This window comes from Quercus robur, chromosome 10 (assembly GCF_932294415.1).
Source record: "Quercus robur chromosome 10, dhQueRobu3.1, whole genome shotgun sequence".
Lineage (NCBI taxonomy): Eukaryota > Viridiplantae > Streptophyta > Magnoliopsida > Fagales > Fagaceae > Quercus > Quercus robur.
The window spans coordinates 46690626-46762714 of record NC_065543.1 but is presented as its reverse complement, the minus strand read 5'-3'; the positions used below and the strand labels follow the sequence as shown (position 1 = coordinate 46762714).

At 33.3% G+C, this 72089-nt stretch overlaps 2 protein-coding genes across 2 annotated transcripts; both read right to left on the bottom strand.

Moving 5' to 3' along the window:
• Positions 1–38092: 38092 nt before the first annotated feature.
• Positions 38093–49121, bottom strand: LOC126703146 (uncharacterized). The gene is made up of 13 exons (XM_050402072.1): positions 48820–49121; positions 48185–48332; positions 47618–47763; positions 46734–46935; positions 46289–46548; positions 45678–45792; positions 45224–45452; positions 44852–44994; positions 44555–44721; positions 43068–43340; positions 42943–42974; positions 41180–41385; positions 38093–39564 (listed from the first exon to the last, which is right to left on the bottom strand). Exons 1-13 carry the CDS (start codon positions 49057–49059, stop codon positions 38312–38314), a joined length of 3414 nt encoding a protein of 1137 aa, XP_050258029.1. The 5' UTR covers positions 49060–49121; the 3' UTR covers positions 38093–38311.
• A 13149-nt stretch (positions 49122–62270) lies between these two features.
• Positions 62271–71889, bottom strand: LOC126703144 (uncharacterized). Its single transcript, XM_050402063.1, has 13 exons — positions 71675–71889; positions 70374–70509; positions 68991–69136; positions 68311–68512; positions 67771–68039; positions 67171–67282; positions 66756–66942; positions 66411–66562; positions 66117–66283; positions 64833–65147; positions 64706–64743; positions 64170–64375; positions 62271–63844 (listed from the first exon to the last, which is right to left on the bottom strand). The coding sequence occupies exons 1-13, from the start codon at positions 71876–71878 to the stop codon at positions 62406–62408; spliced, it is 3573 nt and encodes a 1190-aa protein (XP_050258020.1). The 5' UTR covers positions 71879–71889; the 3' UTR covers positions 62271–62405.
• Positions 71890–72089: the final 200 nt, after the last annotated feature.

Genomic DNA, 72089 nt, shown 5'->3' with positions numbered 1-72089 from the left:
CAAAAATCCAAACAGCTCTCTCACAGTAATGAAAATGGTGAGAACAAGGTTTGGTAAAATGCCTCTCAAGGATTTGACAATGGAGAGGAAGAGAGTTGAGGAATTTGATGAGACTCTAATGTATAGATTGTGGATGAATCAATCTTGTTTTTCTTTAGGGTTTCTCTCTCAAAATTCTCTCTGGAAGCTCTCTTACATTTGTGGGTAAAAGGGGTATTTATATAGGAGTGGGAGAGGAATGTGAAACGTCAGGATTTACAAAACAGGGGTGGCTCACGGCTTGACTAAGTCGCGAGATACAGTTGCGAGATAACCGTATGGCCAGTTGTCCTGTAGTGCTCCAGCTAGCATGACTGTTCACCTTCCGGCATGCTTGGCACTTGTGCTGCGTTTGGCGGCTTGCAGCCGCGAGTCACCCGCGAGGCCAAGCCGCGAGTCTCTGTTTTCTTGCACACTCTTGAGCAATCTTCACTCTATCTCACTCACTACCCTTACAACAAACCCACCTAAATATAGGGTTACTAAATGCTGAAATACAAGCAAATTTGGCATGGAATAAAGCCAATTAGATGGTTGAATAAATTCAACCTTACAGGAGCAATTTGTTACTGGTTCTAATTTACATACCACTAAAAGTACTTTTTTGTTCACCAATAACAACTTGACACTTAGGATTTATTGTGAAAACGCCACTATATGTCCAGTTTTTTGTAATGTGGGACAATACTTTGCAAGTAATAGCAAGCACATACCTTGTACATGTAGCCAAACTAGTGTTTCAAAGTACAAGAGTCAAAAGATGATTAGTCCATTCTTATCAAGACTGTACAAATATCCATAAAGAACAAAGTTACTATATGTGAATTCAAGAATTACCTTGACTCAATCAATTTAACTCGCTCTGTTAGTTAACTAAACCATTGGCATTAGTGTCACTACAAGAAATCTGGGTTTAGGCGACGTTTGTAAAACGTCACTAAAAACCCAAAAACGTCGCTATAGGCCTACAGCGACGTTTTTTTTGTGACGTTCAAAAACATCGCAATAGAGCAGTCGCTATAGGTCTATTGCGACGTTTTGAAAAACGTCACTATATGGTACTTTTATTGGCGTTCAGAAACTTTTAGTGACGTTTTATAAAACGTCACTAAATAATATAACATTTTCGTACATAATATAAGAAAATACATTTAGTGACGTTTATAAAACACCGCAAATAATCACACCAATAGCGACGTTTCAAAAACGTCACAAAAGCATTTTCCTTTTGATTTTTAGTGACGTTTTTAAAACGTCGCAAAACCTACTCATTGTTTTTTTTTTAAATATTAAAAATGCTATATAAAACTACTAAAAATTCAACAATAACTAACATATGCTTGCAATAAGCTTGTAATAGATCAAATAGACCTATCATCATTATTCCACAATATCAAATGTCCAATGTTAATGAATCAAGGTGCTTGAAAATTTAGTAACAATAAATATATAAATATATATATATATATATATATATATACACATATAAAGAGCATTTAGTTGAGATTATTTACACATTAGTGGGTAGTGAGCTTTTTAAAAAAATTAATTTTAAGCTAGCTAAACCACAAAACTAATAACAAAAAAAATTCAAAATCTACATACTACAGAAAAATTGTAGGAAAAAAAAAAAAAAAAAAAACCAAGATTTACAAACTTGTACATAAACTTACAATGATTTAGCCTTTGATGCTTAGGACTTTTTGCTCAAAAATCCAAATTTGAATAAGAGCTTTCTGTACCAAACTCCAACCAAAACAAGCAAACAAAAAAAATTAGCACAAAAGTTCCATGACCTATTAAAGAAAAACTAAATCAAAGCAAATTCATAAGCCAAAAATACAAAGACTCCATGACCCATTAAAGAAAAATCAAATCAAAGCAAACCCATAAGCCAAAATACAAAGACTTACACTTTAAAGAAACTTGAAAACCAAAAAAGAGGGAAAAAAGAATGGTAGTGGCAGTAGGTGGTGGCTAGAGAGGGAAGAACTCATACATGAATGGGTTGGCGGTGGCAACGGTGGCGGCGGCAATGGATGGCAATAGCTAAGAGTGAAGAAGTGATAAGGGTGGGAGGGGGGAGAATATGGAAATGGGAAGGGAAGTTTGTTTGAGAAAGAAAAAGAGTGATAAGAAAGAAAAAGGACTGAAAAAACGTGTAAGGAAAGAAGACCAAAAAAAAAGAAGGACAAAATGGGGGGAACTTTCCCACTTAGTTAAATTTTGAAAGGGAAACATATAGCGACGTTTTGAAAACGTCGCTATATCTTTATACAAAACGTCGCTATATGTTTATCCAAAACAAAAAGAAGAAATGGTGGGAACTTTCCCACTCAGTGAAATTTTGGATGGGAAAATTTTGGAGAAACATATAGCGACGTTTTTTAAAACGTCGCTATATGTTTATACAAAACGTCGCTATTTGTTTCCCCAAAATTTTTTTGAAAATATGGTGGGAGTTCTTTAAAAACTATAGTGACGTTTTTTAGAAAACGTCGCTATAAACAAAAAATACGCCGCTAAAACAGTACCTTTTGCGGCGTTTTAAGAAACGCTGCTATTGTTTTGGGTTACAACGACGTTTTAAGAAAAACGTCGCGAAAGGATCACTCTTTAGCGGCGTTTTTTAAAAACGTCACAATTTCTTACTTATAGTGGCGAATTTAAAAACGTCGCTAAAAAAAACGCCGCCTAAACCCAGATTTCTTGTAGTGTGTACGTCTGGGTTTCAATCATGATCAGTTGTCTTTTTGCATAAATTTTCTACTATTTGCGGGTCTCATGTGGGTCCTGCAGCAAAGGAGCTTATTTGTACCTTATTCTTCATATGATCGTGTACTGTTTTTTCTCATAAAGCTAAGGTCAGGTATTGTTTTTAGTCAAAAAGCTACTTTTTGTGAGTCCCATTTTACGTTTTTTTTTTTTTTTTGCTATGTACTTTTAGAGGAAAAAAAAATATTCTATTTAGCTTTTACCTTTTATCTGTAATATTTCAATTAAAAAAAAAAAAAAAAAAAAAGACTAAACAAGATATTCTCAAACAAAAAATGCTTACACATATCGCCTGAGGAGTCAAAGAAAAAAAATAAAAATCTTCCAGCTCTGTTTCACATATCTATCCATTTTTTGCTTTGTTTGTTGTTATTTTCATTTGAAATTAATTTCTCAAGTTTTCAAAACCATGCAGCAGAGTTGAAATTTGCAAATTGAGAACATCGGCTCATTTTCATCCTAGTCGCGCGGCATTATAATTGGTTCCACATTTTTTCATGCTCCAGCCACCTTGTCAATAAGTTTATCAAGAGAGGGACTATGTGATGGTCATTGATAATTTTTAAACTCAGTAATTTTGCCTCCACTATCCAATGCGGTGAAGAATTTGGCCAGGGAAGAGAAAGCTACTTTTATCTAGATAAAGCGTTATCCTCAGTACTGATTATAAAAATACCTCTTTTCTCATTTAATAGAAGAAACATTTCCACTTGCATGCCGTGGACAGCTTCCAATCATAGTAGAGCCATGTTTTCCTTTTTCATTGGAAAATTATTAGGTCCGGACTACAATGTCAGAAAACTGACATCATTTAAATTATAGACATCATTAGATCATCCAAAAACAATAGAAAGACAACTAGAAGTTAGATAAAAGTATAACACCATGAGTGCGTCAAGGTCTTCGGATGAAGATATCTTTCAATGGTTGAAAGATATCTTCATCCGAAGTTAAAGAGAGTTGAAAAAAAAAAAAGTAACTTTAAATTTTTGAAGAAAAAAAAAGTAAAGATTACAAAGTGAAAATGTGAACAAAATGTTATGAGAGGAAACTGGGAAGAGAGAGGATCTCAATCCAAGGTCTTCAAGAAGTCTAGTAACATCTCAGTTAATGTAGCAGCCTAGCCAACACGACAAATTGATACATTGTTACTATATTGTGTATTTCTTTCTCATTCAATAGTGGCAAGCAAATGGCCTCTTTTGTTAATCTACTATGTGCCAGCTATTGAGATTATTATTATTATTATTATTATTATTTGGTTCTTCTAATATTTTTTGTGCTTCTTTCTTATGTAGTCAAATTAATGTCTCTTTTAATGGTATAATTTGTAAGCACTTCAAAAATTAAATGATTATATTTTTTGTTTGTGTTACAAATCAATTCTAAATCTAATCGTAATTGTTAAATTATGTAATACCAACCACATGCCTTGTACATGTAGCCAAACTAGTGCTACAAAATAAAAGATTCAAAAGATTTTGGATTATGAATGGTCAAATTCTTATCAAGATTGTACAAATATCTGCAAATGGGAAAATTACTCTGTGAATTCAAGAACTTTCCTGACTCAACCAATTTGACTCACTTTATGACTCAACTAAACCATTGGAGCTAGTGTGTTTTTGGGTTTTGATAATCAGATGGCTTTTTCCTTAAATATTTTACTGTTTATAGGTCTCACATTGGTTCTGCAACAAAGAATCTTTTTTATACCTTATACTTCACATGACCAAATACTGTTTTTTTTTTTGGTGTCAAAAAGCTAGGGTCAATTACTATTTTTAGTCAAAAAGCTATTGTTTGCGGGTCTCACTTTATGTTTTTCCTCAATTTTTTCTTATTACAAGTCCCGCTTTACTATATATATTTTTTTGTTTTTGCTAAGTGCTTTTAGCAAAAATAAATAAATAAATAAATAGTAAGCTTATCTATAGTACTTTCAACCAAAAAAAATGAGGCAAGTTGTTCCAAACATAAAATGTTCACTCATATCACTTGAGGGGTCAAATGAAAAAAAAAAAAAAAAAAAAAAAAAAAAAAAAAAAAAATCTTCCAGCTCTATTTCACATATCAACCCATTGTTTGTTTTGTTTGGTTCCACATTTTCATCCTAGGCATTCTAATTGGTTCCAAATTTTTCATGCTCCTGTCACCTTATCAGTAAGTTTATCAAGAGAGGGAGCATGTGATCTTCACTGATAAATGACAAAAAAACAGTTCAAAGTGACTTTTATCTAGTTATCGATATATATTTGGTACCCATTTGTTTTGTCTCTTCCTCCTTCTGTATTCCCCATACCACCATTTGGCATTTGCCACTAAATGTTCAAAAGAGAGAAGACCCACATTGTAAGGTTAGAATTTTCAAAAAGAAAAAGAATAATAATTGTAAAGCCAACAATCTTTTGTACTGGTTTACCAAAGAAAATGAATCTTTTTTTTTTTTTAATGGAAAAGAAAAGGAATCTTATGTATTGACTTGCTAAGACTAATTTTGGTATTGACTTGCTAAAACTATTTGGTAATTTGTTTCTCCATTTTAGAATAAAAGCTTTTTTTTTTCTCCTTTAACTAACCCTTTTTTTTTCTTTTTTTCTTTTTACCAACATCAAATTCGCTTTTCAAAACACCCACTTTATTTTATTACAATTATCAAGATTGTATACAAAATAGCAAAATGCTTAGAGGATGAACAATGCTCTCTAAAGATAGGGACCAATTATAGCCAAAGGTGGCTCCATGTTGAAGGTAGGGTGGTCACAGGACCATCTTGACCTCTGGAAAATAAATAAATATTATATATAAATTTTAAAAAGTTTTATGATTTGTCTATCTCTAAAAAAAATTGTGAGCACCCTAAAAATTTTTAGGTCCAATAATATTAAACTTTTGTCCCGTTATCAATAAATTAGGTCCTTTCAAACAAAAAGAAAAGGCCAAAGAAAAATTTTATTGAACTAAAATTTGAAAGAGAAGTAGGTTACAGTATTAATAATAAGACTATCATACAATGATTTCAAAATATAAAATGAAATATATAAAATTCTTTTTTTATTAAATTTTATTGTATAATTTAAGTTTCTTAATGACCACCCTAAAAAAAGTTTTTGAAGTTGCAATTGTAACTAAAACTCATCTTAGGAGGGAAATGGGTATGTTGATGCAGTAGGTTTTTAAATTTTTATTTTTGGTTACCTATATTCACCCATTACTCTAAGGTAATCAAGATCTAACCCATATAATCAATAATCAATAGATACCAATATTTGTATATTATAATTAAGGTCAAGGTCATGTTTAGTTCATGGTTTTCAAACTCAAACCGTTCAAAGAACCATAAAAAATAGAGGTTCAAGGTTTTTGAGATCGAACCAAGGTTGAATTGTAATGATACCATAATTAATTTAATAATTATTTAAAATATAAATATAAATATAAATATATATACATATTAAATTAGTAAAAATATAAAAATTGACTAATATAGTACAAATAAATATAAAGATCTATCTTTCAAATATATTTTTCATATCATAACTTTCATAGGACAACTAAGAAAAAATAATTTCTAAGCAAATATAATTGCTTTTGAGTTTTTTTAGTGAGAGATATGAAATATTTCTATATAAATCAATATTGATGTACCATTTCAAAATTATATATATGTGTGTGTATATTTTGTTAGAACTCAATATTTTTTTTTATGCAAGCTTATGTCTAAATTATCTTAAGCCACACCTAAGCTCATTTGATAATATCATAGTCGATTTTTATGAGACCCAATAAAAAAAGGTTAATAGAGACAATAAATGGTCAAAGTATTTTTCGCATGAAAAAAAAAAAAAAGAAATTGAAGCTTCAAGCCCTCAACATTGGCGGACATTGGTGTGTCCGTCCGCCCACTCAACTTTTTTATGAGCCCCAATAGAACTTCAAGAGAGATCTTGAAAATTCCACGTTTCCCATGATTTCTTAAAAATAAATAAGGCGAAAAACACATTTTGGTCCCTACATTTTGACCCGATTCCTGTTTTAGTCCTTAAGTTTTTTTTTTACTGCTTTTAGTCCCTCTCCAGAAAAACGGTTCCATTTTGGTCCCTACCGTTACTTCATAAATGGATATTGCTGATGTGGCAAACGGCATTGGTAGTCAATAATAAAATAATGTCTACAGTGCCACTGTTAGTTACTCCCGCCCTTACTAGTCACTTGACACTCACGTGATGGTCCCTAACCAAACAAAACCCCAAATCAGTCAGATGAGATCTAACGGCGAACTTGCTGAAAATCCCTAATCTCTTACCTTACCTTACCCGTTGCTCATCACAAGACCGATCAAAGAACCCACAAATCGGCAAGCACAAAAATCCCACAAATCGGCAAGCTTCAGTGTGTTTGTGCTGAGCAGATTGCGAAGGTTGTATTCTCTCCAACTCTCTCTCTCTTTAGTTATGTTATGAATGCCATTTTAAGTGCTGGGTAATCGTTCTGGGTTTGAATCTCAGTTGTTGGTTTTTGAGAATTTGGGAATTTTGAGATGTTGTGTTTTGTTATTGCTCTGGAATTTCAATCTATCTATGTTTCTCTCTCGTTGTGTCTCACTTTCACTCTCTCTCTTCCTCTCTCCCTTTATAGCTTTTGTAGTGGACATAATACTGACCGTGATAGTGGAATATTGTTTGGCTGTTGTGTGTTGCTTTTGTTATTTGCGTCTCCCTTTATAGCTTTTGTTTTACTTTTGTTTATCAGGGACCACATTATCAGGGACCACATTACTGACTGTATTTTTGTTGGCAATTGCATTGTTTGTCTGTATTATGTGTCACTATTGTTTATCAGGGACCACTATATTGACCTTTGATAAACCATGGAATCTTTGTGTTGGTATTTGCACTGATTGTCTGTATTGTGTCTTGCTTTTCAAGAAGTGGCTGGGTCCATGTGATCCCTTTGTCGGTATTATATGCTTTTTTATTTGTTTATTAGCCTAACAAAGTATTATTAATATCTGTTTTCATTTTCATTCTGTTTTCTTCCCGTGACTTGCATGCAGGATGAATGAGCTTTTTACTCTGCATGTCCACCATGGTGGGCATTTCATGTGGAACCCTCAAGCGTATGTGGGAGGGACAGTTGATATAGTGGATAACTGTGACCCAGATAGGTGGTCAAAAGTAGAGATTGAGAGTATATGTAGGGATTTTGGCTACTCTGAAGTAGATAAGCTATGGTATAAAATGCCTGGTGTGGACCCAGAGCGGTCAAATTTCCATCAGGTGGTTGATGATGATGCTGCTATGTTCATGATTGACTTGGTGAAGGGATATGGGGAGATTCATGTCTTTGTGGAGCATCCAGTGCATGAACCAGTTGAGTTACCAATGGAGGATTTTGATCCCTTAGCTGCTGGAGTACCTGGTAGTGAAGTAGAAGGTGTAGGTGTAGAGGTTTTTGCTAGTGACAGAGTGCTTCAAAATGATAATGAAGAGTACAGACCTGATTTTTCACAATTTGGAGGCCAAGATGATGCTGAAATTGTTAATGTTGACCATGGTGAGCCACATGAGGTAGATGATGAGGAAGTTTGTGCTAGGAGGGCTGGCAAAGCACCAGTTGTTGATGACCAAGTTGAGGAGAGTAGTGAGGGCAGTGAGGGCAGTGAGGGTAGTGAGGATGAGAGGAGTGACTTAGAAGAAGAGCCAGAGCCAGAACCAAAAGTGCAACCAATGAATATTGGTGAAGATAGTCCTGATAGTTGGGACAATCAAGCTGAAAATGCTGAGGTTGAAGCAGGACAAATGGGTGGTGGTGTCATGAATTCTGACTATGAGAGTGAGGAGTTGCTTAGCCTTGATGAATCATCATCAAGCAGTGAGGGTGGTGATGATTCAAGTGATGATGACATCCCTGTTGCTGAGGTTGACAATTCTATTAGGAGCAGCAAATATCCAATCTTTAGGCCAGTAGCCAAAGCTGAGAACCTTAGGTTTGAAAAGGATATGTTGTTCATCTCAGCTAAACAATTTAAAGATGCTATAACTGATTATGCAGTCCATGGTGGGTGAGGTATAAAATTTGTGAAAAATGGCTTGGTGAGAGTGAGAGCCCGATGCTAGCCAGGGTGCAATTTTATTGCCTACCTTGCAAAGGTGCCAAGGGAGAAGAGTTTTAGATTGAAAACACTGAACATGGAACACATATGCAGCAAAAGCTATAGAAATCCAAGGTGCACAGCATCATACATTGGGAAGAAGTTAGTGAAGAGGGTTAGGAGACAGCCTGACATAAAGCTTAAGGATATTCAGGAGGCTGTGCATGAGAAGTATGTGGTAACATAAGTGCAGGCAAGGCAAGTAGGGCTAGAGAGAGAGCTCAAGATGCTGTTGATGGGACCCACACTGCACAGTTCAACCAACTATGGGAGTACTGTGATGAGTTGAAAAGGTGCAGTCCTGCGAGCACAATATTGATGAAGGTGCATACTTATGAGGATGGTGATTTGGCAGCTGAGCATGGATTGGCAACCGGGTTGCCATATTTTGAAAGAATCTACATCTGCCTTGAAGGTTGCAAGAAAGGCTTCTTGGCAGGGTGCAGGCCAATCATTGGTCTAGATGCATGCCATCTGAAGACCAAGACAGGTGGTCAACTGATGTGTGCTGTTGGCAGAGATCCCAATGATGAATACTTCCCATTCACATATGCAGTAGTAGAGGCTAAAACAAAGGACAGTTGGACCTAGTTTCCTAATTTATTGCTTGCTGACATAGGAGATGACAAGTAATGGGTGTTCATATCTGACCAGCAGAAGGTATGATGGTAGCTTTATTGCTTGTTGAATTATTTGTAGTTAATGGTAGCTTCATTGCTTGCTGAATTAAATGATTGTGCTTTGCAGGGGTTGGTGAACACCTTTGTTGACAATTGGCCACAGTACGAGCACAGGATTTGCTGCAGACATTTATACCAAAATTTGAGGAAAAATCATCCTGGTGTCATTATTAGAGACCTTTTTTGGAAAGCAGCCAAAGCTACCTATCAGCAAGCATTTGAGAGGGCAATGAATGAGCTAAAGGAGGTGGATGAAGATGCATTCAAATGGCTACAATCTCAGTCAACAACTATTTGGGCTAGGCACATGTTCAAAAGTGATGGGCAGAGTGACACGGTCTTGAACAACATGTGTGAAAGCTTCAACAGCACGATAGTTATGTTCAGGAGCAAACCTATAATCACCATGGTATGCATAATTCTCCCTTTCATGTGCATTATGATCCATAGACCTATGTAATTCATGAATGATTAATTCTCTCTTTCTCTCTATGTGCTTGCAGCTTGAGTATATTAGGCTATATCTGATGACTAGATTTCAAGCAAACAGAGAAATGATTACGAAGGTGGAATCTGAGTTGTGTCCTAAAATAAGGAAGAGGTTGTACAAGGAGAAGTTGGCATGCAGCAAGTGGATAGCATGTTGGGCTGGTCGTATGAAGTTTGAAGTGAAGAATGGGCTTGAGAGTTTCATTATGGACTTGGAAGAGAAGAAATGCAGCTGTAGGAAGTGGGACATAGTTGGCATACCATGTTGCCATGCCATTTCTTGCATATTTTTCAACAGAGAAGATGCTGAAAAGTATGTCAATGCTTGCTACAAAAGGACTACCTACATTGATTGCTATGAACCCATTATAGAGCCCATCAATGGCCAGAATATGTGGGGTCCTAGTGGACTGCCACCTGTGCAACCCCCTATCAAGAGGAGACCTCCTGGCAGGCCTAAGAAGAAGAGGGCACTGGAGCCTGATGAACCTAGAAATCACTAAAAAAAAAAAGAGGCCTAGGCATCTCAAAACAATGCAAGTTATGTGAGAAATTAGGACACAACAAGAGGAGCTGCAAGGGAGAAGTAGGAGGGAACTCCTCCTTGCCTGGGAGTGCATCCCAAGCCAGTAGGACCACTAGAAGGGTAAGTATACACTTTGACTTAGATATCCTCATTGTTTTGTTTTTCAGTTGGCAAACTATTAATTGTTATTGTGCTTATGCTTGCAGGCAGCCAAGGATGCTCAGCCAACAGTACACAGGGCACAACCAAGCTCTAATGATGATGTGACCACAAGTGCACCTCCACCCCCCACTGATAACCAGTCCAATCAAAGACCAAAAAAACAGAGGAAGAGAAGTGCAGTGACTACTGAAATCTTGAATGCAACTGGGAATGCAGCAAGATATATGGCAGCAATGAGATCTGCTAAAAGATAGCAAACTGAAGCAGGACCTTTTTTTTTGTTGTGCTATATGTTGAAGCACTCTTCATATATTTATGTAACTGCTAGAACAATTGGCATATGTTTATGGGCTGACCAAATCCTTTTTTGTATGAATGTGCTTTGTCTCATATTTTGTAATTATTATGGTACACCAAAAACTACCATTGGTGTTAAATATTTTGTAATTATTCTCCCATTGTTATGATGATTTAGCTTCCATTATTCAGATTTGCTTTGCTGGTTTTTAGCTTTGGTTTTTAAAATGCTTAAACTCAAATTTGCTGGTTTTTAGCTTTGCTGGGCAGTTTGGTGATTATGCAGATTTGGTGAGCATTGGAGTTTAATGTGCTGGGAGTAGCCACTTTAATGTGTAATGATGTATGATGTATGAATAAATGTGTAATGATGTATGAATAAAGAGCTGCTGGTTTGGTAAGTTATGCAGAAACTATGCAGGTTTGGTAAATTATGCAGGCTGCTGGTGATGCATGCAGGTTTGGTAAATTTTGCAGCCAACTCCTTTAATACATAAAGAGCTGCCTCTTTTATTTTGCAACCAGTTGCTCTCTAAATTGCAGTATCAATTTGCAGTATCAAATTGCTTTGTCAAATTGCTGTTTCCATTCAAAATTGCAGTGTCAAATTGTTGTGTCAAATTGCTGTTTCCATTCAAAATTGCAGTGTCAAATTGACAGTTGATGCACAGTTAATATCACAAACTGCTTTGGCACAAACACTTAACAATAATGTAATAAATTGGTACACAAATCATAGATTAATTAAAAAGACCATATTCCATTGCTAAAGTCTTGGATTGCAAAGAGAATTACACCAAAAAATCAGGTCTTTTCCCACTACTACAAACCAACACATTCCAACACAAATTATGGCCTTTTTCCACTAATACATACACCAAAATTCAGGCCTTTTGCCACTAATACATACAACAAAATTCAGGCCTTTTTCCACTAACACCTACCCACCTAATGACCCATTCCCCCCCACCTATTTAGCCAACCAGAAGAAACATCAAACAAAGTAGCATCCCACTTATCACCAGAGACAGCCCTAGGCAAATGAGCAGCCTCTTTTCTCTCTTCCTGTAGCCTACAATGGCAGCTTCAAGGGTCAAAATCCGTTGCCTCTGCTCCGGAATCAGCACCTTCCCACGCTCGCAGATTTCATCATCAAGCTACTGAAAAAATTTACACTTGCGTCCAACCTGACACCCAAGGACCAGATAAATGATGTTAAATGAACAACCAAAATCATGAAAAACAGTAACAAATAGTATTAGCAAATACTACCTTACCAGAAACTAAAATAGTATTAGCACAATGTTCTTGTATTAGCACAATTTATATTGTCAGCAACAAGTTGAGTTTTTTTTTTTTTTTTTTTTTTCCTTAAATTTTTTAAAATTTTTATTTATTTAAGAAAAGAAATTCTGGGTTAGACTTAGACTAAAGGGGATTGCAAGATTGAAGCAAGATTGAAACGAAAATGAACCTGAAGTGCTTCCAAAGTTAAAAACCCAGAAATTTAAAAACATTACAAAGAGAGATACTACCTTACCCAGTAATTTGGACAACCGTAGAACCTTCTTCCAAGGTTGTCAGATGTCCACGAAACGACCACAACGGGTCTCTCCGAGCAGAAGCATCGGGCTGGGCCCCTTTTCCTCAAGCTTCCACTCGATGACATCGAGCTTGAATCCATGGAAAGCAGTTGATTTGAAGATGGTTTTCGGCTGTGTGGTGAGCGAGGAGCAATTGATTTGAAGGTGTTTTTGAGTTCGTGACTGGTGAGGGACTTCAATCCGTGTGGTGATTGATGAGCGAGGAGCTGAGGAAATTTGGGGGTTAGGGATCTCTATTTGGGTGATTTGGGGTTTTGCTTGGTTAGGGACCGTCACGTGAGTGGCAAGTGACTAGTATGGGCGGGAGTAACTAACAGTGGCACTGTAGACATTATTTTATTATTGACTACCAATGCCGTTTGCCACATCAGCAATATCCGTTTATGAAGTAACGGTAGGGACCAAAATGGAACCGTTTTTCTGGAGAGGGACTAAAAGCGGTAAAAAAAAAACTTAGGGACTAAAACGGGAATCGGGTCAAAATGTAGGGACGAAAATGTGTTTTTCGCCAATAAATAGCCAAGACTAGAAGAGTGGTAGGCGGCTGGGGGCATTGGTGACCACTCATTTGAATCTAATAGTACAAAACCAAAACTCAAGAAAATGTTAACTATTTGACAGTAGACATGCATTGAGCAAACTAGAGAGAGAAGAAAAATATGAAGAGAGAGAGAGATAGAGAGTGCATCTCCAATGATGTAGCTAAATGCATAAAAATCTTTATAATAGAGAATAACACCATAAAAATAGTCTTCAATGGACTCTCTATACCTGGAATTTTTTTTTTGCTCATCAACAGTAACTCATCAAGTCTGATGGGCTACTATTCATTCTTCAAATGTTTTTTCTTTTATTATAATAATCAGGTATTGAATAAAAAAATGTTGGAAAATGTGTAATTGTTAAAAAAAGAATAAATAATGAATGAAGAAATAATATTTAAATGAAATAGAGAATGAGATAGAGAATCTGTTAGAAAGTGTATTTGAAAAAGTAGGTAGTTAAAAGGTAAAAGTCACTGTTCATTCTCCAAACAGTACAAAAATTTACCTAATCTACTGGAGATGCTCTAAGAAGAAACAGACAATAGAAAGGGAGACGAAAGGGAGACAAAAGTCTAAGAAGTGGTTGAAGTTTCAACAATGGCCACAAGGTGCGATAACTCTAAGTCAAGTACAGATTTTTTTTTTTTTTTAAAGCTCTATTCTGAACCGTTAGAACCGTCCATTGTTCTCAAACCCAGACAATTCAACCTTGGTTCGTACAATTCACTAATTTTTATTTTTATTTTTTTACTTAAGCCGGTTTTTGAGATTAAAAAACTTCTTTAGTGAACGGTTCACGGTTATCCACTTGGATCGTATGATCTAGTTCGAATTTCAGAACCATGGTTTAATTATGCATGACCTTTGTAGGGAATTTAACCGAAATCCCATGCCAAAGAAAATAATCACATGCACAAGACAATATTTACATGGTTCGACAGTTTGCCTACGTCCACGGAGTTGCAGGGATTTCACTATTATTAGGGAAAAATATACAAAAGTGTGGCTACAATTTTTTCACTCTCTCAAAAACACGACAACATCACAATTAAAACCCTAATCACAAATTGCGCTTTTCTACACAAAACGAGCCAAATTTTTTTTCCGTGGGGGTGTTGTCCCTGAATTCCCAAAAGGCTTGTCCATAAACACTCCAACTTAGGCCTATTGGCCCAAGCCTCTACTCCATGGACTAAGCCTTAGAAAATCTCCTATTAAAAACCACGCAACATTATTCAAATCGAGTCGAGTCGTCAAACCGGATCAAACAAAACTAGGCTTCACAAAACCCAACAACATTATCTATTGATTATTGATTATATGGGTTAGGACATGATTACCTAAAATAGGGTAATATACCAATATATATATATATATATAACCTAGGGGGTTAGCCGAGTTGGTTGGGTTCTCGGTCTCAAGGTGCTTGTACTGGGCTCAACTAGGTATGCTCCCTAGTTCGAGTCTTGCTACCTGCACTTTGAAAAGAATTTCCTGGGCCAACGCTTTACCCCTTCATAGGCCTACCCAACACGAACAGTGATTAGTTTCTGGTTGAAAGCCTTGAGGATACACTATGCGAGAGCAAAATATATATATATATATATATATATATTTATATATTTATGGATAAGTCATGGGACAATACTTTGCATGCTTAAATTGGAAGTACACTTGACGTATGATATGAATCTCACATATAGTAGTAGGTGAAAGTGAAAGTAAAAGTAAAAGTGAAAACGGTCTTAGAATGACATGTTCAATGCAGACAATGAGAAAAAGTTAGTATTGAGGAATTAATAATACTAATCTAGTTCCTTTGATTATGTCACATTAGGGTGGAAAAATCTAATACAACTTGCGAACCCGATACAACTAACTCATTTATAAATAGGTTATGGGTTGAGACTAAATGAGTTCAGGTTATATTCGGGTTGACATGACTAACTCGTTTAATAAACGATTTGTGTTCATGTTCAACATGCCAACTCATTTAACCCATTTAGCTTATAAAATTATTAGTTATTTTGATATTATTGCTTAATTAATTATTGTGTTTATATGTTTATTGTTATATGTATAGTTGTAATTGTATTTTAATTTTAGATATATGGGAATTGATAAAAATTATATAGGTTTGGTATGACCTATTAATCAAATAGATTATTAAACAGGTCACTTGTATTGATCTATACATGATTTGTTAATTAAAGGAGTTAAACGTGTCGAGTTGGGTCAACTGGTTTAATAAACAAATCATGTTCTAGTTAAGGATTTCAGACAAGTTTAATAAATAAGTCGGATTCGGGTCAACCCATATAGCCGAATACTCATGGCTTGACACGACACGAACCCGACCCGCAAACACGAATTGCCACCCCTACGTAACATACACTTTTTGTAAATGCCGCATAATAATTTTGTTTTCAAATTAAAAATATCATGACTCTTGTAACTTAACTAGCATTTATTGGTTTTTCTAATAGAAACATCCAGCACTAAAATCGACTCTCTTCCAATTATCAAAATATTTTATAAAAGAAAATAGAAATGATACGAACACCAATGTTACCCTTTGTAGCCAATTAAATTTGGTAAAAATGGCACTATAATAAGACTGTGGATTCAACCCCACATTGACTTTTCCCTCACCCTTCCACACTATCCACTTATTTAAAAACAAAAAACAAAACAAAAATTAATTAGATAATAATAATAAAATCCACCGATCTATCTAACCCTTTCTTCCAATTTAATTTCCCTTTTATTGAAATCTCAAATTTTCATAATTTGTTATATGTTTTGTAAATACCATGATTTGTATATTTCTTTCCTTTTTAGGATGTTATAATTGACTTGACCTAATTCTTTGATAAATTTTCTTTTGGTAAATTATGTATTTATCTCAACAATTGATAGATAATTTTTTTTGTATACACTGAAGGCGCAGCCAAATATTTTCTGCTCTTTTCTCTTTTTCAATGGCCTTTGAGTCAGTTGACATCTCTTGATCTCTCTAACAAGAAAGTTTATAGTTTGATCCCCTCACCCTTACTTAATGTAGCAAACTCTTCTAAATAATAATAATAATAAAGAAGCAAAAAAAAAAAAACTCTTTATATAATGAAGTCGCAATATAAATATGCTTCTATATACTATTTGTTTGTTTTTAGACCCCTTAAAACAATTGATTTAACCTAGGTAATTAGTCAAGTTGTTACTTAGTCCAAATTCCAAGTCTAGGTTATCACAATCAAACAATCATATCATGCATAGCAGCGGAAAATAAATAAGACAATGATATGATCACCCAGAAAAACCAAACCAGTAAAAAACCTGGGGAGGATTTGACCTAGCTATCCTCAAGGTAAACTTGAATCCACTATCAGAAAGAATCGAAGTTCATACAAAAGGACTTACAAGCACCCCCGCTCGACTTCCTAATGCTACCAACCAGTAGAACTTACTGACACGACCACGTGCAAGCTCCGAATCCACGGACTCCTTCTTTCTTTGGATTCCCACCAGCTACAAGCACCCCCACTTGTGTATTCTTTAAGCTTTAATGGCAGCAACTGTTTTGATCATCAAGGTTTAGAGAATGTCTCTTCCTTGAAAACCCTAAGTTTGTGTAAAGGAAAGCTCCTCTAGATCTCACAAGAGATTTACACAAACCGCAATATGAGCAACCTTTAGAGAGCCTTTGGGTACAAAACCCTACAAATAAAAAGAGGCACAAGCGGCACTCTAATCTCTCTAAAAACCACTTCAAAAAACGTTCTAGGGTTTCCCTTATATATAGGAGAGTTTTACTTGAACCATAATACGTTTAAGTAGAGTTTGGGTTGAACTGGAACTCTACAGAAAAATAAATCTGCACGTGGTTCGATCGATCGAGTCTAATTTTCGATCGATCGAGCCTTGCAGATTTAGTCCAATAAATTCTGCAATCACTCGATTCCAATTTCACAAATAAACATACTTTGAGCAAGCCTAAACCTAGACTCTATGTTTTGATCATGGTTTGCCAACATAATACAAATTGAAGTTCTAATACATTAGTTCCTAATTTCTTAGAACCTAACACTATTATCTTAATTTGTTTTCATCTTGTGTCCAAAAAAAGTGTACCTTATATCTTTTCATCTCTCTCTCTCTCTCTCTCTCTCTCTCTCTCTCTCTCTCTCTCTATCTCTCTCTCTATATATATATATATATATATATATGAGACATTCCAAAAATCCTATGGATCGATAGTATGGTAAATTTAACCTAAAACTTTTGAGTTTACGTCTCGCTACTAAATAGTCCACTAATAGAAATCCTATGTACCACTCTATGTTCTACCAATTATTACGTGTCATGTTTTGATTTTACTTTCCTTATAAAATAATTAAAGTTTAAAATAGAAAACAATCATACACATAATAAATAGTGATTAGGAGAATATAGAGTAGTACACAAAAAGTGGTATAGAGGATTTGCATTCGTAGTTGACCACTTGTGCACCCAAGTGAGGTACTTCTTCCAAAAGCTCTACACGTCAAATTTGAATAACTAATCTATTAGGTTCTAAAGTCTTAGGATTTTATGTATTTAGAACTCTAATTTGTATTGTTGGCAAACCATGATCAAAACAATATTTTAGAAGTGTTTTTAGTCTAGCTCAAAGTTGTGATTTTATATAAAGTTGGAATCGAGTTAAAGCAGGAAGCATTGTGTCTTTTGGCCTGGCTCGATCGATTGAAAAACAGGCTCAATCGATCGAAGCTCGGGCAAAATGTTTTTCTGCAGATTCGTCCAACTCAGCCCTAAGTGTTTTAAAACGTTTTTAGGGTTTTTTATTTGTCTTAAATATAAAAAGTAAACCCTAGCCACATTTTAGTGTTGCTCATAATTGCGGTTTGTGTAAATCTCTTGTGAGATCTAAAGAAGCTTTCCTTTATACAAACTTAGGGTTTTCTAGGAGAAGATTTATCTATGCCTTGATGATCAATTTAGTTGCTACCATTGAAGTTTCAAGAAAACACAAGCGGGTGTGCTTATATCTGGTGGTGAATCCAAGAAAGAAGGAGTCTGTGGATTCGGAGCTTGCACGTGGTCGTGTCAGTAAGTTCTACTGGTTGGTAGCAATAAGAAGTCGAGTGTGGGGGCTTGTAAGTCTTATTGTATGAACTTCGATTCTTTCAAGATAGTGGATTCAAGTTTACCTTGAGGATAGCTAGGTCAAATCCTCCCCAGGTTTTTACCGGTTTGGTTTTCTGAGTGATCATATCTTGTATTATTTATTTTCCGCTGCTTTGCATGATTTGATCTTATTTTTGTGATAACCTAGACTTGTTTAATTGGACTAAGTAACAACTTGACTAATTACCTAGGTTAAATCAATTATTTAAGGGGTCTAAAAGCTGTCAAGTGGTATCAAAGCAGGTCGCTCTTTTGTGTTGATCTTTTGATCACTGAACTGATCATTGACCCCTATTGTCATGGAACATGGACACTCTTTAGTTATTCCTCTTCACTTTGATGGGAATAATCATGCTTACTGGAAAGTATGGATGAAAGCATTCCTGAAATCCATTGATGAGAGGGTGTGGAACTCTGTTGAATACGGATGGGAGAAGCTCACTACTACTGTTAGTGAGTGGGAAACTTCTCAAAAAGAAGCAGCTTCGTTTAATATCAAGGCTATGAATGCGATCTTTAATTCTGTTTCTATGGAGGAATTTAAGAGAATCTCTAATGTTGAGGTTGCTCATACTGCTTGAAATATCCTCCAGACTGTGCATGAAGGCACAAAGGCTGTCAAAATCAATAAATTGCAGCAATTGACTTCTAAATTTGAAAGCATTAGGATGACTGATGATGAATCTTTTGATGAATTCTATGCTAAATTGAATGATATTGTTAATTCTGCTTTTAACTTGGGTGAAATCTATGATCAACCTAAAATTGTTAGGAAGATTCTTAGATCTTTAACTGAAAACTTTAGACCCAAGGTGACTGATGTGGATTCCATCCCTGTTGATGAACTTGTAGGATCTCTTCAATCTTATGAATTGGATCTACTCAAAACTACCAAATCCAAATCAATGGCTCTTAAGTCAGTTGATGATGTTGAAGGAGGTGGATTTGATAATGAGCTCTCTGCTACAGAGATTGCCTACCTACCTTGCCAAGAACATTAGAAACTTTCTCAGGAATAGTAATAGAAAGGCAAGAGGCATAAACAATGCTGAACCTAGAAATTTTAGGAAGCATGATCCCACTAAGGTTAACAACAATGATAAACCTAGAGAAAAAGTAGGTCAATTTTCCAATAATTCCTTGGGTTCTCAGTGTTTTGGATGTCAAGGGTATGGACACATGAAATCTGAATGTCCTACCTATTTGAAGTTTAAGGGTAAGGCTATGACTGTAACTCTTAGTGATGGTGAAGTTTCTAGTAATGAGTCTAATTGTGATGAGGATGGAAACTTCATTGCTTTCACCGCTACTACTGTAGTCGATGAAAGCATATCTGTTGAAGAGAACCCTTCTGATGGGGAACTCTCTAAAGATGCAGATCTTCAAAAGGCCTATAATAGACTTTGCAAAATTGCTGCAAAGGATGCTATGAATGTTGAACTTGGCCTAAAGAAGTTTGGAACTTGAATCTCTTGAGCTTGAAAAGAAAATTTTGCTTGTTAAACTGTTTGATGCTAATGATCTTTTAAACAATGTGAAAACTAAAAACATACTTTTGCTTGATAAAGTTAAATCTTTGGAACTTGATTATCTGTTGCTAGATCTGCTAGTTCTAAACTTGATTAAATACTGAGTGTTCAAAAGTCTTCTTCTGACAAAACTGGATTAGGTTATGTTGAAAGCATCTCTGCCTGCTCCCCATTCCATAAAGTTTGTTCCTTCATCTTCTTCCTCTGAACCTTCCGTGAGTGAGATAGTGAGTGAAACTATCAAACCCCCTGTAAGTGAGGTTGTCAAACCCATAGAAGTTTCATCATCTAGGAAGATTAGGGTTAATCTGAAATAGTCTAAATCTAGGAAGCCTACCCTATCTAAGGATAAGACACATGATAAGCCTGCATGTGTTTGTCACTTTTGTGGTAAGTCAGGACACATTTGTCCAAACTATTACAAGCTACAAGCTGCAAAGAGAGCAAACAAACCAAAAGTACCTGTGCCTCAAGCACTTGATCCTATGGTACTTATTGGTGATTTGGTAAAGGCTTTAAACTTTTATTCCAATCCTGGAGTTGGTGATCATTCTCATGTGAATAAGAACTCCAATGCTCATGGTGCATCTAAAAGGTTTTGGATGCAAAAGACATGAACTAACTAAGCCTTTCTGACATGGTCCTTGTACTTCATTGCTCTACCCTTTGTGACCATTGATCCTTGGTTGTGGTTTTGTTTTTTTTTTGTTTTTCTAGGATTTGCATGATTTGCATAGCATAACATTCATGCATTTCATTCTAGGTATTTTTTTATTTTAAATTAAAAAAAAAGGGGAAGAAAAAGGAAGCAAATTTTGTTTTTTTACTATTCTTCTTGGTTTTTGAGAACAAGGTTGGTCAATTTATTTTTACATAACATGTCTTTTGTACCTTGTTTAGCTTTGATGAGTTTATTTATTGCACTTTACTAGTTGAAGCTTTGTAGTGCATGTTGTGTAGGAAAGATGTGTATGGTGTTTGATTATTCTGTCTTAATCTTGAGGTCACATGTTTTTATATGTTTGACTTGAACTTTTAGAGAAAGGCATAAATAACTATCTCACCACTGTTCACTAGCCAATCATGAATACCTTAGTGCATATCATAAGATTTTGTGCTCGAGAAAGTGTAGCACATGCACAAAAAGAACATAAGGTGAAGCCTCGGTTTAAATTGCTTAATACTTAAAATTGGTGTGTACTATTAGGCTTGATGCCAAACCCACATGACTTAAAATTGATATGTATATTATGAGGCATAAATACAAGAAACTTACATGATTGCAAGCTTATGCTCTAGGAGATATGTGAGTTAGATGATGTAACTCTTTAGGTAATAATCTCTTTTAAATTCTTTGGGATGAATTTTGTAGACTTCGTGATTAATTGCTATTCACATATCACCTCACATGTATCTTAAGCTTTTGCTAGTTACACACATTACATAAGTTACTTTTTGCTAAACTTTGTACATGTTATTGTGTGTGTTTATGGTCTGACCAACCAAGTTTTGCAAATACTTTGAATTTTGTGCAAAATTAATTTATTGCTTGAAAATTTTTGGAGTATGCAAGAAATTTTGTTTTGAGGAATTTGGGCTTAAAATTCTTGTTTTGAAAATCATATCATCACATACTCATGCATTTTTGTTCTTAAATTTCAATGCTTTGAGTTAATTCTAAATGTTTTTCAAAAACTTTGTTTTTTTTTTTCCTCAAAACTTGGTGAGCCTCTACCTATTTCGATCGATCTATTCTGTTTTTCGATTGATCGAAAATTTTTAAATTTGATAGAGAAAGCCTCTGTCTGTTTCGATCGATCGAACTTGTTTCAAATTGTTTTTAGAGAGTCTCTATCTATTTCGATCGATCGAGGCTGTTTTTCGATCGATCGAAACTCATGAAACTTGTTTTTAAAAAGGTCAGATTGTCTTTTTCAAAAGGACTTTTTCAAAAGTTTTTCAACTTTTCTCTCTCTCCACGTTGGTTAAAGGCTCCACCATCAATTTTTTGTCGTTTTCCTCCACGATTTTTGCAAGGTTTTTGTCCTTGAAGGCCAGTAAGTCTCTTTTGCCCTTCCTTATGCATTTTATTTCATGTTTTCATGCATTTTTCATGCATAATTATGGGCATTTTCGGCACTTTCAATACATTGGGGTTTTTGATGTTTCGAACCTATTTTTGTGAAATTGATCAATGGTTTTTTGTCTTAGAATGCTATAATGATGATTCTTGTAGTTTAATTTGATCAATTTTGTAGTTTTTGAAAAATTGGAAATTCCAGGGTTTGAAATTGTTTCGAATTGGGGATTTTTGTCTAATTGGCTTAAATTGATGAAATTGGCTTGCCAAATTGATGTATTTGGTCATTATTTTTGTAATTCTATCATGTGTGATGATCAATTCATCATTATTTTTCAAATTGATCAAGTGGTTTTCCAAATTTTGGCTTTTTTTTTTTTTTTTTTTTTTGTGTTAATACCTCTATGTTCAAGCCAATTTTATGAATTTGAACTTTTTGGACTTAATTCACTGCATTAGAACATGCATCATACCATTTAAATTTGTCATGCATCATATAGATTTTAATTCTATATTTTTTTTTGTGCTAACTTGCAGTCTGCCCTTGGTTTTGTGTTTTGTTCTTTTGCTCTGTGTTTTGGTCCTTATCTTAGCACTGTGCCTAGGAAAACCAGAGCCAATAGGACCCCTTCCACTTCCTTTGTATCTCCCTCTAAGATTGAGGAGTTTAGGAATGATAAGTGTCGAGAGGCCTATGAGACTTTAAACCGTAAGCGTAAGATATGGGCTGAGCGTGCTGTGGTCTTAGATGAGCTTGATCCCGCCATTAGAGCCAATTTTGAGTCTAGAGGTTGGTTGCCTCTCTTAGAGATAGATCATCCACCCCCGACTGCCCTGATTAGAGAGTTCTTCTCGAACCTTTCTTGCCACGTCTATGATTCCAACATCCTTGTTTAGAGTTGGATACGAGGTGTAGAGCTCACCATTACCCCTCGGGTAGTGGCTGAGGCTCTTGGGGTTTCGGTTGTTCAGGAGCCTGACTATCCCTATGATGAGTCACCCTCATTAGATGTAGTCATGTCATACATCACTGGGTCATTTATCTAGTAGGGTTCTAATCCTCGGATCACATCTGCTGAGCTTACCGAGATTGCTTACCTTTTCTTTAGGATAGCGTGTTATTCCTTGTGGCCTATTTCTCACTTCCACACCATCCCTTTAGAGTGATGTGTGTTTTTGTATTCTTTTGCTTCTGGTGCTTCGATCAGTTTTCCTCATTTATTCCTTTGTTTTTTGAACGAGGTTCATAAGAGTTCTATCGTAGGGCATGCACTTATTCATCTTATTTTTATTCATAAGATTTTGCTCTTTTTAGGTTTAGATGGTTTTCCATCTAGTGAGCCTGTGCATGTGATTGCACCCATAGGTGCCACTTTCCTTCAACATAGGGTTGCTCACTTGAGAGTTACTCCTTCTCGTCCTAGGGATGCGTTATCTAGTTCTATTCCCCCTCCTCCCTCTTCTACAGGTACTGATGCTGCTGAGACATCAGGTGCTACTACTGATGCTGATGTTCCTCTACCAATTGCTTCGGATGATTCAGACATTCGTCGCATGTTGGATCATGTCTTCACCGTTCAGGCAACTCAAGGACAGATTTTGGTGGACGTGCTTGATGAGATCTGTGCCTTGCGTGTAGAGTTGGCGCAGTTTAGACCACCCCCCTTTTGATGATGGATATCTTGTTTGCCTTTTGGCATTCCGTCACAAAAAAGGGGAGTACTTTTGTAGTGTTTTTGCTTTCAGGGGGAGTTTTATTTATTTTGGTTGGAGCTTGTGGAGTTTAGATTGTATTTAGGTGCTTCACTTTGTACTTTACATTTTTTAACTCTTGCCATGTTTTTGATGGGATATTCATGTTAGGGGGAGTTTTTATGTTTTGTTGGTACTTTATATGTTTCTTGTTTCAAACTGCTTATTGATTTATATTTATGAGTTATTCATTGATATTTGTCTCTATTTGTGTGTTGTTTGAAATCAAGAAGTATTTTGTTTACTTGTATTGTTTCCACACATGCGGTTATGCATTTTGTTTAGTGTTTCAGGAAATATACAGGTTGATTCAATTGAGCTGTTGTCTACACTTGCAACTGATGGATAGTAGTTAGGATTGAATTTTTTTTATGAGCATTATTTTTTAAAGGGCTTTTTATTTTGTAAACTTTGAGCTTCTAGTTGTGTTTTGTCACGGATTGCCAAAATGGGAGTTTGTTAAATTCTAAAGTCTTAGGATTTTATGTATTTAGAACTCTAATTTGTATTGTTAGCAAACCATGATCAAAATGTTTTAGAAGTGTTTTTAGTCTAGCTCAAAGTTGTGATTTTATGTAAAGTTGGAATCAAGTTAAAGCAGGAAGCATTATGCCTTTCGGCCTGGCTCGATCGATCGAAAGACAGGTTCGATCGATCGAAGCTCGGCATAATGTTTTTCTGTAGATTCGTCCAACTCAGCCTTAAGTGTTTTAAAACATTTTTAGGGTTTCTTATTTGTCTTAAGTATAAAAGGCAAACCCTAGCCACGTTTTAATGTTGCTCATAATTGCGGTTTGTGTAAATCTCTTGTGAGATCTAGAAGAGCTTTCCTTTATACAAACTTAGAGTTTTCAAGGAGAAGATTTATCTACGCCTTGATGATCAATTCAGTTGCTACCATTGAAGTTTAAAGAAAACACAAGCGGGTGTGCTTGTATCTGGTGGTGAATCCAAGAAAGAAGGAGTCCGTGGATTCGGAGCTTGCGCGTGGTTGTGTCAGTAAGTTCTACTGGTTGGTAGCAATAAGAAGTCGAGCATGGGTCTTGTAATTCTTATTGTATGAACTTCAATTGTTTCAAGATAGTGGATTCAAGTTTACCTTGAGGATAGCTAGGTCAAATCCTCCCCAGGTTTTTACCGGTTTGGTTTCTTGGGTGATCATATCTTGTGTTATTTATTTTCCGCTGCTTTGCATGATTTGATCTTGTTTTTGTGATAACCTAGACTTATTTAATTGGACTAAGTAACAACTTAGCTAATTACCTAGGTTAAATCAATTGTTTAAGGGGTCTAAAAATTGTCATAATCATTTCATCAATACCCTCCTTCCAAGAAAAAAGGGGAAAAAACCGGCATTTTGACAACATCGATAACACTATCCTTTCCTTGCTCACTCAGTCTCTCTCAGATGTGTAATGGGCTAATAATTCACTTTCTAGAAACAGTGAAAAGAATACATAAACAAGAAGGCGAGAGTGGATATAAACGCACAAATGTATGTACTAATAGTAGTTGCATGTGAGGTTTGAACCACGTTCTGGGTGTGATAATTTTTTCACGGGGGTAAGGGCCTTATTCTGGCTATCGCAAATGGAAACTTGGGCATAAAGCTACATTGTTGTTATACTATTTACATTCATCAATCCATTGGCTGACGAAATTACAAGTTCTAAAGCCTTGTAACCCATAGCTTATTGCTTTTGGAGAGACTGGCTCGGGCGAGTGAATGTATATGCTGGTTTTGTATGGCAATGTAAGGTGGCTTCCTGATCATTGATCATGCGCATGCATGCACTCAGTGAGAAAAAGATAAAGATAAATGTTATTGCACACAAGTTAATTCACACGGATTTGCACACACACCTCAAAGCAACAGAACTTCTGACTTGTCATTTCAAGTCACAAGTTCTGCTGTTTTGTGGTGTGTGTGCAAATCCATATGAATTATTCATGATTTAAGGTTACAAGTTTTGTTATTTTGGGGTGTGTATGCAAAACTTTGTGAATTAGAAGGTGTATAATAAATACCACTCAAAAAATAAAGGGTAGTGTTTGTTATACACCATGTTACACAGCATTACACACCTATTTTTTAAACTGAAGAGTTAAAAACACAATTTCAATTTTAAAATTGTGTGTGCGACTAAGTATATGTAGTAATTTTTTTCCAAAGACTAGTCCGAAAATGTTAGAGTCATATTTTCTATGTAATTGACTAATTCTTTGACAAAACGCACTTTACTTATAATTAGGTAGATCTAAGTTGGGTTTAATATATCAAGAAGTATGTTACTCAAATATATCAAGTGATATCTTTAAAGACATGAAGATTAATCTAAGAAATAAGTGAAGAAAAGCTGATTTATTAAGTCTCGACAGAAGCTTGACAGATATGGCTATCGAGGTTAAATGAAGAAGCTCGATCTATCTAGAATTAAGATTTCAGAATTTCCAGATCTGAAACTCAGCCCATGCTGTCTTATTTGATTAGGGTTTCTTTTCTCACAACATTAGTCATATATAAGGCATATTTTAAAAGCTATAATATATGAATACAGAGGCCCATAACTCATATACTCAGTGTGAAGCTACCACGGTCATGCGCCTTAGGGATTTGTAACCAAGTGCTCCCTAATCTTTATTGTTGATGAAGTGAAGAACTTTGTAACCAACAACAATCATTCAAATTTGTACATTTTTAAACCCCTTAAAACACAAGTTGATTAATCCACTTATTTAGCCAAGTGATTACTTAGGTAAATTATTCAAATCAAGGTTAACACAATGCGAAAAATAAAGAACACAACGATATGATAACCTAGGAAAACCAAACAAGTAAAAAACCTGGGGATAATTTAACCTAACTATCCTTAAGGTAAAACAAATCCATTATGAAAGAATTGAAGTTTTACAATAGCAACTTAGACCACTAACATTCTATTACTACCTTAAGTAGAAAACTTATTATCACGACCATGTGACAACTTCGAGTCCACAGACTACTTCTTTTCTTAGATTCACAACAACCACAAGTACTCCTACTTGTGTTTTTCTTTAAGCTCTTTATGCAACAACTGAAGCGATCACAAAGCTCTAGACATTAATCTTGATCTTGATAACCTTAAATGTGTATGAAGGCAAATACCTCTAGATCTCACAAGAGATTCACACAGACAGTATAAACAACAACCTAAAAATGTGGTTAGGATTTTTCCTTTTATACTTAAGACAAAACATAAAACCCTACATATCATATAGGTTTGGGCTGAGTTGAAAATTCTGTAGAAAAAAAATTCTACATGAGCTTCGATCGATTGAGTCTAATTTTTGATCAATTGAGCCTCGCAGAAAGTGAATAGTAATTTTTTGCAATTACTCGATTCCAACTTCACAATAAACATACTTTGAGCAGCCTAAATCTAGATTCTAAGTTTTGATCATGGTTTGCCAACATTACATATTGAAGTTCTAATACATTTAGATTCTAAATTTTTAGAACCTAACAAACTCCCCCTTTGGCAATCCGTGACAAAACACATAATAAAACAAATTGCTTAAACTTACAAAAACAGCCCATTATAGTAAAATTGCCCAACCAAAAACAATTCAACCTAATTACTATCTATCAGTTGCAATTATAGATAGTAGCACGACTGAATCAACCTGTATATTCCTAAAACACTCAACAAACATATAAACACGTGTAGAAAATACAAGTAAAACAAAATAAATTCTTGATTTCACAAAACATAAAATAAAAGACATATATCATGAATAACCTCATAATATATATCAATAGCCAATGTGAAACAAGAAACAGAAATAAAAAATATAATGTCTCCCCCTAACATATACATTACATAAAAATAACTACATCAAGATAAATACATCATGAGCCAAAAAAAAAAAAATATATATATATATATATATATAAGATGAAGCACCTAGATACAATCTAAAGCTCCAAAGCTCCAAAAACTCCAAAGCTCCAAAAACTAAAAAAATCTCCCCCTATCTCCATCCATATGTACTCCCCCTTTTTGTGACGAATTGCCAAAGGGCAATCAAGACTCATCATCAAAAGAAGGTGATGGAGGTGTCCATCTAATGCTTGCCAAATCTACATGCAGGGCCTAAAGCTCCGTAAGCACATCCACCAAAAGCTGACCATAAGCCGACTGAACGGTCATGACAGTGTCCAACATACTCTGAATGCTAGAATCACTTGAAATAGAAGGTGGAGGATCAACAGCGGCTATCGAATCAACATACTCCTCAGCTGTGGGATCACTTGAAGAAGAAGGAGGAGGAGGTGCAACATCTGAAGAAGACTCTACATGAGGACGTTTAAAGCTAGCTCTCATTTGAGTAGCTCTTTGTTAAAGGAAGATGACACCTATGGGAGCTATAATGTGTACGAGCTCAGATGTAGGAAACTCATCTAATCCTAGATGTAACAAAATCCGATGAATAAAAATAAGGAAGAAAAGACCATGTGTAGTAGAACTACTCCTATGAACCTCAACCAAGGATCGAATGAAAGAGTAGGAAAACTCCTAGGAGCATTTGTCACAAGGGCATACAAAAATGCATATCTCTCAATAGGAATGGTGTGCAAGTGAGAGATGGGCCAGATGGAATGACAAGAAATCCAGAAAAACAAGTAATGAATCTTGGTCAACTCATGAGAGGTAATCCGAGGATCAATACCCCATTGAATGGAAGTACTAGTGAGATATGACATAATGTCATCAAAAGGGGCAGGTCTCATCATAAGAGTACACAGGCTACTATAGCTTAGGCACCCTAAGAGCAGAGGCCACTATCAAAAGAGTAATGACATACTTTCCACCCCATATCCAACTCTTCACAAACTGAGTGTTGGAATCATTGGAGTGGATAGAAAGGTTCGACTAAAACTCTTTAATCAAGGTAGCTGAAGGAGGATGAGAAATATCTAACAAAGGAAGCCAACCCCTAGGCTAAAAGTTTCTCCTAATTTCCGGATCAAGCTCATCTAACACTACCTTCCTTTCAGCCCAAACTGATCTAAAGATGTTCAACTTCTCATAGATTTCTTGGTTTTTCTTTGTATGAAACCTATCATTGTTAGAGCCTAGAGTAGAAGAGGAGGTGGATATCCTATGGGCTCTAGTCTTCCTAACCATGATGCTAAGGGTTGGAAAGGATAGACAGATTAGAGACCAAGGAAAGAAAACAAAGAAAAACCAAGGGCAGACTGCATTAGACAACTTTAGAGAGAAAACAACAACTGAAAATCACTCTATATGATGCATGAATAGAATAAACACATGATGCATGCTCTAATGCAGTGAGAACAGTCCAATTTTACATTAAAAACCAAGAATTGACTTGAATATAGAGTTTATAACAAAAACCCCAAATTTTGAAAACTCACTTTCAAAAAATTGACCAAATTGAGTAATTAATCATTACACGAGATAGAAATCATCATATAATGACATAATTAATTAATTTCACAAGTTAATTTTACCAAATTAAGTCCAATTGAACAAAATCTCCAAATTCGTGGTGTTATAAGCCCTAGAATTTCACATTGTTCTCAAATCACCAAAATTAATTAAATTAAGGCATGGTAAACATGCTTACATCATCTTAGAACAAAATCCCATTGATCAATTTTGGACAGAAACCAACTTAGAAATCAAAAACCCCAAATTCCTATAGGTTCGAAAATTTCCCTAAAAATGCATGAATAAAGTGAATAAAACTAAAAAAAGAAAGGGTATAAAGGTCTTACCGGCACTATAGGACAAAAACCTTGAGAAATATTTGGAAGGAAAACGACAAAAGTTTGACTTGAATCTAGATCGGTTGAAGAGAGAGGAAGTGAATAGCTTTTTGAAAAGTTTGAAATGGTGAAGAACACGTGAAAAAAGCTTATTTTAAAAAACTCTCTGAAAGATTTTCGATCGATCGAAAATTAGATTCAATTGCAACGATTGAGCCAGGCAGATTCAAACCAAGTTTTTTATCACAATTTCGATCGATTGAGCAACAAGTTCGATTGATCGAAAATTTGGAAAAATCAATTTTTTGAAAAACAGAGCATTTTAATGCAGAAACTCCTCAAAGCACAATGTTCTATGAATAGAATACATGAGTATGAGATGAAAAGTTTTTCAAAAACCCTTGAATTTAACCCAGATCTTCCAAAAACAAGAATTTCAATCAATTTGTCCTTAAATCTCAAACTTTAAACATATTTTGCATTAAAATCAAGGAACTTTTAATCTTGGATAGCTACAACAAGATTACACACAATATAGTGTACGAAGTTTAGCAAAGAGTAACTTGTATAGTGTGTGCAAATAGCAATAACTTGAGATACATGTGAGGTGTCATGTAGATAGTAATCAATCACAATTTCTACAAAATTCATTACATAAGTTTGAAAGAGACTATCACTTAAAGAGTTACATCATATAACTCTCACATCTTTGAGAAAACAAGCTTACAATCATATATGTAAGTTTCTTGATTTGCCTCATAATTTACACACCAATTTTATTTGATTTGAAACTTATTAAAATAGCCAAGATAATGTACACACCAATTTTAGCATTAAACTGAGGTTACACTTTATATTCTTTTTGTGCATGTGCTACACTTTTTCGAGCACAAAATCTTATGATATGCACTAAGGTATTCATAATTGGTTAGTAAACAGTGGTGAAATGGCTATTTATGCCTTTCTCATTAAGTTCAAGTCTAACAATCAAAGGCATGTGACTTCAAGATTAAAATCAAGTGATCAAAAATTGTAAACATCTCCCACACAACATGTACTACAAAGCTCAAACTAGTAAAGTGTAATAAAATAAGCTCATCTAAACTAAACAAGGTACATAAACATGTTATGTAAAGATAATATGGCCAACCTTGATTTCAAATCTAAGAAAAATAATGCAAATTCATTTTTCTTTCCTTTTCCTTTTTTTTTTTTTTTTTTTGGTTCTTTTTTTTTTTAATTTTTGAAAATAATAACAAAAACAACTTAGCATGAAATGCATGAATGTTATGCAATGCAAATCCTAAAAACAAAGAAAACAAAAAAAAAAAAAAAAAATTAACAAAGAAGAATGATCACAAAGAATAGAGAGATGAAGCACAAGGACCAAGTGAGCCAAAGATGACTAGGGACATAGAATCACACCAATTACTTGATGAAGTGCCTCAAGCTTACTTCTATCAAGAGGTTTGGTGAAGATGTCTGCATTTTGATATTCAGTAGGGATATATTCAAGAGCCATGATCTTCATTTCAACTAGGTCCCTAATAAAGTGATATCTAATCTCTATGTGCTTAGTCTTAGAGTGTTGAACAGGATTTTTAGAGATATCGATAGCATTAGAATTATCACAATAGACAACTATGGTATCTTGTGATATCTCATAATCACTCAAAAGCTTTTTCATCCAAAGGAGCTGTGAACAGCAACTTCCAGCAGTAATATATTCTACTTCTATAGCAGACAGAGAGATAGAATTTTATTTTTTTACTCATCCAAGCAACAAGATTGGCTCCTACATAAAAATACCCACTAGTGGTATTTTTTCTATCATCAGCATTGTCAGCCCAATCTGAATAAGAGAATCCAGCAAGAGACAGATTTGACTCTTTGCTATAAAATAATCCATAATTACAAGTTTCACTAACATATTTTATGATTGTTTTAAAAGCATTCAAATGTGAAATCTTAGAATTAGATTGAAACCTAGAACATACACCAACATTGAAGGCAATATCAAGACGACTTGCAGTTAAACACAAAAGACAACCAATCATGCTTCTATATAATGTAACATTAGCAGACTTACTTGATGGATCATTAGTTAACTTTGCATTTGCAACCATTGGTGTTCTAGCATGTGCAACTTTGTCCAGTCAAAATCTTTTGACTAGATTTCTAGCATACTTGGCTTGGTTGATGTAAATTCCAGAATCTATTTGCTTCACCTGCAATCCCAAGAAATAAGTTAGTTCACCAATCATACTCATCTCAAACATCTTCTTAATTTCATCTACAAAAAATTGAGCAACAAAATCATTAGTAGCACCAAAAATAATATCAAAATAAATTTAAGCTACTACAAAATAGTTCTTGAATAATATCATCAATTGTCAGCTGTCCTCACACTAATACACATACAGTCACCTCCTCCATCAAGTATCTCACACTCATACTTGGTGAATAGAACATTTAGTCCATTGTCACAAATCTGACTGATGCTGAGTAAGTTAGCCTTCAGCCCATCAACATACCAGACATCTTCAAAAACCAGCAACCCTAGAATGTCCACAGTTCCAATGCCTCTGATCACAGATTTGCTTCCATCTCCAAACATGATAGTCCCAATCTTTCCTTTGAAGAGTGTCTTGAATAAAGCTTTATTTCTTGTCATATGCTTGAAACAACCACTATCCAAATACCAAAGACAAAAATTATGTGCCTTTAAGGTGGTTAAAGTAGTGTAGCACACATAATTATCATCACGTGTGATTATACCAGGATACTCAAAGGAAGTCTTAACAAAAGCAACAAGAGACACAAACCAAAAGTAGACAAGTTGAAATTTTAGCAATAAGAGCTTCCAAGAATCCATAACAACAGGGGTTAAAGATCAACTCTTAGATCAAAGGATCTAAATACTAGAGCTAACCCGCTCTGATACCACTTGTACATTTTTAGACCCCTTAAAACACAAGTTAATTAACCTAGTTATTTAGCCAAGTGATTACTTAGGTAAATTATTCAAATCTAGGTTAATACAAGAAAATCATATCATGTAAATAATGCATAAAATAAAGAACATAACGATATGATAACCCAAAAAAACCAAATCGGTAAAAAAACCTGGGGAAGATTTAACCTAGCTATCCTCAAGGTAAAACAGATCTACTATGAAAAAATTAAAGTTTTATAATAGCGACTTAGACTACTAAAATCTTATTACTACCTCAAGTAGAAAACTTACTACTATAATCACGTGACAACTCCGAGTCCACGGATTAATTCTTTTCTTGGATTCACAACAACCACAAGTACTCCCACTTGTGTTTTTCTTTAAGCTCTTTATGCAGCAACTAAAGCAATCACCAAGCTCTCGACATCAATCTTGATCTTGATAACCTTAAGTGTGTACGAAGGCAACCACTTCTAGATCTCACAAGAAATTCACACACAACATAAATAATAACCTGAAAAGATGGTTAGAGTTTTTCCTTTTATACTTAAGGCAAAACATAAAACCCTACACGTCATATGGGCTTAGGTTGAGTTGGAAATTCTGCAGAAAAAAAAAACATTATGTATAAGCTTCGATCGATCAATCAAGCCTTGCAGAAAGTGAACAGTAATTTTCTGCAATTACTCGATTCCAACTTCATAATAAACATACTTTGAGTAGCCTAAATCTAGATTCTAAGTTTTGATCACGGTTTGCCAACATTGCATATCTTTAATCTTTAGAACCTCACAAAGTTGTTGGAGTTAGTTACGTACTGGGATCCATGCAAAGGAGTTAGTCACAGATTGGAGATTAAAGTAACAAAGGAAAGAAGACTACTATAAGATCAAGTCTAATTGGGTATTGGAGCAAAGGTTCAACTGTAGATTGGTATTTTAGGATAGACTAGGGTAGTGATAAGATTCCTCATACTTGTAACTGCTTGATTATTGATTAGTGGATTCTTGGGAGTGGTGATCTTAAATTCACCTAGTGGAGTTTTTGCCTTACTAGAGTTTTTCCCCATTTGTTAACAAATCACCGTGTCAATTCACTTAGTTTATTTGGTGATTTATTGGTGCTTCCACGATTTGAATGTAATTTGACCTAATTAATTAATTTGGGTAATTGAATTAATTAACCAGGGTCTATCTATCTTAACCTAACAAAAAAGATTCGTACATCTTGGGAGAGTACTAAGATAGATGGCACAATTGAGACTTTGAGAGGGGGTTTCTCTAGGAGTCTTCTCACAAGGATTATGACCTAATAACTTCTTCTTTGGCAGAGTTAGTAATTTTTCTTTTTCTTTTTCTTTTTTAGGGAAGATAATAATCAATGCCCCTTTGATGTTCAAAGTATATACAAATGAATGTCTGCCATCTAAAAAATAAATTCAACGGCTAAGAGTATTCACATCAGTCTATGTATAATAGAAAAATGTGTAAAATTTACAAAATTTTGCTTAAAAATAACCCACATCAGTTTGTGTAGAATTGTGTAAATTTATAAGTTTACTATAGTAATTGTGTAAATTTACATTGACATTATTCATTTTGCATTTAGTTGTTTATTCTTTCTTTACATATCTTAAGGTTGAAAGAAGAGAGTGAATGGTAATTGTTGTGTGTGAAGAAAGAGAAAAAAAATTAAGAAAAATTGATATTTTATGAAATTTAGTGTAAAATAAATAATCTAATATGAGGTATTTTGAAAAGCGAGTATATAAAATAGAAAAAGTAAGTTTTTATGCTAAAATAAATAGAAATTTTTGCACAAATTGATACAGATGTTGTAAATGTTAGTATGTGGTAAAGGAAAATGAGATACGGTTGGTGAAGCTTTCAACTAACTTAAGTAGTTAAGCTGCATTAAGGGATCAAGCTCCATGTCCCTTGCTTTGTATGGTTAGCGTGCCAACATGTTAGCAAATATTAGACTAGATACAGTGACAACAAAGGGAAGCTAGTGACTGCACTAAGGGAAACTAGTGAAGTCTTTAAAACTTGTTAATGCAAAACACTGAAGGGAGTGTGAATTCTAACTTTCATGGCTATCCAAAAGGAGCCCAAATTCTTATTTTTTAATCAAATAATTCTATATAAACAAAAGCGAAAAAACATGTACGAGTAACAATCTACTTTAGGTTGATAATTTTTTATATTCTTTAAATCTCTATTTTGGCTTAATGTGATTTAGTTTTGTTTTTTAAATTGTTGTTGTTGTTTTTATTTTTTTATTTTTTATTCTCTTTGATTGTTAAATGTTATCTTATTGTGTTCTAAAGAATTAAATATAGCATATAAAAATATAATATTATTCTATTACATAGCATGATTTGGATCATTTGGTATTTATTCTGTTACATAGCATGATTTTTTATAGTGCTCAATTTAGATATTAAACTATGAGACTTTACTAATTTTGTTTATTTTCTAATCCTTTATGGTGGACAAAGTACTCTTAATAGTTGTATTAGAAGTACTCTATAATGCCATTTATTTTTAAAAAAGCAAAGGTTAACCAAACGAAAATAATTGGATAGGTGACAAATTCTAACTTTTGTAATTTTATTTTTATTTTTATTATTTTATAACAATGCATGTATAGAAATTTAATTCTTAGATTTTGCCAATAATTGTTTATTTGATAATATGTTTTGGGTGGCCGAAATTATAATTTCTACAAAGAAAATAACCTTAATAGATTATCAAAAATAAAATTTTATCATAATATTGGTTCAATTAATCATTGTTAAGTTTTATTAAATTTTTTAGTTTACGTTTTTTTGGTGTTTTGGACTGTTCTTATATTACATTTACTATTGTTCCTATAATAAATAAAAATATAATTATGAAATACATTACTCATTATTAGACTAGTTTAAATTGAAAAAAAAAGTTAATAAAACTATCATAAAAATAATTATTACGCGCAACGCACGGGTTCACGGCTAGTTTCTATAATTTCTATACAAAAATTTGACAAGTTCCTTGTAATTCTATACAATTATCCACAGTTTCTATAATTTCCAAATCTATGCACAAATAAATTTATTAAAAAATAATAATAATAATTCACCTTCTAAAATGATTATTGACCACTCTATTGCAATGACGCCACAAATCTCTCATTCTTAAACAACAACACCACAACCCCCCCCCCCCCCCCCCAAACCACAACCAAAAAACCCCATTGTAATTGCAGCATAAGCCAAAAGTGTCATACAACCCTTTTGCGCCTTCCTAAGCATTGCATTAGTCTGCTCTGTCATGACCTCTCCACCTTTGGTACATTGATCGCTCTATTTTGCCTTCTCTAAGCTTAAGCTCTCAAATGACATTGGTCTGAGCTTGTTGATAATGCCACATTCTCTAAACTCGTTGCCTAACGACAAACAAAAAGTTGCATAGGAACTCAAAGAGATAGAGACCGTGAGAGAGAGAGAGAATTGATCAGTTAATAGAAGATAAGAATAACATGTGAATGAAAAATGAGAATCATTGGTTTTAGGGATTTCTATTTTTAACTCTAGGAAATGAAAAATGCCAAATGTATTAAATTGAAAATGCATGTCATTGAACTCGAAAAAAGTGCCAAACATCTTAGGGTCCGTTTGGATACCGCTGAAAACTAAAAACTGAAACTGAAAACTGAAAAATACTGTAGCAAAATAATTTTTAAATGTGTGAATAGTACCGTGGGACCCATTTTTAATGAAAAAGTGGCTGAAAAGTGAAATTTGTGGGTCCGTAAACAGTACACGATGTGCTGTGATTGGCTGAAAAAAATTTGAAAAGTCAAAATTTGCGGTTACTGTTCATTGAACAGTATATGAACAGTAACCACAAATCTAAAAAACGCGTGGAAAAAAAAAAAAAAAAAAAAAAAAAATTCAGAAACGCAAACGCGTCTGGGAAGCGCAAAACGCGCTTCCCAAACGCACCTTTAATCTTTTGCAAACTGCATTTCACTTCCTAATCAGCTATGAAATGCATTTTTAGTAGAGATGTTAAACATAATTTTACGTTAGTCATATTTGTGCTATACCTCAAACTAACTAGTTACAATTGGGGTTTCTTGTAGTTGTTAATAAAATCTCATATCTACCTAGTATATGCCTAATGTGGGCTCATCACACACCCACTCAACACAAACTTGGTCAATATCTAATCAAATTCAGGGCATCACATTTAGATTTCTTATTTGCCTAGTGCAATATGTCTTACATTAAATTTATTCCCTTTTTTCTCCTTAACTTTTGCACGTATCCAATAGTGTCCAGAACTCATCTTTTATGATTTGTTTGAAAGTTTGGAGATAGATGAGACTTGGAGATAAAAATAAATTGTCAAATTTATTCTTTTGATGTCAATTTATATATTTCTTTAAATTGAACAGAAAATTATAATTGTCAATTTATATGATGTTTTATCCTTTTCTCCCATTATCATTTTATTTTCTAAAACAACTTAATGAAGGGATTATCTATTCCTCTTGTCCTACTTAATTTAAAAACATTGAAATAAGTTAAAGGGATTACCATTTCATTCCGCTCTCCTTCTTTTAGTTCTTATACCCTCAAGTCTCATCTATCTCCAAACTTTCAAACAAATTGTAAATTAAGGATGAGCTCTAGATACAAAACAATTGGATATACGTGCAAAGCTTAGGGAGAAAAGAAAAAGAGAGAAATAATGCTAATGTAAGAGATATGACACTGGGCATATAAGAAATCTAACTATATTTAAGATTCCACATTAAATATACAAATTCTCTTTCTATTTAACGTCAGTTGACTCATGTTTGGCATCTCTACTCAGAATGCATTTCATAGCTTATAGGAAGTGGAATGGAGTTAGCAAAAAATTGAGATGTTTGGCACTTTTTTGAGTTTCACCATGACATGCATTTTCAATTTAATACATTTTGCGTTTTTCATTTCTTAGAGTAAAAATGGAAACCTGGAAAAGTAGAGCGATCAAACGTCCTTGAACCAAAAGGGGCCGGGAGAGGTCATATTTTTGGCTCCTTTGTTATGGCCCCCTCAGCCGTGAGCTGCACCTTCTTTTTCCCATCACGGGGTTCTATTGTTCTATACTTTAATTTTTGTTTTATTCCAAATAATTTATAATTTTTCTATTATAGATCATGTTTTATTTTAATTATAAATGTTTACTGAAAGATTAAGTGATAGTAAAAGGAAATGTTAATGAAACTTGAATGTAAAAATTTAATTAATAATTTTGTATCTCAAAGAGAATGATAAATAGATTCTAAATAATAAAAAAAATCAAAAGTTAAATAAATATTATTTAATTAATATTTAAATAATTGAAAAAAGCCTCACCTAAACTTTTTGCCAAAGGCCCCAAATTTGTTGAACCGGCCTGATAATGGGGTTATGATGACAAAAGAGAGAAATATAGAAAGTTAGTAAATGTCAAAGAAATTTTGTCTATGCGTTGGGGGGTTACCAGGACCTCCTAACAAGCACATATATATAAGCTTGATTATTCTCACAATCATTCTGATATAATCCAATATATAGTATGTTCATAGGCTTTTATAGAAGCCTTACATGCTTATCAAATAACAACTAAGCAACTAAGATAGCACCTAATAAATCAAATAACAATTCTAATGGGCCAGTCACGTTGCTGGATGCCATCTTCAAATTATCTCAGGAAATCCCCATGCAATTCGTAACAGCCATGATTTTTATGGCACAGTAGTTTCCAATTTTCTGTTCCTTTTCCTGTTCCTGTTGCTGTTCCTGTTCATGTTCCTAGAGTTCTTGTCCCTACTCCCAGAGTTCCTGTCCCTTTCATTTGCATTAGTCTCTTCATCCCCTTGGTTACCAGTGTCATTAGGCTCTTCATCCTCTTGGTCACCATTGTTATTATCCCCAGAAGATTCTGGGAAACAGTTTTCCGAGGCTTCCTGTGAGATAAGCAGAAGAATTCCAGATAAAGCTGTCCTCAAACCGGTTCGAAAACACTTCTCAGCAGTGTCTAGCTGCTTTATCTGTCTACGCAAAGCATACAATTCATTCACAATCTGTGGTAAAAATCCCATCAGGAAAAGTATTAGCATGGACACTCCAAATATAGTCGCTTGCTTGGGTGACAATTCCTTGTCCAAGAGAACCAAAAAGAGAGCAAATAAACATACTTCACTGGAAACTGAGATGATCTCAACCAACTGAACTCTTTTCTTAATAAATGGCTTCTCGAGAACAAGGAAGAAGAGCTGCAAAGAAGTGATGCATAACAAGATTATAACGGGAATCTTAGAAGACCAGGTATTCTTATAGGCACCACCCATTGCCCCTAGCAAAACGCGTCTCACAGACTCAAGCAACGTGTAGTATACTCTGAGTTCCATAAACAGTTTTTGGATAGAAGGTGCTTCTGCATGTGTTTGAACACTGCCCCCAGAAACCTCTACCCCTTCAGTTTTGTCATCAGGGGCAATGATCTGATAATCACCATGTGTACCAGCACTTGTGCTGGACGTCAATGGAACTGTCGGAGTTGCTACGGTTCTTGATCTTGTCGGAGGAATACGACTTGGCCTAGTTGAACGGGACATACTTTGTGCTGAACTCGTTGGAGCCACGTCAGAGACACCAGAAACCTCTTCAGCTTCGTCATCAGGGGCATCACCATGTGCGTCATCACTGCCCCCAAAAATAGGGCCTCTTAAATCTTCGAATAGAGGCCCCAACATGGTTAAGCAATCAGAGTTCTTTTCGTTGTTCCATGTCCATTGGCCTTTATTACCAGGACCCAAAGTCACTCGGGCTATTCCGGGATTTCTCTGACCTACTTGAATCACTTGATTATCTTCATTGTATAGAACTAGCTTTGCAAATGTAATACCGGTAGTAAGGAACCAGAGCAAGTCCAGCAGTAGAAAAGACACAGCAACCAGAATCAGAGTGCCAACTACAATCCCTGATGTTGTTCCTCCTTAATTCAAAAAAGTGAGAAAGGCTTAAGCCACATAGTTATGTAGTACTTGAAGTTCTGAGCATTAACCTATGACAAAGAGCATGTAAATGTGCAAAAAATGTGAATCTTGGTGTTCTAGATACACATTTGCGTAACTCTGATATGACGCTGTCAGATAACTATGCTATGATGGTTGTCATGCACATAGAAGTGATTTGAGTTAACGTCCAAAAAGTGTGAAACCTCAGCTGCATTGCAATTATTAAATATGTGAGGAAATTCCCTAGACCAGTTCTGGTGCCAACCAAAATGATAATTATTACGTCCATAAGACTTTTATGAACAAGACAGGAACATGCCACTAGTCCATTACATATTTGGAAAATAGTGTATACAAGATTACATGATAATAAAAACAAATGAGAAATTACACTTTACCACCCTAAAATATATCTTAGATTACACTTTGTACCTTAAACTATTTAAATGCACAGTTTGCACCCTAAACTATGATACTTGTTACACTTTGCACCCCAATGTTAGTTTTACTATTATCTTAGATGTAACTTTCACGCACATAACACGCACATATGTTTTGCTTAAGTGGAACAAAGTTAAAAGACAAAAAAACCCCTCTTCACAAAAAATCCCCTCTCACACGTACAAGTACAACTATCTCCCCAAATCAAAACCCTCTAACCCTAAATCCCCAAATCAGAAATATTTTTTTCCAGATCTCTCACACATAAGTTGTTCGTCCTGTTGTTTTTGTTTATATTTAAGCATGCGTTAGTCTCCTGGTAAACAATTTCATTGAGAGCAAAGGCATGCGTAAATATGAACTGAATTTAAAGCTCATTGAAACACAAATGGTAAGATAAATTTTATCAAAACATACACTAACAACAACTTTCTCTGGAAACTATCCTCAACTTTCATTTTCTCTAATTGAACATGCCGTTCAACATGTATTATCTAATTCAAAGGAGGACATAATACGTGGTCTAATCAAATTCTTTAACATTCACTGTAACAGCTCCAGAGTGTTGTTGAGATAAGACTACAAAGTTCGAAAAAATTCTTTAAGGTTACAGAGGGCAGTACGGCTATACCTGTAAGTGTGAGAGAGAGCTAGAAAAATAATAGAAAAGAAGTTTTTGTTTTGATTGATTGTGAAGAGGAGTTTTTTTGTCTTCTAACTTTGTTCCACCTAAGCAAAATACATGTGAATAAAAGTTCCGTTTAAGATAACTGTAAATCTAACATCAGGATGCAAAGTGTAATAAGTGTCATAGTTTAGGGTGTAAATTGTGTATTTGAATAGTTTAGGGTGCAAAGTGTAATCTAGGGTATAATTTAGGATGGTAAAGTGTAATTTTCCCAAAAACAAAAAATTAAAAAACCTTGCTCATTCTATGGCATATCATAATGAGAAATAGCCAATTCCTTGATTAAAGAATTCAATATAATTAGAGAGTTTAAAGATGCTAATATGGGGTTTGCAACTAGTTATAAAAAATAAATAAATAAATGGGGGCAAGCAGCATAATTATCTTTTAAAACTCCGATTTTGCAAGATAAATGCATATTTAAGAATTCATATGTGGGGGGAGGAAACAAGCTGTCAAGTTACCTCTAATTAGAGCAGCAGAGGCCTCACAAATATTAGGCACTGCAAGATTTACAAGGAATATTTCAAATCGCGGGAATGCAAGTACTCCATAACCCCTCTGCTTTTGCTTCCTAGATTTTAGGATGGCAAGGAGTAAAGCATGCAGCAGTATTAAACTTCCACCAATTATGGCTAACCAAAACATGCTTCTACTAAAATCCTCCCACCTACACAAGACAAAATCTAGTTAGATATTACACTGATAAATAAACGAGTCTGTCTGGTACTTCAAAATCCAAATGATGAATTCACAAAATTAAACAAAAATTAATAATAGGGAATTAAGTATCAACAAAGAATTCTACATTTAAATCACTAGCATACCAAATGGTCCATTCCCAAAACACTTTAATTTCCATTCAACAGTTCTTTTAAAATAAAAATAAAAAATAAAAAATAAAATTGATGAAATATTCCTTTTTCGCTTTCATAGTTTTTCTGATTTATATTGAATATTTTTTGAGCAAAAAAATCTGAATTGAATATTTCCATTTTTTTGCTTCTAAAATCCATATGCGAGTGCATGTAATTAAAAAAAAAATATATATATATATATATATAATAAAAAAAATAAAAAAGCGAAGACCTTATATTAGAGAGTATGAGGTTGTGTCATGTGGAGCATTCCTTGAAGGTCTCTTTATTTAGGGTTCTAAATCAACAAAGTTTGCATTTATATCAAAGTATTAGTTCATTAAATTAACCAATAGAGTAAATGCTTATATTAATTATCTATAGTTGTGCATTAATTATTTATATCAAATGAATTTATATGATTATTTTTATAAATTCTATATAAGAGATAATTTTAGTTGGAATAATAATAATAAATTTAGAGTATGACATTCTTATTCATTATTAGTTGCTTTGACAACAGTTGACACAAGAGCCATAAAAAAATTTAAATATTTGTGAATTCATTAAAATAAATCTTAGTCCTTTAAATTTCCTAATTTCTTTCGGTCACATATTATATGTGTGTGTGTGTGTTTTTCATATAATTTTTCTACGATTTATATGAGAAACAATAATTGAACGATATATGCATTTTTTTAGTAGGCATGAAACATGCTTATCTATATTAATCACTATATCATGCAATTTTCAATTTGCGAACACAGGAAAAATGGACTTTTACCCCTTTTGCCCAAAATAAGTAGCAAAATGCCCCTGTTCTGAACTATTTTGAAACTCAATTTTTAGAAAATCAAGTTTCAATGAAAAACTCGATTTGACGAAAATCGAGTTACTTGAAAAAAAATACATGGAACTCGAGTTCCAGGGTTTTTTTTAAAGTTTGATTGCCTATAACTTGATTTTCTAAAAATCAAGTTTTTCATTGAAACTCAATTTTTAGAAAATCTAGTTTAAAACAGAGACATTTTGCTTGATAGTTTCAGAACAATGGCATTTTGCTACATGTTTTAAGCTAAAGGGGCAAATGCCCATTTTCCCCATATATATAGTATGATTTCTATTTTGTCTATAAAATAACTAAAGATTACAATTTTTTACAAAGAACTTTATTAAAAAAAAAAATTATTGATCGATAGTTTGGTGATATGAATCATAAATGTCTCCATTGGAAATTGAAGTGCCAAATAATTATCCTACAAGATTCTTGGCAAACTTATTCAAATGTTTGAGAAAACTAACAATAAGTTACACTACACATCGTGTGGAAATTTAGCTAGTAGATAGAAATAAGAGGCCTCATAACTTACCCATCTGAAACAGGTTCTGGTCCACTATTATTCTGCAATTGTACAATGCATTCTATCACAAATTTTATTCATTGTATGATTAAAGAAGCCAGAAGCAAATCACAAAAAAAGTAGAATTTTCCGACCTCAAAGCATTTTATATATTCATCTGGCTGCAACCTCTTGGATGGAAGAGAAGTCTTCTGCTGCACATCCGAAAAAATTCCTGATTCATGAATTTTAGACCCATAGGAATTTGAGTTGACAGGAAAACCTGAGTGAGTGTGCCCAGTTTTCCATGGAAGACTGAAGTAGGGAATGCTCCATCGCAAAGCCCTGGCAAATTCATAATACTCCACTGGCAGTGTCACTGCCAACCATCTAGATAATGCAAAAACCTGAATATGACCTGCCATTCTCTATATAAAAGAGAAAAGGAAAAAATGCTACTTAGTTCTACAAGAATGATGCAATTCATAAGGTTTGATAAGATATTTTTATCAAATACTTCAAATAATAGTTACACTAATCTACCCACCAAAAACCATATATAGGGTCTATTTGTATACAACTTATTTTGCTGAAAACTAAAAATATTATAACAAAATAATTTTAAATGTGTAAATAATATTGTGAGACCCATTTTTAATAAAAAAATTGCTAAAAAACGAAGTTTGTAAGTCTCATGAACAGTACATGGGACCCACTTATATTGCTGAAATGTGCACTGTACATTGAAGAAAATTCAACAACTGCGGCTAAAAAAAAAAAAAAAAGAGGAAAACGCAAAACATAAACGTGCAAAACGTGAATCCAAACCGCACCATAATGTTTGATAAGTCTACAAGAATGATGCAGTTCTTGAGGATCCGCTGTTATCTTCTAAATTGCCAATATTAGAATAACACTCCAGCCCACAAAATCCTACCCAAAAGAGGTCAATCCTAGCTTTCCATCTTTGGAAGAAGTACCAATAGGCTCTACTGGATTTAGTTAGGCGTAAGAAGTCATACAATATGTTCAAAAGTCTCAAAACCAATGAAAATATTTAAAGAACTCAATTATATATTAAACTTTATGTATAAAAATCAAGGAAAATTATTCTGGAAGTGAATTATTTTTACAGGAGCAAAACGCTTAATTTTTTCCACAGTATTTCTAATTATTTCACTTGATTGTCAGGAGGCTACATAGGATCATAGTGCAATAACCTGCTGGTACATTTTGATTAACTTCTAGTCAAACCTTAGAAAATACTGGATCGGCCAGGAAAAAAAAAAAAGAAAAGCAGATATGTTCTGTACATCGGAAAGATTTTGTTTAGCCATAAGTGAAATGCTTTGCATAGATAATAAACATACTTTAGAATGAAGAGGTCACCAGTAATGTGTGTGGTGTTCTTATTCAAGGTGATCCAAGAAATTTTTTGGTGCACATCAACATGCTATCAGAACGTTTTTTGGAGCCATGATTGTCTGTCAAGAATGTCATTTAAAGAAATTTGTTTCATCCCAAAGAGTTGTAAGATTTAAATTTACCCTTTTCATAGCATTGAACCTCTGTAGAATATTATCATGGTATAACTAAATAATTAATTAAAGAGCTAACTGTTCAAATGAGTTAGATATCATACAAAAAGATTACTCGCAGGATCAGAAAAAGAAGAAAATGATGTTGAAAATGTCCCGATGGAGGAAAGGCTTGCGATTGAAACTGTAAGCAGCCCGGCAGCAATAGATGTCGCCACAAATGAAGCAGTTGCAAGTGTAGAAATTATAGTAGATATTATGGGCACAGAATCTGTATATATTTTTTTAACCTTACATCAGTAAATAAATAAGAAAATTAAAGAGCTTAAAAACGTCATCTAGGGCTGAGTTGTCGGACTACAATTGAGCTGACAACAAGAGACAAGAGTGAGAATACTTACAGTGCCTTACTATTAGAAAATTGGAACGTAAATTTTTGTTTCCAGCAACATCCCTAGCTACGTTTTCGGGAACAATGAGAGATACACTATCATTTTTTGCTTCTATCACCACAGCATATTCTCTTTCACTTCTATTTTGAAAGCTGAAAATGGTAGTGATTATCATTGGAAAGGAACAAAAATGAAAATATGTTGAGTAAATATGCCATACTAATTGAAATATTATTTCCATCAAGAACCCAAATGGTGCGTAAAATGGTCAGCATCATGTTTTCTCATTTGTGTGTGGGTGCATTATGTATGTGATGTATGTGTTCATGTACTGGTTAATATGCATAGATACAAACACAAAGGTAACCAAAAATGACTTGCCTCAGTAATATCCCTCCGTCGATTAATATTTTAGTAGAGTCGAAGCCATATACAGGCTCCATGAATTTTATCGTTATAGAAATGCTGGGTTCTCTTGTCCTCATATGGAATGGTGTACTCAAATTTACATCAGGCCACGGAGAATCTGAAGGTGGTGTACTCAACCTTAGGTCAGGCCTCAAAGAATCTGAAGGTGGTGTAATCAACTTTACCTCAGGCCTCAGAGAATCTGAAGGTCACATTTATATCTATTAGGAGGAAACACCCTACAAATAGACATTTAAATATAAAGCTTTCCTAATTGCATATAATCTCTCTTTTTATTTTCCATACTCCTAATTGTATATAACTGTAGAAAACAAACTCTCTACAGAATATTGAAACAGAATTTTGATTCCACAAACAGATGATTTATTTTCTCTTTGTAACACTTGTAAACTATTGTCAATCATACCAAATAGGAAAGTAATTAGTTCAACTTGGGAAAATGGAGTCCCTTGTCTGCTTATTATAGAGTTTTCATCAATTCTTATTGTGACTACAGCCATGCCAGATATACATCCAACAACCTGAAAGGAGAGAGTGAAAATGAGTAAGCAAGAAAAGGTATGAGAAAAATAGGTCCTGGAGATATAAATATCAATAAATGTTCTCACACACACGTTAATGTATATTCCGTACACACTATCTCCACAATTTCATATGCAATATCCATATTTTTTAAGGATGCCCACATTTAAAATGTGAAGTTGGTAGTGTGTAAGGATGATGTACAATAATGACGGTGTGATAACCAATACCCATTTGCATTTTATATTAGGGGGAAGTTCAAGATGTGCAACCATGTAAAAAAAAAATTAAATGATTTAACTTTCCCAATACAATTATTGGCTCCAACGTTCTCAGTGACCCAATTCAAGATGATGATGATGTGCATTACATATTATACAAAATATAAATGAGCCATTCCAAATTCATAGGACAACTAAACAGGCTCCTAACCTATAAACCAACTTCTATTTTCATTGCTGAAAAAATAAAACAAGGTTGTGAGAACCATCTGACCTTAAATTCAAATCTGTGATGCCAAGGATCTTCTTTACGTAAAGCCAGAGGAAGTGTGCCCTGACTCACTGGGAAAGAATATAAAATTTTCGGCTTGATAGAATTTAAAATTTCTGCAGATGAGTTCAGAACAGGTGCTGGAAAGGTTAAACAGATCCTTAGTTTAATACACTTATTAGTTGCTCGCACCAGTCTAGTTTCATTATTAAGTTCAAGTTGCCATTCAGGAACGTGAGTAGTTAAGTTGATACTTCGTCTATCTGTAGAATTAATGAACACATTGACAACAGCAACAACAATCAATCAAAAAATCAAATTAGATAAGGTCAGTAACATAAACAAGAATAGCTATGAAAGGACATGTCACTTATAACTCTTCCTAAAAACAATGATACATATTGCCTATTGGGAAAAAAAATCCTATGGAAATAAAAACTAGACTCACCGAAAAGTAGAGAGAAATTTGAATTTTTGTTTCTTTCAAATCTGTTCCCTGCACTGTCAGCACAAAAATTCTTACTCATTACCAAAATCACTAGCCCATACTGAGCAGTGGATGATAAACCCACAAGGACAGAATATTGGAGGTTTGGCTGTAGAATTTTGAGCGAGTTCGGTATAACTTGGCCAGCACCATAGACCAAAAGCTGTAAAGAGTTTTCCAAAAGTGATGAAAATATTAGAATTCGGTTTATTATTCAGTCTAGACAACATAACTACTCTGAGAACCTAGATTATGGAATTCAATTTACACATCTACTCAATTAACATGATGGACAGTTCCATACGAGGAATTTCAAGACATTTGTCAGTGATTCAAACATTTTAAAAGGATGATTATATCATATATTGAAAAGTGTTTCAAGCAGTGTTATTATAAAATATCCTTATGGAAAAGATCTGATAATAAATCCTTGACTAGGGAGATAATCCACCATTATTACTTGTTGCATGTGGACTCCATTACACTAGAGAGAACTCCATTTTATCTTTCTCAAAATCAACCAAAGCCATTCTTCAATAAATAGAAAGGTTGAGAACAAATCAACCTAAAAACCACAATTCTGAAACACTATAAATTAGGGGTGTTCATAGTGAGGTGCAGTTTTAGGTCATTTATAGCACCGCACTTTGTGGTGCAGTTTAGCCAAAGCTATAACTACACGGCACCTTATTTTTGCAGTCACATGTGCGGTGTGATGTGATTTAGAGTTTAGCCAAAACCATGGACCGCACTTCATTTTTGCTGTCACATATACAGTGCAATGTATAAGAGAGAACATAAATCAATTTAAAGCCTTTTAACATGTTTGTTAGCCACCTACTCACATTGCAGTCATTAATAGACGAGCATACAAAACTTCCTCCACCAGTAGGTCCAGTACAGGGTTCACTGAAAGATATATTTATAGAAACATTCAGATTATTTGTGAAATTAGTTGAGGCGGTGATATTTGCCGTTGGCGGGACTGTATCTGCAAAATTAAGTAATAATATGAATCAGCTAAGTGTACAGAAAAAATATAAGTCAACATGATTGCAAGAAAATCTAAACTGGATTGTTAACATCATAGACTCGGTTTGGTTTCAGCAGGCTTGATAAAGTGTTAAACTAAGCTTCAATGTAAACAGGGTGTGTTTAAGTCTTCAAGATTAAGAATAGAAAGGTAAAATTTATGCAGTTCATACAAAATTGAAAATTGAGTAGATGGGTTTTGTTAAATTAGAAATTGGTTACTAAAGAAGAACACAATATAAACTCATGGGAGGGTAAACATTTCTTCATAGACATAACTGTTGAAGACTTTCAAGCAAGAAGGTCTTATATTAAGTTAGAGTGGTAATTGAAGAAAATATAATAACAATTAGAAAAGAAATAAGAGGAAGGTTCCTAACCAACAGTCCAGTTATAGCTACCGCAGCCAACTCCTTGAGACCCGTTGGGGCAAACCTCAAATTTATGATTTCCATCCTTCAAGCCTTCACACAAAACCGTCCCATTTTCACATTCAGACGCAATTATGCGGCCAAAGCCATCATCCAGCTGCACCAACAAGTTTTTTAATGTGGTAAGTGGTAGAAAAACCAAAGTTTTCACAATAAATCAAACCATGATGCAGCTTCTTCACTTCCCACTTACCATTGAGTTAGAAAGCAAAACACACACACAAAGCAACAAACAAAAAAAATTCCAATAATTTAGCTTGGCACCAGGAAGAATATAACTAATCATTCATTATAATAATCTTATCAACTATAGAAAAATACAAAAATATGTACATATGAATAAACAGAATTCCAAATAGTTTTCTTGATTAGTCTAAAATCCAAAAGAAATTTCAAGGTCATTACATCCTTACAGAATGGAAAGACGTGCTAATTACTTCTTTAAATTAACCAACTCCCTTACATTAACTTAAGAACCATGAAACATATAAACTCATGAGAGAGAGAGAGAGAGAGAGAGAACAGAGCACCCGAAACAAAAGGCAAGTAAAACTTGCTCAAAGCATTGCTATAGCTTAACGTACCTTGCAAGTGATGTTACAGTTTGTGCAAGCGCTACTCCCACCCACAAGAACTTCAAAGACGAATACGGTTGAGTTGAGATTTGAGAATGCATGGGGAGTCTTCAAGAACTTCACAGTGAGCTCTGAGTCATCACAGAGTGCTGTGAAACTCAAAAGAGAAAAAACCGAGAAAAGTAAAACCAGCAATGGAAGCTTGAGCAAGCCCATTTCAGAGTAAACCTTAATTGATGTCTGAGACATGTACAGACCAACAATTTATAACCAGAAAAAATAAACACATTTGTGGGGACATTTTATGGAAACAGTGTTGTAAACGAGATTAGTTGGATAGAAAATAGACTATATAATGAATCGTAGAGGTAAGAGAATGACTTAAGAAGATGAGTGCAAGTTTGGACTGTTTAGTTGTTGATGAAGTAAGAAAGTGACATAAGAAGATGACGTAAGGATAGCACACATGAGACTTAATTCACGTCCACGTTTTCCACTGCGTTTTTGTTCTTTTTTTTTTTTTTTTTTTTTTTTTTTTTTTTGTTTTCACGCGTTTTTGGAGTATTGCTGTTACTGTTCATTGAACAGTAACTGCAAGTGTGACTTTCTGCAGTAAACAGTGTACATGTGCACTGTTTACGGACCCACAAATTTCATTTTTTATCAATTTTTTCATTAAAAATGGGTCCCACAGCACTATTCACATATTTAAAATTTATTTTGCTACAGTGTTTTCAGTTTTCAGTTTCAGCAAAATAAGTTCTATCCAAACACACCATAAGAGCACCGGATCAGTATAATAAAAAGGAGAAATGTTGTCCACAATATTTTCATAACAAATTTTATGCAGCAAGTTGTTATGAGTTGTTAGTAGTAGAGTAGAAAAGTAATTTCAATATATCTTCAAATTAAAATAAATAACAACTAACCACTATAATTTGTTGTGAAAATATTATAGATATAACATTTTTCATAAAAAAAATGATCACATTTTAGCCAATTAAGCTCAAAATTCACTCATATTTAAAGTTGTATAAAAATACATAGTTATTAAAGTAAACTTGTAAATTTACATTAATGTTATTAATTTTGTATTTAATTTTTTATTCTTTTTCTTACATATTATGAGGATAAAGGAAGAGAGTAGATGGTGATTATTATGTGTAATTAAAAAATCAAGAAAAATAATTTTTTAAATAGAATATAGGGTAAAATACCTTAAATAATTTGACCTGAAATATTTTAAAAAGTGAATTATAAAATAAAAGAGGAAAAAAAAAAAAGTAAATTCTTTAGACCGTAGCTTATGTGAATGCTTTTTTTTTTTTTTTTTTTAGAGAGTGTAGCTTATGTGAATGCTAAACAGTAGTGTTAAAGGCTTTCGGAGAAAGAGAGATAAAAAAGACAAGGATTTGTGAGTCCACTCAGTATTATTAAAATGAAGAGCGAATTAAGACAGACTGTAAAAGACTATAAAGAAACATTATTGGTGTTTTTGGCTGTGGACAATTAGTATAGACTAAAACTTATTACACGTGTGTAATAAGGATTCATAGGCCAAAGCGGTATCCAGCTTAATTCATATTCCCACCAACACAGTTTAAAACCAACTTTCAATATTCCATTCCAACAAACAGTGTTGAAACTTGAAGATGAGATTAGACTGATTAGTGGATTAACTCTCCATACATAACATGCTTAGAATATTTAAATATAAAAGAAATCACTAGAAGTTCAATCAAATTTTTTGGAATTGTAAAATTTGATCTAGCTTATATATAATTCCCACTGGGTATGTCCTGTTGAATGGTGAGCAAGAAGGATTGCAAAATTTTTATTGAGCTCCAAAAAAAGGTGTGCCTGCTTGGTTAATTTTATATTGCCAAGAGAAGTAGCATGACAGCCTGGTATGTGTTGGTCTGAGAATGGTTTATTTTCGCTATTTTGTTTATATAGTATTTATCAAAATATATCATTATTGGTATTTTGTATGTTAAAAATGTTAGAAAAAATAATTTACTTTTAAGAAGCTATAAGCTAGATTATTGGTAAAAAAGTTTTTTTTTTTTTTTTAAATATTGGCAAAAAAGTTGAGACAAAGTAAACAAAACTTTTTTCAACAATTTCCAAAAGCATAAGGCATATGCAAATATGAATAGTGTATTTGGAATTTGGATTAGCTATTTTTTGTTACTCCCTCTGCCCCAGTTTATTTGTCTTCTATTTTATTTTGAGATGTCTCAAAATATTCATGTTTCTAAAAATAACAGTAATTAATTTACTAATATTCCTATTATACCTCTAATTTATTTTCAAAACTATTTGAAAAGAAAACTAACAAATATTTTAAAAATCAATCTAATTGGGACACCTTTTTAGTTGCCTCATTAAGAATAACTCTTTTTTAAAAAATAAAGCTAATAAATAGATTTAAGGATAATTTTGTAAATTAATACATTTTTATTAGGTAGACAAGATAATAAATGATGTTTCCCCTTAAAAAGTTTGACTTTTCAAACAGGACAAATAAATTGGGACGGAGGGAGTAATATTTTAACTGAGGCAAAATTACTATTTTAGTCCCTATATTTTGAGGTTAATTTCAATTTGGTGCTCACTTTTTTCCGACAATTAATTTGATAATTGTTATATTTAACTTACTATCAAGTTAATCCTCATCGTCAATTCACCTATAGAAAATGTCTATATGGCAAATAATTTTTTTAGGCAATCAATTTCGTCCCTATTATTTTTAACTTGTTGTCAAGTTAGTCCCTAAACTCCCTACCGGCAACTAACTACAAAATGTGTTTGCACTGTTGGCATGTGTAATATGAAAAGACTAAATGTGTCCAAGTTTTAGTGGCCATATTAGCACTTAGATAATGGCAAAAAAAGCAACATTGGATTTTAAAAATATTTTTCTTCTATGTGCCTTTTTTTTTTTTTTTTTTGCTTTTTCTTTTAATGAACTCACAAATTCTTGTAGGCCAAAATACAATAACACCCCTGGGGTTTGCATCTGTTCCAAAAACACCCCCGAGAATTCAATTCTTCCTAATAACTCCCTAAGTCTTCTATATTTACTAAATTGACCCTTGGGACAAACTTTTATTAGCTTTTATGGATGAAATAACATGTGACTATCACATCACTAGCGGCACAATTAGTTTGTGGATCTTCTTAATGTGGTCACATAATGGTTGCATAATTTTTTTTTTTTTTTTTTGTCCATATGAGCTAACAAAAGTTAGTTATGAGGGTCAATTTGGTGGATATAGAAACCTCATGAAATTATGAGAAATAATTGAAACCATAAGGGGTGTTTTTGCAAATGACCCAAACCCAGGGGATGTTTTTACACTTAAGTCATTCTTTTATATGCCCACAATTTCACTAAAATTAATTACTCGATCTAAGGCTCTTATATGATATCTATATTCCTAGCCCCTTCAAAATAGCAACCTCCAATTCCATTGTCGCCTTCCATGATGATGTCAAGCTAGTTTCTCTGAGGTTCAAGAACAAAAATGAAATCAAGAAATTACAAGGTGATATATTAAAAGAGATAGAGAGAAAGAAAGAGATGTGAAAATTGAAAAGTAAAAGAAGGAACTAATGTCTAACGTTCCTGTGTGGGAGAGAGAGATGTATTAAAAGTAAGAGGCGAATCAACTAAACAAGAGTGGTTAATAACGAAAGTACTCTAACTCAACAATATTACTCAATACTCAAATATTTTTAATTTGTACCAGAATAATATTATGTTTGTCCCTAAATTTTACAAAACCTAACTTTTAAATCTTCTTTTCCCTTACTTTTTTTTTAGTTTTTCTATGTTTTAGGAGGAGAGAGACATAAAAGGTGAGCAAAATACATATTTATCCCTATTTTTAACAGAAGTGGGTTATGGAGCTTTAACTGAGTAAACCTCAAGTAGGTAAAGTGACATTTTTCAAACAACGAGTAGGCAATGTAAATTCAGGCCAAATCACATGTGGGTTTCCTCTAATTACCCCAATAAATAGAATGTCATCTTTATTTTGTTTTTAATGCAAAGAATTATGATAGTGAATGACATATTAATGGTCCATAGTTTCATTAATTATTCCAAGCTTGTATTTTCACTTTGGGAAAAGTTAACCGATACCTTAAAAACATTAATTTAGGAAATACTCTTAAAAACTTTTTATGAGAAAAAAAAAACAATTGTTTTTTTTTTCTTACGATTTTTTATATTTCTTATGAAAGTGTTATCATAACTTTCCTAAAATTGTCCATTAACAAATACCTTAGGGCTTTGTTTAGGAGTTCATAAAGAAATGAAATAGAATGAAATTGAATAATCATAAAGAAAGAGAATGAAATGGAATGTATTTAATTAAGTAAGAGAAACTAATGGAATGTAATTAAATAACTTTGTTATGATGTAAATTAATGAAAATGAATAAGTAATCTCATTTGGGAGTAATATAGAGAAAAATGAATAAAATCATTTTATAACAATATTATTATTAGACCCCTGTTTTAAAATGAAGTGTTGAATATATAGGGATATTTAGGGAGTTTAGTAAAAAAAAATTCATTAAATCTAATTACATTCCTCCCAATTCCTTCCAATGAGTGTTCCATTCTACTTATTTCATTCCTTTCCATTTAAATTTTCTTATTTCTATTTCCTTCATTAAAATTCCAAAATAAGGGAATGGGAGAATATTATAAAATTATTATTTTCATTCATTTCCAAATTATTTCATTTTCTTCTCCCAAACGAAGTCTAAGAGTACCTATTAACCAAACATTTTTCTATTGAAAAAGGTTAACAATTGTTCTAAAGGTATTCATTTAGAAAATATTTATAGAAACTTTTTATAGGAAAAAAATATAATTATTTTTTTTAACTATTTTTTATATATTTTTCATAAAATTAATATAAAAACTTTCGTAAATTGATGAATTAACAAATATACTAAAAGCCTAGACTCTTTTACTTTGTAGTATTATATTATTCTCAAGCTAAACGTATTAAAGGATGCCATTAAGTAAGAATTAAAATGGGATATAGCCTAGGTATATGAAACTTTCTTTTCTTTTAGTTTTCCCTGTTATCTTTTCAGTTCATCTATAAAAATAAAAAATAAAAATTTTTCCCTGTTTTATTCTGCACGTTTCCGGCCCAGAAAATTAATGATAAACCCCGAGTTTGGAGTTTGGAGTTTGGACCCATGCTAATAGAAGGAACATTTCCACGTGCTTGTCGGACTGCAATGTCAGCAAGCTGACATCATCATGCTGACATCATCATGCTGACATCATTCAAATTATAGACATCACTAGATCAGTCCAAAGCAATAGAAAGACAGCCAGAAGTTAGATAAAAGTACTGATATCATTTAAACCAACAGCGATAAAAGAATAAAAAAATTTGCATTCTGAAGATTGTACAAATATTCATAAATTAGTTAGGGAAATAAAAAAAAATAACAACACATTAATGGTGCATGTCAGGAAACATTAAAAAAAACAACAAATATTACATGCTTTTACTTAAATACCTTTTCAACCATCTTTTTGATATCTCTCCTATCCTTTGGTTTCTTCATTCATCCTTAGCTTCTGATTTTTTCCCTCTTTTCTACATGGGTGTGTCAGGTGCAACATAAAGGTAACGTCAAGTCAACCATTTGTTGTTGTTATTATTATTATTATTCTTATTATGCTTTAGCCTCAAAAAAATAACTTTTTTAAAAAAGAAATAAGACTCTAAATTCAAATATTCATGAGATGAAACATTTAAAGAAAAAATTTATCAAAGAAAAAAAAAAGAATACATAGATAAAATTAGTGGCATAGTAAAAAAAAAAAAAAATCAAAATAAACTTATATATTTAATCTCTTATAAACATATATGGCTCTGACTAGATTGGGTCAACTGGTTATATTTATATATGTTCAATCTCTTGCAAGTACTCTCTTTTTAATATATATTATTAAAATTCACATAATATGCCTAAATATATTCCAAATTTCTAGATTCATCAAAACCAATTCTCAAAAATAAATCAAACTTAAAATTAAAATAAGGGTAACAAAATAAACTGAAAAATATGGTGGGTTACTTTGAGTAAGACGAATTGAAAAAATTATCAATTCAAACTTGACACAACTTAAGACTTAGATTACATCCATCCTATATATTTCTTTTACTTTGTCTTTAAATTGTAACTAGGAAAAAGAATATTGCATTTTCTCTTATTTTTGTTCATTTGTTTAACAGATAAACCAAAATTAAGCAAAATTTAAGCTTGACTATTAATCGAGCTAAGCTCAAACATGATAATATATCTGTGAATAAGCTCGTGAATATGATAAAAGTTTTATAGTTTATTATAATTAATAAATCCATTCATAGTAAAATTCATTGATTTGTGAAGGGGTAAAAATAGGTAGTCAATGGTTTTACTATATATGAGAAAGGCTAAACTGTAAAATACACCCCTAAAATTTGAGGTCTTGTAATTTTTCTCCCTAAAGTAGGGCTACTTTAGTAAGACAACTAAGATCGTGCATTTTCAGGATTGTAAGTAGGATAAGTAAAATCTAACTGATCCTACACTTATGAAAGATCCTACTAAAAACCCAAACTTGTTTTAGGTTGTTTTAAAAAAACAAAAACCCAATCAACCTAATGGATAGAAATAATCCAATGGGCCTTAAACAATGTTGAAGTGTTGAAAATACCTCTACATAAACTAAAAATATCAAAAACAAATTTCACTTTAAATTACAAATTTATTCCATATAGTCTTAGTTATGTGGGATAAAAAAAAATGATTATCTTCCTAACTATTTATTTATTATATGTTTATGTTGTTAGAAATGAGATAATTGTATTCTTTTGAGCTTAGCTATTGTGTGTCACTATAAAATAAGCATTTAAATTTATTGATTTGTTTCGTTAGGATAGATGCATCAATTGATGGAATAGGAATTAAATCTTTTTTATGCAATTTTTTTTTTAATAAATGAATTCATAATTTATATGATTATTTAATAAGCAAAGTCATTACTAGGGTGTGTGTGTGTGTGTTTTTTAATAAGCAAAATAAGCTTCTTCTTTTTTTTTTTCTAAAAAATGTATGATCTTACTAGCCACAATTCCACTAACCTCCCATAATCTTATTTAGGATTCCGATTTTGACAAAATTTCCTAGCATGTTCATGACATTTGGGGTTTAAATCATCTCTCAACCCAGTCAATTACATTTTTGCCCCTCTTTTTGTAACGTTGAACATGGACATCTTAGGTAACCGTTGGCATCTGACTCTGTTTCAACCAACTTAATAATATTTTCTTATTTTTTGGTTCACATTGTTCATAACTTTTTTATATTCGTTTTTTTTTTTCCTTTTCTTCTTCTTTTTTTCACCCCACCTTTTGTCTTTTTCATCTTTTATTTTTCTGTTTCTTTTATTCAGTGTTCGTTCACTTCATTGTTTTGGGTTTTTTTTTTTTTTTTGGTGTGCTCATCTCACAACTAAAAACCTATAAGTAATAATTTAAATTTAATATCAGGAATTAAATCTTTTTTATGCATTTTTTTAAATGAATTCATAATTTATATGATTATTTAACAAGCAAAGTCATTACTAGTGTTTTTTTTTTTTTTTTTATATATAATTTTAATGTATGATCTTACTAGCCACAATATATTCCACCAACCTCCCATAATCCTATTTAGGATTCTGAATTTGACAACATTTCCTAGCATGTCCATGACATTTGGGGTTTAAATCCTCTCTCAACCCAGTCAATTACATTTTTGCCCCTCTTTTTGTAATGTTGAACATGGACATCTTAGGTAACCGTTAGCATTTGATTCTATTTCAACCAACTTAATAATATTTTCTTATTTTTTGGTTGATGTTGTTCATAACTTTTTTATTTTCCTCTTTTTCTTCTTTTTTCGCCCCACCTTTTGTTTTTTTCATCTTTTATTATTTTTTTTTTTTGTTTCTTCTATTCAGTGTTCATTCACTTCATTGTTTTGGGTTTTTTTTTTTTTTTTTTTTTTTGTTGTTGTTGTTGTGTGCTCATACTGAAAACCTAATATTAAATTTAAATTATTATTTATAGGTTTTTAGTTGTGGGATGAGCACCCAAAAAAAAAAAAAAAAAAAAAAAAACCAAAACAATAAAGTGAACGAACACTGAATAGAAGAAACAGAAAAATAAAAGATGAAAAAGACAAAAGGTGAGGCGAAAAAAAGAAGAAGAAAACGAAAATAAAAAAGTTATGGCAAGAGATTGAACATATATAAGTATAACTAGTCAACCCAATCCAACCAAAGTCATGTATGTTTATAAGAGATTAAATATATAAGTTTATTTTGAATTTTTTTTTACTATGCCACTAATTTTATCTATGTATTCTTATATTTTTTTAGATAAATTTTTTCTTTAAATGTTCCATCTCATGAATATTTGAATTTAGGAGTGTTATTTCTTTTTTAAAAAGTTATTTTTTTGGAGGCCAAAGCATAATAATAATAATAATTGGCTGACTTGACGTTACCTTTGTGTTGCGCCTGACACAACCATGTAGAAAAAGGGGAAAAAAAAATCAAAAGATAAGGATGAATGAAGAAACCAAAGGATGGGGGAGATGGTAAAAATGGTTGAAGGGGTATTTAAGTAAAAGCATGCAATATTTGTTGTTTTTTATGCTGCCTGACACGCATCATTAATGCGTTGTTGTTTTTCTTGGTTTTCCAGGCTAATTTAGTAAAATTATGCAGACTTAACGGGTGCTGTGTAGCACCCGTTAACAGGACCCTTAATTAAAACATTACTCTACGTGAATTCAAGAATTTTTCTTACTCAACCAAATTGACTCGCTTTATGAGTCAACTAAACCATTTGAGTTATTGTTTGGGTTTCGATAATCAGGTGGTTTTTCCTTAAATTTTTTATTATTAGAAGCTTATTTGTACTTTATCTTACATACAACTAAATACTTTTTTTTTTCAAAAAGCTAGGGCTAGTTACTGCTTTTAGTCAAAAAAAACTATTTTTTTGGGGTCTCACTTTATGTTTTTTCTCACAATTATTTTTACTAAGTACTTTTAGCAAAAAAATAAAAATAAAAATAAAAAATCAACTTATTTTATTTAGTTTTTAGCTCTTTTTTTTATAGTACTTTCAATATTAAAAAAAAAAACTAAATAAATTATTCCTAAAGATAAAATGTTTACGCATATTACTTGAGGGGTCAAATGGAAAAGGGAAAAAAAAAAAAAAAAAAAATCTTCCAACTCTATTTCACATATCAACCCATTGTTTGTTTTGTTTGTTGTTATTTACATCTTCAGTTATTAATTTCTCAAATTTTCAAAACCATGTAGCAGATTTGTAATCTACAAATTGGTTCCACATTTTCATCCTAGGCAATCTAATTGGTTCCACATTTTTCATGTTTCTGCCATCTTATCAATATGTTTATCAAGAGGGGGACCAAGTGATCTTCACTGATAATTTTTAAATAATTTGGCAATGAGCAGATGACCTGCAAGACTGCAAGGTCAATTAAATCAATAATTTTGCCTCCACTATCCAATTTTCCCAGAAAAAATGACAGAAAAACAATTAAAAGTGACTTTTGGTACTCATTTGTTTTGTTTCGTCCTCCCGTATTCCCCACATCTCCACTTGGTGTTTGCCACTAATAATTCAAAAGGGAAAAGACACACATTGTAAGGTTATTTTCAAAGAGCAAAAGAACAACAATTGTAAAGCCAACAATCTTTTGTACTGGTTTACCAAAAAGAGAGGAATCTTATACCGTATTGACTTGCTAAGACTATTGGTATTGACTTGCTAAGACTTTTGGTAGTAACTTCGCTAAAATTTGTTTCTCTATTTTAGGATAAATGCTTTTTTTTTTTCTCCTTTAACTAACTATTTTTTCTTTTTACCAGCATCAAATTCACTGTGACTAAAACTCTATCTTAGGAGGGAAATGGGTAAGCCAATACGGTAGGTTTTTAAGGTGTTTTTTTTTTTTTTTTTTGCTTACCTATATTCACCCGTTACTATAGCTATTTCAGGTAATCATGATTTAACCTTGACCTTAATATACCAAAAATATATATGGATAAGTCATGGGACAAGACTTTGCATGCTTAAATTGGAAATATACTGTTTACATAGTATGATATGAATATCAAATATAGTGGTAGGTGAAAATGGTCTTGAAATGACATGTTCAATGCACACAATGAGAAAAAGTTAGTATTGCAGTAATAATAATACTAATCTACTTCCTTTGATTCCTTAATATACAATTTTTGTAGATGCTGTATAACATTTTTGTTTTTAAATTAAAAATGTCAAGACTCTTGTAGCTCAATTGACATTTATTGATATTTTCAATAGAAATAGCTAATATTAAAATTCACTCTCTTCCAACTATCGAAATGTTTTAAATAAGAAAAAAATAGGAATGATACGAACAACAATGCTACCCTTTGTAGCCAATTAAATTTGGTAAAAATGGCATTATTATAAGACTGTGGATTAAACCCCACATCCACTTTCCCCTCACCCTCCCACACTATATATCTACTTATTTGAAAACAAAACTTAATTAGATAATAATGGAGTAGTAAAATCCACCAATCTATCTAACCCTTTCTTCCTATTTTCCCTTTTATTGAAATCACAAATTTTCATAATTTGTTACATGTTTCGTAAATACTATGATCTATATATATCTTTCCTTTTTAGGATGTTGAAATTGACTTGACCTAATTCTTTGATACCCCTTTCTTTTGGTCAAATTTTATATTTATCTCAACAATAGATAGTTAAATTTTTTTGTATACACTAAAGGCGCAACCAAATATTTTCTCCTCTTTTCTCTTGGTTGTGTCTATGGATGTGAGAATGGGTGTGGGACCGTGGGAAGAAGGAGATAAGAAGAAGAGGAAGAAGAGAGAGGATTGGTTTTGTCCGTGTGGTTGTGGGAATGGGTGGGACAGTGGGAGTATCTCTCTCAAATGAAAAGTATTGTGTTGTTAGAAAAAGTTACACACTTTACCTTAAATATATATATATATATATATATATACACACATACCAAACAAATAATTATATATTTTTTCACATTTGAAAATATGTTATTAGAAAAATGGTACCAAACACATTTTTTGCATTATGAGTATTTTAAATAGATGTTTTCACAACACTCTCTAAACTACGGTTTTTACATCATTTTGAACATCAGTACTTGAACTTCAGTACTCTACTACCATGCAGACACATATTCATGCAAATTTTCACACATAACTCAAAACGACAGGACTTGTAACTTGAAATCACGATTTTAAAGTTTAAAACCATAACTTCATTTAGTTATAAGTTCAGTTATTTGAGATTTGTATGCAAAACTGTGTGGATTAGAATGTGTATAATAAATATCACTCAAAAGATAAAAGGTAGTGTTTATTAAACACCATGTTACACACACCGTTACACAACCATTTTTTAAATTGAAACCGTGATTTAAAAATACAATTTCAATTTTTAAAATGTGTGTGCATCTTGGGAGAGTATTGAGGTAGATGACACAGTTTAGACAGTGAGAGGAGGTCTGTCCGGGAGTCCACACTCTCACATGGGTACGAACATAATAATTTCTCCTTTGGCAGAGTTATTAATTTTATTTTTTAAAGGGAAGACAATCATCAATGCCACTTTGATGATCTGACATATTTTTTAATTGCTTCTTTTAAATTTGCTTCTACCGTTCAAAGTGGATACAAAGGAACGTCTGCTTTCTTAAAATAAATTGGACGCTTAAATGTTAGTATGTGGTAAAAAGGAATGAAATATGGTTGGTGAAGCTTTCAACTAACTTAAATTGCAATAAGGGATCAAGCCCCATGTCCCTTGCTGAGTATGGTTGGTGTGCTGACATGTTAGCAAACAGTAATAAACAGTAAAAAAATTATTTTTTTTTATTGATTTCAGTTTTCAGCAAAATAAGCGGTATCCAAACGCACACTAGATACAGTGCCAACAAAGGGAATTATTGGTTTTAGGGATTTTCTTTTTTTTACTCTAGGAAACGAAAAGTGCAAAATGTATTGAATTGAAAATACATGTCATGGAACTCGAAAAAAGTGCCAAACATTTTCATATTTTAAACAACATTATACACATTTTTATACACTTTTTCAGCCACACATATTTTAAAAAACTGCAAAAATCACATTTCAAACTACTCTACCAAACACCCCCTCAGTTTTTTGCAAATTGCATTTTGCTTCCTATGAAATGCTTTTTCAGTAGAGATACCAAATATGAGTCTACGATAGTCACATTTGTGTTATATCTCAAAAAGACTAGTCACAATTAAGATTTCTTATAGTTATTAATAAAATCTCAAATCAACCCAGTATATGTCTAATGTGGGACTCATCAAACGCACCCACACAACACAAACTTAGTCAATATCCAATCAAATAAGGGGCATCACATTTCCATTTTTTAAATGCCTAGTGCCATATGTCTTACATTAGAATTATTCCATTTTTTTTTTTCTCCTTAAGCTTTGCACATATATCCAATTGTGTCCATAGCTCATCCTTTATGATATCTTTGAAAGTTTGGAGATAAATGAGACTCGGAGGTAAAAATAAATAATTTGTCAAATTTGTCCTTACGATGTCAATTTATATATTTCTTTAAATTGAATAAAAAATTATAATTTTCAATTTATATGATGTCTTATCATTTTCCCATATTACCATTTTATTTTCTAAAATAACTAAATTTAATGAAGGGATTATCTATTCTTCTTATCCTACTTAAATTTAACAACATTTAAAGAAGGGGAAGGGATTACCATTTCACTATGCTCTCCTTCCTTTTGTTCTCATACCCTTAACTCTCATCTATTTCCAAACTTTCAAACAAATTGTAAAGGATGAGCTCTGGATATAAAACAATTGGATATATGAACAAAGCTTAAGGAGAAAAGAAAAGGGGAATAATCATAATGTAAGAGAAATGGCACTGGGCATGTAATAAATCTAACTATATTTAAGATTCCACATTAAATATACAAATTCTCTTTCCATTTAGGAAGTGGAATGCAGTTTTAAAAAATTGAGAACAAGCTCAAACCAATGCCATTTGAGAGCTCAAGCTTAGAGAAGGCCAAATAGAGCGATCAACGTCCTTGAACCAAAGGCAGAGAGGTCATATTTTTATCTCCTTTGTTAGTTGTTACGACCCACTCGGCCGCGAGCTGCACCCATTTTTTCCCACATGGGGTTATGGTGACAAAAGAGAGAAATATGGAAAGCTAATGTCAAAGATATTTTATGGTTATGCATAGAGGGGTTACCATGACCTTCTAACAAGCATATATAAGCTTTGATTTTTCTCACAAATATTCTGATAATCTAATATTATTGTTCAATAGGCTTTCATAGAATCCTTATATGCTTATCAAATAACAACTAAGCAACTAAGATAATCTAATAAATCAAATTACAACTCTAATGGGTCACATTGCTGGCTGCCATCTTTAAATTATCTTAGGCAATCCCATACAGTTCATAACAGGATCTACCAATTGGTTTAACCATGATTTTTCTGGCACAGTTGTTCCCGAGTTCCTACTCCCAGAGTTCCTGTTCCTATTCCTTCTCCTAGGATTGCTTCTGTTGCTACTCCCAGAGTTCCTTCTATTAGTCTCTTCCTCCCCTTCGCCATCTTTGTCATTAGTCTCTTCCTTCGCTTGGTCACCAGTGTCATTAGTCTCTTCCTTCCCTTGGTCATCAATATTGACATTATCCTCTTCCTGCCCTTGGTCACCATCCCCAAAAATTCCTGGGAACTCGTTATCCAAAAAATCCTGTGAGATGAAAAGCAGAGCTAATCCTATTGAAACTATCTTCAAACCAGTTAGGAAACGCTTCTTTTTAGAGTCCATCTGCTTTATCTGTCTTTGGAGAGCATACCATTGATTCATCATCTGTGGTAAAAATCCCAATAGGAAAAGTATAAGCATGAACACTCCAACCATAGTCTCATCTTGGGCTATAGACGGACTCTCCAGGAGAACTAAACAAATAGCAAATACACATACTTCACTAGAAACTGAAATGATCTCAACAAACTGAACTGCATTATTAATAAATGGCTTATTGAGAACGAGGAATAAGAGCTGAAAAGAAGTGATGCATAGCAATATTATAGTGGGAATCTCAGAAGGCCAATGGTCCTTATAGACACCAGTCATAGTCCCTAGTACAATGCGTCTTAAGGACTCAAGCAATGTGTAGTATAATCTGAGTTTCCCAAACAGCTTTTGGTTAAAAGGTGCCTCTGAATGTGAATGAACACTGCCCCCAAAAACCTCTAGATCTTCAGCTTTTCGATAAACCTCTTCAGTTTTGTCATCAGAGGCAATGATCCCGTCATCAGAGGCAATGATCCCATCATCAACGTGTGGATGAACACTTGAGCTAGACGTCAAGGAGCCAGTCGAAGTTGTTGCAGTGTGTGGTCTTGCTGAGGGAATAGGACTCGGTTGAGTTGAACGGGAAGTACTTCGTGCTGAACTTGGTGGAGCTAAGTCAAGCCTCGTCCCTGATGTTATCACAACATTGTCCCCAGAAACCTCTTCTACTTTTGGACAAAGCTCTTCAGTTTCCTCATTAGAGGCAATGATCCCATCACCATCTTTATCAACACTTTCTCCAGAAATCTGTGAGAGGATGGGGCCTCTTATATCTTCGTATAGAGGCCCTAAAATGATTAGGCAATTAGAGTTTTGTTTCCTTGTCCATTGGCCTCTATTTCCAAGATTGTAAAATCTCCGACCTGCTTGATGATCTTCCTTGTATTGAAGTTGCTTTGCAAATGTAATGCGTGTAGAGAGGAACCAGAGCAAGGCTAGCAGTAGAAAAGACACAGCACCCAGAAACGGACTGCCAACTACAATCCCTGATCGTGTTCCTCCTTAATTCACAAAAGGGAGAAAAGATGAAGCCACATAGTTGTGTACTTGAAGTTTTTATGAATAAGACTTATATGAACAAGACAGGAACATAGTAAAAGACTAGCTCATTCTATGGTATATCAAAATGAGAATTAGACAATTCTCTGATTAAAGAATTCAATATAAGTAGAGAGTTGAAAGATACTAATATGGAGTTTGCAATTAGCAAAAAAAGAGAGAAGAAAAAAAGAAAGCAACGTAGTTATCTTTCGAAACTTAAATATTGCATGATAAATGCATAGATAAGGATACATTTGTAGGGAAGTAAACAAATTGTCAAGTTACCTCTAATTAGAGCAGAAGAGGCCTCACAAATACTAGGTAGTGCAAGATTTACAAGGAATATTTCAAATCTTGGGAATGTGAGTAGTCCATAACCCCTCTGCTTTTGCTTCCTAAATTTTAGGATGGCAAGGAGTAGAGCATGCAGCAGTATTAAACTGCCACCAATTATGGCTAACCAGAACATGGTTCTACTAAAATCCTCCCACCTACACGAGACAAAATCTAGTAAGATATTACACTGAAAAATAAATGAGTCTGTTTGTGGCACTTCAAAATCCAAATGATGAATTCACAAATTAAACATAAATGAATAATAGGGAATTAAGTATCAAGTTTGTCCTTTTGGTTTGATCAATAACTAGCATACCGAAGACAAAATATTTCATTATTGCTTTCATAGTTTTTCCACTAAAGATTTAATATTTTTTGAGAAAAATAAAATCTGAATTGAATATTCTCTCCATTTTTTTATCTCTAAAATCTATATGCAATGCAACTACATGTAATAGATAGAAATAAGAGGCCTCATAACTTACCCATCCAAATTATATTCAGCATCTGGTTTACTATTGTTCTGCAGGTGTACAATGAATTCTGTCACAAAATTTATTCATGATTAAAGAAGTCAAAAGCAAGTCACGGAAAAAAGTAGAGGTTTCAGACCTGAAATAATGATATATATTCTTTGGGATTTGGCCGCAATCGTGCTTTGTATATGGAAGCAGCCCTACTCAAATTCCCTTGTTTTGGCTGCACACCCAGGAAAATTCCTGAATCATGAATTTTAGACCTGTAGGAATCTGAGTTGGTCAGAGGACTTGAGCCCACCACGACTGGCTGGATGTGCCCAGACTCCCATGGAAGACTGAAGTAGGGAATGCTCCATCGCAAACCCCTTGCAAATTCATAATAATTCACTGGCAGTTTCACTGCCAACCATCTAGATAATGCAAAAACCTGAATATGGCATGCACTTCTCTGTATGAAATAGAAAAGGAAAAATGATCATTAGTTCTACAAGAATGATGCAGTTCATAAGGTTTGATAAGTTATTTTTATCAGATATTTTAAATGGCAGTATGTTACACTAATCTACCCGCCATAAACCATAAATAAGGTTTGATAAAGTTCAACAAGAGTGATGCAGTTCTTGAACAACACCCCAGCTCACAAAATCCCACTCTGAAGAGGTCAATCCTAGTTTCCATCTTTGGCAGAAGTACCAATAGGCTCTACAGGTTGGGCTTTTGGTTCAAAAAGTCAGACAACATGGTCAAAAGACTCAAAACCAAGCAAATATTTTGAGAGTTCAATTATATATTAAATTTTATGTATAAAAATCAAGGAATATTATTCTGGGGGTGTATTATTTCTGCAGGAGGAGGAAAAGGGTTAATTTGTTCCACAGTATATCTAGTTATTTTACTTGACTGTCAAGAGGCTATATGTAATCATAGTGCAATAACCTACTGGTGTAATTTGATTAAATTTTGGTTCAAACCTTGGAAAATACTGGATCAGACACAAAGAAAAAAAATAAGGAAAGATGATTTGTACATCAGAAAGATCTTGTTTTACCATAAATAAAATGCTTTGAAAAGAGTAAGACCATAAACATATTTTAGAATGAAGAGATCACCAACGATGTGCTTAGTGTTCTTATTCAAGGTGTCCCAAGAAAGTTAAAGGTGCACATCAACATGCTATCAGATATTTTTTTTGGGGTCATGATTGTTTGTCAAGAATGTCATTTAAAGAAATTTTTTTCAACCCCAAACAGTTGTAAGATTATTCTCTACCCCTTTTATAAATCCAACCTCATCATTAATGTCAATTTATTTACTGTTGTGTTTATAATAGTGTAAAAGCCCCCGAGTAGAAGATTATCATGGTATAACTAAGTAATCAATTAATGAGATAACTGTTCAAATGAGTTAGATATCATACAAAAAGATTCCTTGCAGGATTAGAAAAAGATGAAAATGGTGTTGGAAATGCCCCAATGGAGGAAAGGCTTGCAATTGAAACCGTAAGCAGCCCGGCAGCAACAGCTGTTGCCACAAATGAAGCAGTTGCAAGCACAGCAAGCACAGAAGATATTTTGGGCACATGATCTGTATTTTTTTTAACCATACATCAGTAAATAAATAAGGAAATCAAAGGGCTAAAAAGTGTCATCTAGGGCATAGATGTTGGACTACAATTGAGCTGACAACAAGAGACAAGAGTAAGAATCCTTACAGGGACATAGTTGTAGATCATTGGAACGTAGATTTTTGTTTCCAGCAACATCCCCAATCACGTTTTCAGGAACAAAGACGGATACACAGTATACACTATCATTTTCTGCTTTTATCTCTACAGCATATATTCTTGAACTTATTTCTTTAAAGCTGAAAATGGTAATGATTCATTGGAAAGGAACAAAAATGAAAATATGTTAAAAGTAAATATTACCAATTGAAATATTATTTCCATCAAGAACCCAAATGGTGTGTAAAAAGGTCATCATCTTGGTTTCTAATTTGTGTGTGGGCGCATTAATATACATAGATACAAACTCAAAGGTAACCAGAAATTACTTGCCTCTGTATATTCCCTCCTGTGATTGATAATATAGAAGAGTTGGCGCCAAATACAGGCTTCACGAATTTTATCAACATAGGGATGTTGCGTTCTCTTGTCCTAATATGGGATGGTGTACTCAACATTACAGCGGGCCTAAGAGATTCTGAACGTGGTGTACTCAACATTACAGCAGATCTCAGAGAATCTGAAGGTCACATTTATATCTATCAGAAGGAAACATCCTACAAATAGACATTTAAATATAAAGCTTTCCTAATTGCATATACTCTTTCCTTTTTTTGATATACCTAATTGCATATAAACACAGAAATATTCAAAGAGTTCAGTAACAGAATATTTAAACATAATTTTGATTCCACAAACAGATGGTTTATTTTCTCTTGTAATGATTGTAAACTATTGTCAATCATACCATATAGGAAAGTAATTGGTTCAACTTGGGAAACTGGAGTCCCTGAAATGCATATTATAGTTGAATTAATGTTTACTGTGACTATAGCCATGCCAGATACACATGTAGCAGCCTGAAAGGAGAGAGTGAAAAAGAGTAAGCAAGAAAGGTATGAGAAAAATAGGTTATAGATGTAAAAGCGATAAATGTTCTCAAACAAACACATAATGTACACTCCATAGGAGTCCATACACAATACGTCCACAATTTCACATGCGATATCCATATTTTTTAAGAATGCCCACATTTAAACGTGAAGCTAGTAGTGTGTACGGATGATGTACAACAATGATTGTGCAATAATCAATACCCTTTTGCATTTTATATTAGGGGGAAGTTCAAGATGTGCAACCAGGTAAAATTTTCGAAAATGATTCTCTCCCAATACAATTAATGGCTCTAATGTTTCTAAGTGACCCCATTCAAGATGATGATGTGCATATACAAAATAAAAATGAGCCATTCCAAATTCATAGGACAACTAAACAGCCTCCTAACCTATGAACCAACTTCTATTCTCATGGCTGAAAAAATAGTATGAGATTGTGAGAACCATCTGACCTTATATTCAAATCTGCGATGCCCTGGATGTTGTTTACTGACGGCCAGAGGAAGAAGTGTGCCCTGACTCAATTGGAGAGCATATAAAATTTGCACTTTGAGAGAATTTAAAATTTCTGCAGATGAGTTGAGAACTGGCTCTGGAAAGGTTAAACACACCCTTAGTTTAATACAGTTATTAGTTGCTCGCACCAGTCTAGTTTCACCATTAAGTTGAAGTAGCCTTTCTGGAACATGAGTAGTTAAGTTCACAAACATTCTTCGTCTATCTGTAGAATTAATGAACAGAGCATGTAAAGAGCACATTGACAACAGCAACAACAATCACTCAATTAAATTGGACAAGGTCGGTTACATAAACAGTCCAGATTATACATTTTAATATGATACAGATTGCCAATAAGTAAAGCTCAAGGCATCAATTAGATAAAAACAAGAATAGCTATGAAAGGACATGTCACTTAAAATCCTCCTGAAAATAATGATACATATTGCCTACTAGGAAAAAAATAATTCTATGGAAATAAAAACTAGACTCACCAAAATGCACATGGAGAGTAGAATTCGGGTTTCTTGTAAATTTGTTCCCGGCACTGTCAGTACAAAAATTATTATCCATTGCCAAAATCACTCGCCCATACTGATCAGTGGATGATAAACCCACAAGGACAGAATATTGAAGGTTTGGCTGTAGAATGTTGAGCGAGGATGGTATAACTTGGCCAGCACCATAGACCAAAAGCTGTAAAGAGTTTTCCAAAAGTGATGAAAATGTTAGAATTCGGTTTATTATTCAGTCTAGACTGCATAACTAGTCAGAGAACCTAGATTATGGACTTCAATTTACACATCTACACAATTAACATGGTGGACAATTCCATATGAGAAATTTCAAGACATTTGTCAGTGATTATAAAATTTTAAAAAGATGATTATATCATATATTGTTAAGTGTTTCAAGCAGTGTTATTATAAAATATCTAACAATAAATCCTTGACTAGGTAGATAATCCACCATTATTGCCTTCTGTGTATGGACTTCATTACACTAGAGGGAACTCCATTTTATCTTTCTCAAATCAACCAAAGCTATTCTTCAATAAATAGAAAGGTTGAGAACAAATCAACCCAAAAACCACAATTCTAAAACACCATAATAATGCAAGAATCGAATAGAGAACATAAAATCAATTTAACGTGTTTGTTAGCCACCTACTCACATTGCAGTCATTCACAGACGAGCACACAAAACCTCCTCCACCAGTAGGTCCAGTACAAGGTTCACTAAAAGATATATTTATAGAAACATTCAGAGCATTTGTGAAAGGTGTTGAGGTTGTGATATATGCCGTAGGCGGGACTGTATCTGCAAAGTTAAGGTATAATATGATTCAGATAAGTGTACAGACAAAATATAAGTCAGCATGATTGCCAGAAAAGCTAAATTGGATTGTTACATCACAGACTCGGTTTGGTTTCAGCAGGCTTCAGGGACAGAGGGAGACTTTGACCATGGGGGGCAATGCCCCCCTATTTTTTTTTTTTTTTTTTTAAATATTAGTATATATATATATATATATAGGTATAAATTTTAGCAATTTTATTCTATAAAATTACAATTTGCTCTCGCTTAATAATATCATTGATTCTTTTAAGAGTAATACTATAAACACAAACTTTTCTATAACATTTTTACAAATGATTGAGATAGTAAATTCTTATTGGCTTACATCTAGGCTCATTTGTAACTCTAGTATTTTTCACATTTTAAAGGGCATAAAAAAAATTATAAACCTAAAATCTAAAACAAAATATACCAGCCCAAAAAAATTAGCCCAATAACAAAAAATACTAATAACAGCTTAAAAACAATTAAGCTTAATCAACCAATTTTACCCAAAACAAACAACTCTACCCTTTAAAAAATTTTAAACAAAATAATTTTGTCCTTACCCAATAGCAAATGCACGCATAAAAGGACAAAACTTAGGTATAGTACCTTAGGTACTGTTCCTTAGGTTCATCTCTTAAAATTCAGCCATGAGGCTACTTAACTAAAAAATACACTTCAATCATGTAAAAAAAAATCCATATAACAGAATTTTAAGAAGGAAATACAAGTAACAGTACCTAAGTCTTGCCCCACATAAAAAATAATAATAAATAATAAAATTTTTTTTTTTTTTAACTTTAGCAGTTAAGCAACAAAACTAGAGGTTGGAGTAACAACACACAACCAGTAGCAAAACTACCCCCTCTAACTTTAAGTTCTGGCTTTGTCCTTGGTAGGCTTGATAAAGTGTCAAACTAACCTCAATGTAGGGTGTGTGTGAGTCTTCAAGAATATGAATAGTAAGGTACTTTTTATGCATTTCATTCAAAGTTGAAAATTGAGTAGATGGATTTTGTAGAGCCCATTTTCAGAAAAATGTATACATTAGAAATTGGGTACTAAAGATCACGATATAAGCTCATGAGAGGGGAAACATTTCCTAGACATAATTGTTGAAGACTTTCAAGCAAGAAGGTCTTATTTTAAGTTGAGTGGTAATTGAAGAAAATATAATAACAATAAGAAAAAGAATAAAAGGAAGGTTCTTAACCAACAGTCCAGCTATAGCTACCGCAGCCAACTCCTCGGGACCCGTTGGTGCAAACCTCAAATGTATGATTTCCATCCTGCAAACCTGCATACGAAACCGTCCTACCTTCACAATTCGAAGCAATGCCATCATCCAGCTGCAACAACAAGTTTATTAACCTATTATTTTGTGGAACGAGCCAAATGGACATCAAGAGAAAATCCAAAGTTTTCCCAATAAATCAAACCATGATGCAGCTTTTTCACTTCCCACATACCCAGGGACGGAGAGAGACTCGGACCCGCGGGGGTGGGACCCCTAATTCTTTTTTTTAAAAAAATATTAATATATTTATCAGTACCAATTTTAACAATTTTGTTCTATAAAATTACACTTTGCCCCCTTTAACAATATCATTGATTCTTATAAGAATATTACTATAGCCACAAACTTTTCTATAACATTTTTACAAACTGTTGAGGTAGTAAATTCTTATTGTTTTACATCTGGAGCCATTATTGACATCATATTTTTACTTACTAATAACCAATTACCACATTAACAATTTATAAAAAAGTTTGTAATTTTAGCATTTTCTTCTTTTTAAAAGCCAGATCTAAAATCTAAAACAAAATAAACAAGCTCAAAAAAACTATCCAATAACAAAAATTACCAATACTAAAGCAAAAAACAATTAAGTCCAATAAACATATTTTACTCAAAACAAACAACTTGGCTCTTTAAAAAATTTTAAACAAAATAATTTTGTCTTTACCTAAATGCACACATAAAAAACACAAAAAATAAATAAAAAACCTTTAGTTGATAGAGCGCTAGAGCTGCAGCACACAACCAACATCAAAGTTGCCACCCTAACTTCAAGTCCTAACTCTATCCTTGCACTTACCATTGAGTTGGAAAGCAAAACACACACACAACAACCAAAAAAAAAAAAATTCCAATAATTTAGTTTGGCACCAGGAAGAATATGACTAAATAGCAATAGTACATGAGTAATCGTTCATTATAATAATCTTATCAACTACAGAAAAATACAAAAATATGTACGTATGAATAAACTGAATTCCAAATAGTTTTCTTGATTAGTCTAAACTCTGAGCAAAAGTTTAAGCTCATTACATCCTTACAGAGTGGAAAGAAGTGCTAATTACTCTCTGAAATCAACCAACTCCCTTACATGAACTTAAGAACCATGAAACATATATATAAACTCGTGTGAGAGAGAGAGAGAGAAAGATCAGAGCACCCAAAACGAAAAGCTAAGTAAAACTAGCTCAAAGTGTTACTAGAGCTTAACGTACCTTGCAAGTGATATTACAATTGGTGCAAGTGCCACTCCCACCCACAAGAACTTCAAAGACGAATATGGTTGAGTTGAGTTTTGAGAATGCATGGGGAGTCGTCAAGAACTTCACAGTGAGCTCTGAGTCATCACAGAGTATGAAACCCAAAAGAGAAAAAACCGAGCAAAGTAAAACCACCAGTGGAAGCTTGAGCAAGCCCATTGCAGAGTAGACCTTAATTGAAGTCTGAGACATGTAAACTGTAAAGGCCCAACAATTTATAACCAAAAGAAACACATTTGTGGGGCATGTGAAAATAAATTTGAACAGTGAGAGCAGGACATTGTATGGAAACAGTATTGTAAATGGGATTAGTTTTTTTTTTTTTTTTTTTAAATTTTTTTTATTGAATAAAAAAGGAAGCTTCTAATGT

Bases quoted from the DNA above. Each gene is read 5' to 3' on its own strand.
- LOC126703146 (XM_050402072.1), bottom strand. From the start codon at position 49,059: ATGTCTCAGACATCAATTAAGGTTTACTCTGAAATGGGCTTGCTCAAG. The intron at 45,793-46,288 runs GTCAGATGGTTC...CTCTCCTTTCAG, and splicing joins ATCACAGATTTGAATTTAAG to GTTGTTGGATGTATATCTGG. The intron at 45,453-45,677 runs GTATGATTGACA...TGTGACCTTCAG, and splicing joins ACTAATTACTTTCCTATTTG to ATTCTCTGAGGCCTGAGGTA.
- LOC126703144 (XM_050402063.1), bottom strand. From the start codon at position 71,878: ATGGGCTTGCTCAAGCTTCCACTGGTGGTTTTACTTTGCTCGGTTTTT. The intron at 67,283-67,770 runs GTCAGATGGTTC...CTCTCCTTTCAG, and splicing joins ATCGCAGATTTGAATATAAG to GCTGCTACATGTGTATCTGG. The intron at 64,376-64,705 runs GTAAGTTATGAG...TGTCTCGTGTAG, and splicing joins GCTGAATATAATTTGGATGG to GTGGGAGGATTTTAGTAGAA.